General features: G+C 32.4%; 1 pseudogene; it reads left to right on the top strand.

Annotated features, from left to right (window-relative positions):
* The first annotated feature begins 44,991 nt into the window (after positions 1-44,991).
* On the top strand, positions 44,992-50,923 carry LOC126882728 (40S ribosomal protein S7-like; annotated as a pseudogene).
* Positions 50,924-72,089: the final 21,166 nt, after the last annotated feature.

Here is a 72,089-nt window from a genome sequence, read left to right as displayed (position 1 = left end):
GATGACGCTGCTCCATTAATTTAAGATCTTAATTGAACCTCTCCCCCTGTTCTTCGCTGTAATCTACCAAATTATCCGGGAAATAGTCCAGGTGTGAGTGAAGAAAATTTGAAGTTTTACATATATAAGACAATCTAAGTTTTGGAAACTTCTTAACAAGCCATTTACTTCTTCTTTGTAATTGGGATTTTTTGGTTCCCAAGAAACCCCTTAGCAATTGATTTAAAGATCCTCCATGAATTTTTTCCTTAGTATCCATGCATTTTCCCCAGAATAGAGGAAATTTAAAATTAAAAAATCAAAATAAAGGGTAAATACAGTGATCAAAAAATAAATCAAAATAAATGTAAAAATGAAGGTGTAAACTATTCAGTGACCACGACTGTACTTCCGGTTACAACGTTTTAACCAGAAGTGATATAAAAGGCGGAAGTACTTACATACTTATTTATGTCTTGCTAAAATGTGTAGAGTAATATATCGCTTAAACTATTTCTGCGTCTTTAATACAGTACTTCCGGTTGCAACTCTGGAACCGGAAGTCCGAGGTTAAATTTCTCACCTTTAATACCAACCTTGATTTTCTCACTCGGTGACTCATTTGTGATTATATCAGTTCAAATAATGTAGGAGTTATATTCGCAGACAAACAGAGGGACGGATAGACAGGCTTGAAACCGGAAGAATATATTTGTTTTCGTCTTACTAAGGCCCGTCGAACAATAAATCGCTTGTACCATTTCGGCGTTAAAACGGTACTTCCGGTTACAACTCTATAATAGGAAGTCAGAGGTCACATTTCTAACCTTTAATATCATCCTTGGGTTCTAAGCTTTCATTCGACACCTTCTTTCTCATTATATCCTGGTCTAATGACGGAGAAATTGTATTTACAGACGGACATACAGACATGGATAATTCAACGTTTTCACGTTTTTTTAAGATGGATGAAGACAATATTATGTAAAAATTTTTTTCTTCTTCGTTTGGCTCGTTGCCTGTCTAGCTATGTCTTTCCATTTAGATCATTCTTGTGTTCTTCTCCTCCAATGTCTTGTCTTATATTCATGGTTTTCAGGTCGTCTTCCAAATCATCCAACCATCTTGTTCTGGGCCTTCCTTTTTTTTCATCTTCCTATCGGCTACCGATATAATATTTTCTTTGCTGTTTTTGCATCTTCTTGTCCCTGGACAAGTCCCAGCCATGACACATTGCCTTTTCCCAAATCTTACAATATCGTACCCTTCGTTTAATTTAATAATTTTGTTGTTTTTTCTCATTCTCCATGTGCTGTCTATCTCTGACACCGGGCCATATACTTTATGTTATGTAAAACTGAAAGTATAAATCGTTATTAAATTTCTCAAGAAATTCAGTAAAAATAGCAGTCAACAGTGTAAGAAATAGAGTGGCTTGGTTTAATTTTAAAAAGTAAGATTATAGGTCTGGATCCCGCGTATGAAAAAAAAGTTGATTAATAGCAAGCTGAAAATTTGTTAATAGCTTAAGGGTGTTTCGTCGGACAAACTTTGATATATGGGAACACTGGAACAGGGGAAGTTTTAATTGTGGCACAGGTTTAAAATTTGGAACGGTCAGACCACGAAAACGGCACATGTATTTTGTCCGACAGAACAGACTTAAACTCTCCGAACAGAGATTAAACTCTCATGCAAAAATCAGACTGCTATTTATCACCAAATGGGCGTTTTAATGAGTGGAACATGTAGAAGATGTCAAATGACAGGAATTATGACAGGTGATAAATAGCAGTCTGATTTTTGCATGAGAGTTTAATCTCTGTTCGGAGAGTTTAAGTCTGTTCTGTCGGACAAAATAAATGTGCCGTTTTCGTGGTCTAACCGTTCCAAATTTTTAACCTGTTCCACCATTAAAACTGCCCCTGTTACTGTGTTCCCATATATCAAAGTTTATCCGACTATACACCCTTAAGCTATTAACAAATTTTCAGCTTGCTATTAATCAACTTTTTTTTTCATACGCGGGATCCAGACCTTTTATAAATTATAGCAGTTACATTAGTTGTATACCTTTCAGAGGCTTTTAGATCTGTGTTTAAACTATCAATGTGCACAATTTCACATTAAAAGCTGGATTTAGAGGCCAAATAACTTAAATCAATCTGAAATTTTACTCGAATTTAACGTACCTACACCAAAATTATAAAAACAGTCAAATAAATATTTCTGCTGCTGTTGCAATTCTGTTTAGGCGAATGCACTCCTGCAAGAAAGCCATTCCCCAAGAAATCTGGGGTCCCATACCATCCAGCAGTAGCAGGAGGCAGGAGCAGAGTTCCCTCATCGCAGCGGCAGCATTCTACGCACACATTTTATAAATTCACTTGCATCGTATCAATCCATGATGTCGTAACGATAATGGGGTCAAAGACCTCTCTCCTCGAGGATACACTTACACACAAATATTTTTTTCGGTGGGTTCACCCGATGCCGATGAATTTGGTGATGATGCACCGCGCCGACCTATCGGTCATTGGTTTGTATTTTGTGTGTTGTTGTTCTGTTCTGGTGTCAATGACATTTTTAGGATAGGAACAGAACATCTTAGCGTAGTTGTACCTTCTAATTATTATTATACCTAATAGGTAAAAGGGTCAGTGTGCGTTTAAAGAGATTTTTGACATTTTAAAATGAGATGGTTAACATGATAAAAAATTATTAAATTATACAGAAAAAGTTCTATTTTATGAAAACTATAACACCGTAAAATTAGGCTACTTTGTAACAATTTTTTAGGTTTTGTGATGAAATAGTTAATATACATATACCTACTTTCGTTTTATCAGTGGCGATGCGTGACTTTTTCTAAAGTGTTACCAAACCCAGATGTCAAAAATCTTTTAAAAGAACCTAGCAAATATAAGTTTTTGCACGATTGATCATTTTTGACTGTTTACCGTGACAGATTTTACGTCAGTAGGTGACATTTACTAGCAACTCGACGGTAAGTAATCCAACTCGACGGTAAGTACTCCAACTCGACGGTAAGTAATTCACTTACCGTCGAGTTAAAAAATCTCTTAATTTTAATTTATTTTTTAAAAGAATAAAGAAAACTAACGAATTATTTATTAATATTGAAACTTAGGGTACAATTTGTTAAATTATTTAATGAAATCCCACTTGTTTGGGCTGTGGTTTCACTTCTAACAGAAACTCCTGCAGAATCGCATACATTAGTAGTATTACTAGTATTGCACAATATTTTTTCGGCAAAATCTATTTTATTTTGAAGAGAATCTTCTACATAGCTTTCTGCCACTGTCGATGAACGCCAACCTCCATGACGCTTTAATCCGAGGACATCAACACCTTTATTAGCCAAAAGCGTTACTGATGTCATCCTGAACGAATGGCCAGTATAGTTCTCGGGATTAGGCAAATTTAAGAATTTGGCAATTTGAGAAGGCCGATTGTCCCTTTCCCTATTAGTTGAGCACAACATTTTCCTTTGGCTTATCTTAAGAACAAATGACTTGATTTTACTTCTAATGCACGAAGTTTTATATACTTTTGCAGAATTTCTAAATATGGAATTTTATCGTCTGGTTTATTAACGACTGTTAAAGTACGCTGGATGTTCGTTTTTGTATTGGGTACTTTTACAATCATTAAACCATCGGTTTGTTGGATGTCATTCATAGTAATATTATATGATTCTTCTCTTCTACAGGCACCAGATATTCCCAATATCATTGCGACCTACAAATTATGAAAAAATCTTCATTAGAGTATTTCTTTTACCTAAACTAGCTTATATTACCTTGTGAACTAGAAATTCTTCATCCGGTGCTTCCATCAGAAATTTTTCAAATTGCTCCCGTGTAAAAATGCTCGCTTTCTTAGGCCTATAGCCAACATTTTTTCTCTTCAAATACGCGATCAAAGTTGAAAACTTGGAAATATCAATGCCATCATAAAGAAAAACGGTGGATTTAATCATTGAATATTCTGCCCAGAGGCTTCCAGGAGCTTTCAAATGCATATGTCTTTGAACGAAATATGCCAATAGAGTCTTTTCTTCGATTCTTAAATTCTTGCCTTCGCACAATTTTTTTAAACTTTGGTAGGTATTTTGATAACGGATTTTGGATTTTTCGGGAATAATTGCGGAACACCCTTCTTCCCAAGCCCGTTCAATTTCTTCAAATTCACTTTCGCTCATATTTTAATTTATAATAATCAAAATTGTACTTAAAATTATTGACAACTAAATAAAAACTCAATTCTCCATTGTTGTTATGCACCCTAGTTACTACCTAACAACCAAAGTATCTATCTTGATAAAATGAATGAAACTAGTCAATATGACGAAAATGTTTAATTTTATAATTTATAATGGTATCAACCGTGCAAACGTTATAAGCATGTCGAACGTTAAGGGTAACCGATCTCAGACAATAATTGAAGTCGTCGCTCCGCTCCTTCTCCAAACAATTGTCTTCGATCGGTATAAAACAATTACCGTTCTCCATACTTAATATACTATTTTGTTTATTTTATCTGGAAAAATGTTAATAACAGTCATAAAAAGAGGGTTCTGTCATTAATCCATTTAAAAAGCGTTACTCGATGGAAATTAAAGAAAATGACAACATTCGATCTTGCAATTGGGTATTTATTTGGCATGTTTTAATCCGTTTCATTGCTGAAAAACTTCTTTCAACGGATGCACTTGTAGCCGGAATTATTAAAAATAGGTTTGCCAATTTGAAAGGTTCCTGAAATACATCATCAAGTTCTAAAGATGTTAAATATTGATACAATTCTTGTATATTTTTTTGAAGATAATCTGGATCATTATAAAGAACTGTCAATTCTGTTATTAACTTTACTGTGTCAAATTTTTGTCCATATAGCTGTACAAATTGATGAAAGGCCCTATCTGAAATTTTTTTGCTTTAAATTAGAAAACCTATTTTTAAGTTGGATAATCATAGTGTCAAAAATTTCCAAAAAAATGTCGTCAACGACACTCATCGATGTTTAATTGCACGCACACTGTAATAGGTAAGTAACCGTTAACCGTTGTAACCATTCCAAAAAGTGGTAATAAGCCTACTAATTAGAGTTGCACAAGTTTGACTTGAATATTTGAACTTGACTTGAGTTTGACTTAATTTCAAGTCAAACTCAAGTCAATCCCTTTAACAAATAATTCAAGTCAAGTCAAACTGGTCAATCGTACAGGTTTGAAAATTCAAACTGTTTGTCAAACTAGTTTGAAAGAGTTTGAAATAGCTATTTGTATAACAAGGGAGGAAAGTGCTACTTTTCCTCCCGAGAATGAAGTTTACTGCCCGATGCGTAGCGGAGGGCAGTAATCATTCAAGGGAGGAAAAGGCACTTTACTCCCATGTTATACATATGGTTTTTCCACCTTCCTCAAATAACAAGTCATTTTTCATTTTTACTTAATTTATTTATGTAACTAACCAACAAAATTTATTAGAACTAAAACTAACAAGTAGGGACATATAACTGTCAACTGTCAAATATAAGTCAAATTATTAATGTAAACATTACTAAATCCAAATAACAATTTACTGTTTTTTACCATTCTGCAAAATACAGGGTGTTCTACAAATAAACGTTAAAATGTATAGATATTACGTAATAGAAAATAGATATTGTACAGGACGTCAATAAGCTATATTTCATAAATGAAATACCATGACGTCACTTTTACTTTTCATCCCTAGTACAACTTTGTTCCCTACAATCAGGTACGGAAAAGAATACTTTCGGTAGAGGTAGGTGGAAAAATAATTTATTTCGTAGATATATTTTTTTGTTGAGATAGACATGTCAGTTGCCAATTAAGATAAGAAATTTAATAATACATTTAGTGCCATATAAATCATCCTTTAGTTCCAATAATTTCCCTCTACTCATTTTTAAAAATTATGTACAATAGAACACTGACACTTTCACAGTAAACTATTTTTCCACCTACCTCTACCGACAGTATACTTTTCCGGACCTGATTATGAAAAGCAAAGTTGTACTTTTCCTCCCTTGGGAGAAAAATATTTTTCCTCCCTAGTAAGTTAAAATTAAAAATGACTTGTTATTTGAGGAAGGTGGAAAAACCATATGTATAACATGGGAGTAAAGTGCCTTTTCCTCCCTTGTTATACAAATAGCTATTTCCACCTACCTTCACCGAAAGTATACTTTTCCGGACCTGATTGCAGGGAGCAAAGTTGTACTTTTCCTCCCTAGGGAGGAAAAGTAAAAGTGACATCATGGTACTATTTCATTCATGAAATATAACTTATTGACGCTCTGTACAATATCTATTTTCTATTACGTAAGTATCTATACATTTTAACGTTTATTTATAAAACACTCTGTATTTTGCAGAATAGTAAAAAACAGTAAATTGTTATTTTAATTTAACAATAAGTGCGTTCGCGGGTACAGCTGACAAATTGTCGCCGACAATTTCTACCTTGTATATTTATCTATTAACGGTATTATTTATATTAAGTGAGGTATCATTTTAAAGTGCGCATGCGTTTTGCTGCTAATTTGTCGCCGACTAGTCGTCGACAGGCACCCGCGAACGCACTTAATGTTTACATTAATAATTTGACTTATAAGTATTTGACAGTTGACAGTTACCTATATTGTACCTACTTTTTAGTTTTAGTTTTAATAAATTTTGTTGGTTAGTTACATAAATAAATTAAGAAAAAATGAAAAATGACTTGTTATTAATTTGAGGAAGGAGGAAAAACCATATGTATAACATGGGAGTAAAGTGCCTTTTCCTCCCTTGAATAATTACTGCTCTCCGCTACGCGTCGGGCAGTAAACTTCATTCTCGGGAGGAAAAGTAGCACTTTCCTCCCTTGTTATACAAATAGCTATTAAGCACGCACAACAAAATTAAATAAAAAAATACTAAATGAACAGTTTTTGGTTTAAATGGGATCTAGCTATTTTTATAATTTTCTGCTTTTATAACCGATAACAATAAACACGGGCACCATCCTCAACGACAGAACGAAAGTCATAAAAAAAGGTTTAGGAAAGTTCAAAAGGAAGAAAACAAAGAACCTCAAAAATCTGTTTTCGTACCAACCCCTTTTTAAGCACGTTAATTCCTAGAAATTTTATGGTCAAATTTGGATTATCTACATTTTTTCAATACAAACGACCCAGAATCTCAGCACAAACATGTGGTGTGAAGAAGTATAGTCAAAGTCAAGCTGCGTAAGTGAAAGCGAAAGGTACTAACAGTATACGTTGACTTGTACAGACTTTTGAAATGTTGTACCGTTGGAATAAAATCAATATTTATACATGAAAAATAGTCTACTGACTTATACTTATACTCTGAGTACAGAAATAATTAATAAACATTCAAAATTCAAAATATAGAAGAATCCTGAAAGGTCCATTTTCTGACTTATACTATACTCTTAGTACATAGCACGTTAGATATAATATAGAGATTTTATATAGATTATTTGTATTTTCCAATTTAATTATATATACTAATTACTTTTAATGGGAAATAAGCCACAATTTTACCAAAAAAATTATTTCATTAACGTAGTATTTTGTATTTTGACAACGAAACCCGATTTGGGCTTCGAAACGTTAATAAAATCATTTTTTTGGTAAAATTGTGGCTTATTTCCCATTAAAAGTAATTTATTATAAAAATGCCACAAGAAAATAGCTTCCGAACAACATTAATTATATATAAACACAACATTTTCACTTTAAAAAAAAATCCATAATTTTTTGACCGAAACTTCAAAATTATTGTGTTCAAAGACGGTTAGTCGGCGCTTAGTCTACAAAGTTGCGAAACTGTTATGAATGGCAGTTATGAATATATATTATGGCAGTTATGAATATAGTCTTGTTATGCAAAACTAAAAACCCTTAATAGACAAAATGTCGCTTGGTTTATTTTTGTGTTTCTTAGTAACCGTTAACGTGACAATAACAGGGTGTTTTTTTATTTTTAGATAATTGAAGTATAGTCCGTCCGCTATAAGTTTTCCCATGCGGTACGATTCATTTTCAATCAAATTAAGTCAAAACATAAATTGAAACGAACGTCGATGTGTATATACATTTTGTATACTGTATACTACACACATCGGCGTACGTCTCACTTTCTGTTTTGACTTCATTTGATTGAAAATGAATCGTACCGCATGGGAAAAGTTATAGCGGACGGACTATATGTATGCACTTTGCAATTTTCATTGTTTTGAAATCACCTGCCGCAACATCAAATAAATCAGTATATTTATTTTTCTTAATTAATACTACTTCGACTACAGATTTTTTCTCTTAATTTTTGCAGTGGGAATACCTTTAATATCAGACTCAATTTGTTGTGGTACTTATTCTAAACCGAAAAATATCCAAATTCAGATCTTATCTCTCAAAGCCACACACTTCAAAACGAACGTAATGAAATAGCCAAACATGGACGTCTAAATATGAACTACAAACTAATTTGCGGAGTAGCAGAGTACAGATTCAGACCTATCCAAATAAGTCACAACAAAATCCGTACGCTCTTAATTACATAGAATTGGAAATAAACACGTTGCCAATATGATATTCAAACTTCAAACATGTTTGAAGAAGTTTGATTTCAAGTCAAACCTAAAGATATCGAAATCAAGTCAAGTCAAACTTTTTTACAAAAAAAGTTTGATTTTCAAGTCAAGTCAAGTTTGTTGAATAAAATCAAACTAGTTTGACTTGATGCATCTCTACTACTAATATCCACAGCGCTCCCACGCCTTCGCCTTTCAAAATTTTCAGACACGAGCCGTTGCCGACCGTCCGACCGATAGCCGATAGACCATCATGATGTATCCACATTTAAAAGTGGTAACAACTAACCTGCAACCGAGTGGCATAAATTCGCCAATATTTTCGTGCGTCTAGTTGGATTTTTAGTGAATTACTATTAACACTCATATTTCTATTGAAAAAAAAATAAAATGGAATTATTTCACAGTAGTCATAAAATATTTATTTGCAAGATTTTTAACTGTTATTAATGGTAAAGAGTGGTTACATTACATGGACGCTTCGCCAGTGCGTATTATTGTAATTTTAAAAATACAAGCTGAATCGCTCGTTCAGAAGAAAAGTGTCGCAATAAAAAATAACTTTTTTCAGGAGAGACAAAAATGGATTTTTTAGATCTTAATATAACTGTACAATAGACGCCATATTCATAGCCAGACAAATTGCTGAGAAAGCACTGGAATATAATAAACCTGCATTTATGTGCTTTATAGATCTGACTAAGGCCTTCGATTGTGTAAGATTGGAAGATGTGCTAAGATTGCTAAGGAACTAACATCGGAAGTAGAAATCAACTCGGGAATCAGACAAGGGGATAGCTTGAGCCCATTGCTTTTTAAAATAGTAATGGACAAAATCACAGAAAACATTAAAGGTACTGGAAAAGGATATAAGATGGCAGAAAAACAAATAAAAATCCTCTGTTATGCGTTATGCTGACGACGCAATCTTAATATCCGATAACGAGGATAACCTACAGCGAATGGCACAAACTTTCAATAAACTGGCGAAGAACTACAACATGAAAATATCAACAGCTAAGACAAAATCCCTGATAGTGTCAAGGGAACCCATAAGATGCAAATTAGTAATTAACAACGAACTAATTGAACAAGTCTCGCGATTCGAATATCTGGGAGTCGAAATATGTAGTTATGGTGATGTTAAAGAAAGCGTCCGGAAGCAAGCAAATAAAACCAATTACGTGTCAGGATGTCTCAGGGATGTCATCTGGAAAAACAAAGATATGAGGCTGGAAGGGACAATACGCATATACAAATCATGTGTAAGACCGATCATGACGTACGCGATAGAAACAAGATGTGACACAGCAGAAACCAAGAGGAAACTGAGAACATCAGAAATGAGAACGTTGAGGTCAATAACTGGGAAAACATTGAGAGACAGAATACCAAACGACAGAATAAATAAGATATCTCTGTAACATACAAGATATAGTACGGTGGGGAAGACAGAGAAGACGAGAGTGGAATCAGCATGTGACGAGAATGGACAGCGAGAGAATAAGCCCGTATAGCCAAGGATTCGAAGCCAACAGGCAAGAGACCAATAGGAAGCCCCTTTAAAAGATGGCGAGATAGCTGGCAGTCAACCTCACAGCTACGAATACAAGCTCAAAATCGGTTAAGAACAGGCCAAGAAGCCTAATATGAGAAGAAGAAGAATATAACTGTAAATTTTAAGTGGATAAGTGAAGAATATGGATAAGTGAAGGATAAGTGAATTTTTCTAATTCTGTAAGAAGAGAAACCAAAAAAACTATGATGGTATATGATTTAACAAAGAAAAAAGATCAAATTTTGAGATACTAACTTTTCTTTTAAAATATTTGTCACTTTTTATGTTCATTTTACAGCCAAATGAATAATGACACTACCGCCATCTTACGAAGTTGAAAGTAAACATCTATTGTCCGTCCGTTCTAACTTTTCCCATGCGTCACGACTTATTTTCAAACAAATTAAGTCAAAACCTAAAGTGAAACGAACGTCGATGTGTGTATACATTTTGTATACTGTATACTGTATACTATCTAGAGTGCTATTATGTATTAAGAGTATAAGTCAAAAATGAAAATTTTTTATTAGGACTTTTCAAAGTCTTTTTTACCACTGATAAAATAACTATTATAACTAAATATGAAAATGGTGACGAAATATGATTAATAAATTAGTAATTAACTATTTTACTGTCTACTTTGGTAACACCTTATTAATTATATAATTCAAAATATAAAAGAATCCCGAAAACTCTTTTTTATGACTTATACTCTTAGTACATAGCACGTTAGAATACTACACACATCGACGTTCGTTTCACTTTAGGTTTTGACTTAATTTGTTTAAAAAGAAGTCGTGACGCATGGGAAAAGTTAGAGCGGACGGACTATGTGTAACACTTTTATTGATAACAGTATATGATTTTTGGAGTTAATTTAACAACAGAGTTGGAATTATGCGTTTTTGAGTTGTGTCACTTTTCTTCTGGACGAATTAAATACATATTTTTTTCGGTGTGTTCAATCGATCCGATGATTTGGTGATGATGCACCGCGCCGACCTATCGGCCATTGGTTGGTATTTGTGTGTGTTCTGGTGTCAATGACATTTTTAGGATATCAACATCTTAACTTAGTATATAGTACCTTCTAATAGGTAAAAGGGTCAGTGTGCACTTAAAGAGATTCTTGACATTAAAAAAAGAGATAAAGAATTATTAAATTAGACAAAAAGTTTGTCTATTTTATCGAACATATATGTATGTATATCATTTTACAATAAAGACAAACAATATCCCAAGTTAGATATTATTTTATACGAGATTAAACCAAAACTGATTGTAACGAGAATTACAATTTAGATTTGTTTTGACGTTTCGAGTTCCATTTCGATTTTATTTTCAAAAAATGGCAAAACAAAAATTGTGAATGATAAACCAGATCTGTGATCATGAAATGATACATTTGGATGTTGACATGTGATAACTTCAGATAAAAGTTATGTGAAAACTTCAGTAATAATAATTGACTTATCCTCCCACTCAAATAGGTCGGGAACATTAATAAAAAAATTAAAATATTTAAAAATTACTAAGGGGGCGTTCAAGTATTACGTAACGCGATTTTTGAAGATTTTTGACCCCTCTCCCCCCTATGTAACGCACCGTAATGGGGCGTTCAAATATTACCTACGTAACGCAATTTTTGAAGATTTTTGACCTCCCCTCCCCCAACCTGCGTTACGTAATACTTGAACGGCCCCTAAATACATCGTTTTTTTTTCTACTTTTCTAGATTCCTTGCTTATAACTTCAAAACTATTAATATTGAACCAAAGTCGTACGAAATTAAAATAACGATAATTTAATTAATTTTTTTATAAGATACGACTGGTTAAAAATGTTTTAATTTATTACCCTTTCTGCAAAATAGCAATAAATTCAAAAAAGGGGAACCAGCCTTTTCTTATTCAATGTTTTTCAACCACTTAGATTATTCTTGGGACCTTCATAAATCGCCTAGAAAAATCTTTATAATATAATTAAATAGTCCAACAAATTTCATTAAATCTATTTAATAAATTTTGCTTAAGGGGGGGGGTGTATGGTTTGAAATATTTAATTTTTTTTATTATTTCAAATAAAAGTGCATACTTTCAAGAATACTCTCTGAAAATTTCAAAATAATCGGAGTAAAATTACCAGAGATACAGCGTGTTGAATATCTCTACCTTCGACTCGCTTTGCCGCGACTTCGCGCCAGCACGCTTGAGCGTAGTGAGAAACGTTAAACAACTGTTCGCCTTCTCTTTTGTAGATTACTCCTCGATTCAAAAAACATATTCCAATGTGCATCACTTTACGATTTGGCAGACAAATAAGAAGATGAAGATGCAGTTGTCAAAACTTTAAACGCATTTTTCTCAAAACTGCTTTTTCAAATGCAGTGGACATTGTAACTGAAAAACTACTCGGCCGATCTACCTGATATTTTGCACAGATTTTCTTTAGACATTTTATGAGGTATCAACGTCGAAATATTTTTCTTTTTTTGCTTATTTTTTGTTCAACAATAATAAATCTGTTGATTTTCACAAATTTGTTACCAAAAATTTCATTTTTTTGATTTCTGAGTGATACCAAAAATTCTAAAATCATTAAAAATAAAAAAACTCGACGGAGACCTCGTAAAACTCATAAGCTAATTAAATCTTTTTGAATTTTTTGTTTATTATGATCTAGTGACGAGTTCTGATGTCCACCGCAAAATCCATTTTTTTTTGTGAGCTGCCTGTCAAAATTTGTGACCAATGGCTTATTTTTCAATATTTTGGACTGAATTTTTTTCTAAATATTTTTTGAATTGTACTTAATATGTTTATTTAATTTAAAAATAAAATAATTGTACCATAGCTTCGAAAAAAATGCACAAAAATATGCTTGATATGTTGATTCCACACCATACCCCTCCCCCCTTAATAATTTTGTAATCTATTTTTTTTAAATATCTTTTTCAAATCTTGCCCAACAAAAACTAGACCCTAAATAGAAGTTTTTCAATTTTTTTTTACATTTATAAATACATTCAACCGGCATTTGCTACGAAGTTATAAACAATAAGATGGTAAGTATTCTTTGAACCATTACCTTTTCCTTTTGGACCTTTTGGGTCTTTTTATCGTTAAAAATTTTCACATTTTCACTTCAAGATACTCATAATATATAGGGTGAGGCAGATAACTGGCTTATTAGAAATATCTCGAGAATTAAAGGCAACAGAATCATGAAAATTGGAATAAAGGGATTTTGAAGGATGATCTATTAAATGAAAATATTTTCATCCCTTTGCAACTTCCGGTTAAACCGGAAGTTGCTTATAACTTCATTTTTTTTTAAATAGGACACCCTTTATATTTTTACATTTTTGAATTCTCCTCAATATCTTCTTTCTTAAAATATGAGGTTTTCTAATATTATACAAGGTATTTTAAGAGATATTTACGTTTTTTTATTAATTTCGTAGCAATATTCACACCCTGTAGACAGTGGCGTGCTGGAACTTTTCAAGCGGCCCGGTGATTTTATAGAAAAGCGGCCTCCCACCTCATTTTACCTTCTATGATCAGGATGTTTTATTCGTTATTTAAAAAAAAATCAAAAATATAAATTATTTTTGAATCAAACATAAAACTTCGAATTCAATGACGTTTTTAATTTGCTATATTTTTTCATTTAAGAATAATAATCTTACAAATAATAAATATCATGGATGACAATATTGTATGCAGTAACGCAGAAACCATAATTTCCTGAATAAATATAATATGAATTTGATGTAATTAAGATAAAAGTAAAATAAAATTTTGAGAATTTTTCAATTATGTATTAAGCTCAATTTTAGCAAATTAATTATACAAGAGAGTTGAAGTGCAAGTAGAGTGCAAATACTTTAATTTAAAAATATTTAAAATGTTAATACAAAGCAATAATCTAAATATTATTTTGCGATTATTTTATAAAATAATTACTTAACTCTTGATCAATAATTTCCGCATTAAAGTAGATTTTTGAGCAAATACGTCGATTATTCCATCATTTTTAAACTCACACAAAGCTTCTTTTTCTATAGCCATTAGCATAAAAGTGATCTTGTGTTAAAGTACTTCTTAACCGATTTTTTTTATGTATTTCAATGTTGAAAAGCTTTTTTTGCAAGATACTGGTGCCAGTGAATACAGCACACTGATATAAGTTGTACTTATGCGAAACAGCGTAACAGCAAGCTATTCAATCTTTAAACTTTTTAGTACCACACGGAGGTGAAGTTTTCACGATATTAACATTGTCATTTGTTACTTCATGTTCATTATCACTTAAATTAATAATATCATATTATCATCCTTCATATTTTCTGTAGACTTAACATATTCATCATGAACTCGATCTTCTATAATCTCAGTATGTATTTTGCAAAATCCTATTTTTAATACAATCCATTTATCAGAAAAATCCACGAGTTCTTCTCCAATTGCAGTCGCAGATATAGTAGGATAAAAATTTCTTAATTTTTCAGTATACCATTTTTTAATGTATCAAAATTTCTAGGATGTAGAGTGCTTAGATCATAATAAAACGATTTGATTTGTCTTGATCAAATCGTTTTTCGATACTTCCAATAATTCAGTCAAAAATGTGGAAGACGTTTTTCCATTTTTTAATTCTGCAGAGTACATACCTACATGTTTGAAGGGAATTGGAAAACCATTAAATATACTTGTAGGTATGTATGAAAATAAATAATATTATCTGTAGCAATCTATTTATGTATATAGACTGTAGAGTCTTATTCATTTACTTAAGCTGTATTTCACAATTAAAAAAAATTAAAAAAATATTTTTTTTATTACATCTAAAAATTTTTGTGAAAACCTATTTGACCGGCCGCAAGAAGCCGCGGCCTCTCGGTGATTGCACCGATTCATTTATATGGCCAGCACGCCACTGCCTGTAGAATTGTAATAGTTTGACATTAAAAACTCTGTTTACATTCAAGTGATTTCTAATATAGTCTACTATTGTTAAGAATCATTCGTATAGATAATTTTGAAATTTTAGTATACAGGGTTTGTCGAAACTGGGAATGAATATTTTCTGAGTTTTCTTAAATAGAACACCCTGTATTTTAGTATTGTAATGAAATGATATTTCATGGTACTTTTTTATTTTATAAGTATTCCCTATACCTAACTGCTTTAATTTGTGAGTTATTGGTGATTCAAGCTTAACATTAATTACAACAAAAAATACGTAAAATTTTATTCGATTGTCCGTGAAAATATTCAATCACAAATAATTTTTCAGAAATACATACATACAGTCGGAAAAATGAAAGAATACCCATGAACGAACATATAAAACACGCTGTATTTTCATGTCACCGTGTCACAAAGAAAATTGTCCAGTGCAAGTACATGTAACAATAATTATTACATGTACTTGCGCTGGCCAATTTTTTTTGTGACACGGTGACAGGAAAATACAGCGTGTTTTATATGTTCGTTCATGGGTATTCTTTCATTTTTCCTACTGTATTAATCCAGACTGATCCTTAAAATTACCAATAATGGTTTAGCTATCAAAATACCTATGTGGTTAAGATTGTTGGTGCGATTAACAATTAAGCACAAATTAAAGCAGTTAGATATAGGGAATGCTTAAGAAATAAAAAAGTACCATAAAATATCATTTCATTACAATACTAAAATACACGTTGTTCCGTTTAAGAAAACTCAGAAAATACTCATTCCGAGTTTCGACCAACCCTGTTATACTAAAATTAAAAATTTAGCTATACTAATGATTCTTAACAATAGTAGACTATATTAAAAATCATTTGAACGTAAGTAGAGTTTTAGATGTCAAACTACTACAATTCTACAGGGTGTGAATGTTGCTACGAAATTAATAAAATAACGTAAAATTATCTTTTAAAATACCCTGTATAACATTACAAAACCTCATATTTTAAGAAAGAAGGCATCGAAGACAATCCAAAAATGTAAAAATATACAGGGTGTCCCATTTAAAAAAACGAAGTTATAAGCAACTTCCGGTATAACCGGAAGTAGCAAATAGATGAAAATATTTTCATTAAACAGATGACTCTTAAAAACCCCTTAATTCAAATTTTCATGATTCTGTTGCATTTAGTTCTTGAGATATTTCTAATAGGCCCTTTATTTGCCTCACCCTGTATATTAAAACAATAAAAACGATCGGTATTACGCGTGAAAAATACCAAAAAAACTAGGTTGAAGAAAAATTAATTTCAAAGATCAAAATCGGTAAACGTAAAAAAATGTATTTTCTCGGCTTCCAATAGAGAATTTTTTTCATTTTGTATAATAAATTTATTTATTTATAACGAAATAAAACTACATGTTTAAAAAATTTTTAATAATTTTTTTATGATACATTAATAAAAATAAAAATTCCCAAAACGATATTAAAAATCTAGTAAAAGAAAATACATACTGATACTCCTATTAACTTTGATGAAATTTATTTAAAATTATATGCTGAAAATTTTTTGCAGTAATTATAATGAAATAAATAATAATTTTTAATTCAGTTGTATAAATTAAATCTAATAACATAGAATTACGAATTACATATAGTGTAAAGTTCCTTTTTATTATTATAATATGTTATACATATTTTGAAAATAAGAATTTATTAACGAAAAAGAGAGCTGAAAAAAAGGTAATGGATCAAAGGTTACCATCCTATTTTTTATAACTTCGTCGAAAATGCCTGAAAAATTGGACCGTTTGTATCTCAGGAACCACTGCTCGCAATCAACCTTTTGTCTTGTGAAATAACCGTTTTGCTAAGTCTTAGGTAGCCTAGGTCTCGGTAACTAATGGTTACCGAGATATTTGTTTATAATCAAAAAGAATTTTGTTTTACAAAACGGCAAAATATTTCACATATAGATTGCACCATATTATAGCAAAAAGCTATTTAATGGTGGTTAAATAAGGATTTATTGAATTAAAAATTCCCTTAACAACTTCTTAGCTTTTCCCTGATTTTCCTAACACATCAAAGAAAATTGTCATCATTAGTCCCCCTACGCAAACACCCTTTATCAACCCTAAATATGCCTGACAAATCCCTGAATACATCGGCAACACCGCTTTTTCCCGAAGCCTCTCAGTTCAACGACCTCCTAAACTCACGCACTTCGCTTGCCTACGCCCTATATTGCCCTACGAAGGAATCCCTCTCATCTCTTCGCTCAACCCCTACTTCTATCCCCCTCCTCTTCCGCTCTACGCACCCTTTTGTGCGTTCTACGCACCACCCTCACTCGCCCCAACAATAAAAACGACAACAAAATTGAGAGTGCCGAGAACGGTTCGCAGTGTTGCCAGCGATGAAAAGCGAAAGCCATTTTAATCTTCTATTCACAAATTTCTAACAAAATATCAATAATAATATAATAATCGTTCATTCATTCATTCATTCATATTCATCCTTATTTATATGTCTTTTCGAATAATAAATACACACATCAAAATAATCTAGGGCAGCGGTTCTCAATCTGGGGTACATGTACCACTGGTGGTACATATTATTGAGTGTGGTGGTACGCAAAACGCAAAAACGCAGCCAAAATCAGCACTATTATAGTTACCTAGCAAGATAGGTATTTCAGTTAGGTGTTAGGTGGTACCAAAAAAAAAATAAAAAGTATTTTGTGGTACATGACTCAAAAAGGTTGAGAAGCACTGATCTAGGGAACACCTATGTTAATAGCTTTAAATCAATGTTAGCTGCAAATTAAAAAGTAAATTTATGTTTTTAATCTTTTTTGTTGTTTTGTCCATTATTGTACCATCTTGAATTCTTGGACGGTAATGCTGATAAGAATGGCTATAAAAAATTTAACAAATCTTCAATATGCGTTTTTGTCTATAAGTTAAAAAGTAATATTTATTTATTGGTACTTGATTTTCGATGTCTAATATGTAAATTTTTATTTAGATTTGCGATTTGCAATTGCCAATAATGGAAAGATATTATTTAAATCGCGCAACGCAGCGGCGTGCTATCGAGATGCTTCAAGCTGACAGAAAGAAATCAGAGAGACGTTGCTGAGGTCTTCCTGTCTTCCACAAGAACAGAAGTGTCATTAATCGTTTGTGGTTAAGGTTCCAATAAACTGGTGATGTTGCTGAACGTTATACAGGCCATACAAGGATAACCAACCAGATTGAAGACCATTTTATTAGGTTGCAGGCTTTGCGGGATCGCACTGTAACTGCATCACAATTACAAATGAGGCAAAAGTGGCCAAACCGTTAGAAATAGACTGCATGAAGTAGAGATAAATGCTCGAAGACCTGTGAGAGTGCCTGTGTTACCCAGAAAAAATCGCGCTCATCGACTTCAGTGGGTACGAGAGCACGCAAATTGGGTTAGACGTGAGTGGGCCTTTTAGACCAAGAGGCAGCGCCGAAAAATCTATTTGAATTTACTAAAGCTAGATTTTTCAAAGTTGATTACTGTGAGTGTGTAGAGAAACATACTGCGGTCGGTCAAGCGAAACGTAGAACAGGGGTTACTGAGAGGGTATCAAAGTTGCTTTCCTACGAAGGTAATTATTTCCATTTACTAAGGCTGAAAATCAGTACACACATTCTAAATTAAATATAAATAAAAGTTATTATAGTCGGTCAGCTGTATGACGGGACAGAGCCGGTCGGTCGGCCCCAATAGTCGATTGAGGAAATGAAGCATTTTTGCTCGCAATTTTTTCGTCCAGCATGGATGTACTTGAAATTTTCACAGAAGGTAGGGAATAGTCCAAGGATCATTTTCTATATCATGACGCTAAAACCTTGGGGTGGTTGCCACTCCATCTCCGGGGTGGGGATTTCTTATTACATTTTAACCATATAATTCGATGGAAAATGTGATTCTAAGAAAAAAATGTTTTTTGTATTTTCTTCGTAAAACTAATATTTTTCGAGTTATTCGCGCTTGAAAATAACAGTTTTTCGACGAAAAAATCGACTTTTTTAGAGGGTTTTTTGAGAATACCTCGAAAAATATGCATTTAATCAAAAAAACTGTAGTTATCGAAATTGTATCTTTTAGTAACACAAACCAAATTCTTTTCCTATAATATGTTTAAGACCAATACAAACCGAGATACAGTATGTTAAAGGTTAGCTTTTTTCGTCAAATGCACAATTTGAAATATTCAAAGCCAAATATTGGGAAAAATTTGCATTTTTCGAGGAAAACTTAAATAATCTTTTTTCAAGTATACAATTAGACCTTTAAAAAAAATAAAAAGTTTCTAGCATGAAAATTAAGCGACTTACAAAAAAATGTCGGTACCTGCTTTTCTCTACGAAAAAATCAGTGAAAACAACCCCCGACTACCTTCCTAATTCAAAATTGGTCTTCACCTTTCTTTAGTTCCTTTTATATTTATATTATAAATAGACTCAAGGAGTTTGACCTATTTAAAATGCCTAATTTTGGAAAAATTGGAGTTTAAAGAAAAATTGATTTTTTGCAATTTGGTATTTTTTACCTTTTACTTCAAAATATCTCCGAAAATACTGAAGACATGAAAAAAATTATAAACTACTAAATTGTAGCTTTTTTAATGACTAAAATTATCCTGTACATAGATTTTTATTACAGTGAATAGTTAGCCAGATATAGCTGTTTAAAACCTTTATTTACCAGCAAACAACCCCTTATTCGAGCCCTTTAAACCCGCCCCAATTAAAAACTAAGCTTACGGAGTTTAATTTACACAGTCTTATAGCTCTTTAAAAATTCTACAAAATCATTTTTTAGGGGTCTCATTACTGAGAGAGTATCAAAGTTGCTTTCCTACGAAGGTAATTAAATCCATTTACTAAGGCTGAAAATCAGTACACAGTGAGATATAATATTTTTCCAAAATTAGGCATTTTAAATAGGTCAAACTCCTTGAGTGTATTGATAATATAAATATAAAAGGAGCTACAGAAAAGTGAAGACCAATTTTGAATTAGGAAGGTAGTTAGGGGGTTGTTTTCACTGATTTTTTCGTAGAGAAAAGCAGGTACCGACATTTTTTTGATTATAAGTCGCTTAATTTTCATGCTAGAAACTTTGTATTATTTTTTTTTTGAAAGGTCTAATTGTATACTTGAAAAAAGATTATTTAAATTTTCCTCGAAAAATGCAATTTTTTCCCATTATTTGGCTTTGAATATTTCAAATTGTGCATTTGACGAAAAAAGCTAACCTTTAACATGCTGTATCTCGATTTGTATTGGTCTTAGAGATATTATTGGAAAAGAATTTAGTTTGTGTTACTAAAAGATACAATTTTGATATCTACAGTTTTTTTGATTAAATGCATATTTTTCGAGGTATTCTCAAAAAACCCTCTAAAAAAGTCGATTTTTTCGTCGAAAAACTGTTATTTTCAAGCGCGAATAACTCGAAAAATATTAGTTTTACGAAGAAAATATAAAAAACATTTTTTTCTTAGTATCACTTTTTCCATCGAATTACATGATTAAAATGTAATAAAAAATTCCCACTCCCGAGATGGGGTGGTAACCACCCCCAAGGTTTTAGCGTATGATAGCGGCATGATATAGAAAATGATCCATGGACTATTCCCTACCTTCTGTGAAAATTTCAAGTAAATCCATGCTGGACGAAATTGCGAGCCAAAATGCTTCATTTCCTCAATCGACTATTGGGGCCGACCGACCGGCTCTGTCCCGTCATACAGCTGACCGACTATAATAACTTTTATTTATATTTAATTTAGAACGTGTGTATTGATTTTCAGCCTTAGTAAATGGAAATAATTACCTTCGTAGGAAAGCAACTTTGATACCCTCTCAGTAACCCCTGTTCTACGTTTCGCTTGACCGACCGCAGTATGTTTCTCTACACATTCACATTAACCAACTGTGAAAAATCTAGCTTTAGTTAACTCAAATAGATTTTTCAGCGCTGCCTCTCCGTCTATTTACTTTGTTTACAGATGAGTCCCGATTTGGATTTTCACCAGATACGGACAAGAATTTGGAGACGATCTGGTAATGCTGAACGATTGACCACCGTGCAGGAGGTTCATAGACAGCAAGGCAGCAGTATAATGGTATGGGGTGGTATCACTGGTGGAAGAACCAATCTCGTTTGTCTGAAACGTTTTCTAAATGCAACAGACTACCGCGATATTACTCTCGAACCTATTGTTGTGCCATTTGCACAAGAAGCTGGTCCCCAATTCTAATTAATGCACTACAATGCGCCTCCGCGCACTGCCAGGGTCGTGCAAGTATTCCTCGAAGATAATGAAATTGAGGTTTTACTATGGCCTGCACAATAATATTGCAATAAAATATTGCGTTCAATAGAAGACAGCAACTCTTTGAGGGCCTTTAAATGGAGTGAAACAAAATACCGCAGCAAGACATTGACCAACTGATCATGAGTTTGCTTATCAGATGTAGGACGGTAATCAACAACTGTGGAGGTCATACACTATACTGACTTAACCTAAAGACTATTTTGTTGTGAGTTGAGGGGCAACAATTTAGTTTTTTTTATCTTTGTTTTGTTTCCATTTTTTAACTTATGGAGATTTTCTTAAGAGCTGTTGCGATAATTCTAAGAAAAATATGTTTATTTTATATTCAGGACACTTGTTTATAACTTTTTTTTAATATTTGAAATTAATTATTTGAAATCCTTCTGTAATCTCGCTTTTTGTTTTTGTCCCCTAGATTATTTTGATGTGTGTATAATATGTTGAACTAAAGACATTTGTTTATCTTTAAATCCCAATTTAATCAATAATTAAGAAAGATTATGTTATCTATTTAAGTTTATTTTATTAAATTAAAAAAACAAGGTTATAAAGAGCAAGATGGTAGCGAAAGTATATCCGCAGAGTGCTTAAAACACGGAGGAGAATCGTTGTACAGTTCTATATTATTATAGTCTAAGAGCTAGAGCCGAAAAATCATCGTCATAAGTAATATGGAGTTTTTCCTGTGAAATGTGTCTATTGTATATTGATAATTATGACCCCTTTCAGGCTGACACCTCAGTGGATACAGGAAGTAGGGAATAAGTGATGAAAGGGGAAAGTTAGTGTAGTCTTTAAAGGTTTTCACCTCCTATTTTGTTAAACCTCCATCGATTTGCATGAAAATTGGTGACTAGTTAGAGCATACCCCAAGAAATAAAAATGATTTGGTGCCAACTTGCAGTTTTACCTTGGGGGTGGATACCACCCCTTCTCGGGGGTGAAAACTATTTTATTAAAAATAACCCCACAAATCGATAGAGGGACAAATTATAAGTAAAATTTGTTATATCATGTTATTAAAATAAATCAATACTTTTTGAGTTATTAAAGATCAAAGATTTGTCTGTTTAAGAGCACATGCGTGAAGTTATGGATGATAAAAAGAACATATTAATTAATTGTAGGTTACTAAAATATTATTTTTATATTATTTCGATATTATAAATTTAGCAAAAGTGTATTCGAATATGTCAAATATACCCATTATTGGACACCCCCAGTTTCTGGATATATTCAGTTTATATTGATCGAAAAATTCAATTAAATATCGAAATAATATAAAAATAATATTTTACTAACACACAATTAATTAATATGTTCTTTTTATCATCCGTAACTTCACGCATATGCTCTTAAATAGACAAATCTTTGATATTTAATAACTTAAAAAGTATTGATTTATTTTAATAACATGATATAACAAATTTTACTTAAAATTTGCCCTTTATCGATTTGTGGGGTTATTTTTAATAAAATTGTTTTCACTCGCGGGAAGGGGTGGTATTCACCACCAGGGTAAAAGTGCAAGTTGGCACCAAATCAGTTTTATTTCTTGAGGTATGCTCTAACTAGTCACCAATTTTCATGCAAATCGATGGAGGTTTAACAAAATAGGAGGTAAAAACCTTTAATGTCTGCACTAACTTTCCCCTTTCATCCCTTATTGCTACTTCCTGTATCCACTGAGGTGTCAGCTTGAAAGGGGTCATAATTGTCAATATACAATGGACACATTTCACAGGAAAAACTCCATATTACTTATGACGATGATTTTTCGGCTCTAGCTCTCTGTCTATTAGGTATACAGTAATACCTCGATTTACGCTACCACGACTTACGCGAACCCAGAGTTACGCGATTTTCAAATCTTGTCAATTAGTCATTTGAGCGCTACACAATCGCTCGATTATCGATGAAATAGAATTACCGCCCACATATTATTGCTCATTCAATGTAGATATTTGGACTTTTCGCACGAAATCAGCACATCACTAGAATTTATTTTGTACATAGGTATTTCTTATCTACAGTTTTGTCTGCGAGTGGGTGTTTGTTATTTTGATGAAATTAGTAATGCGATTAAAGTAGTTGTTGATAGTGATGACGTTGAAGAACTGTTGAATTCCCACAATCGGGAGCTAACTATCGATGACCTCATAGAAATGCATGAGGATGAACAAGACATTGAAGAGCTTGATTGTTTGGATCCAGTTACTGAAGATCAAATAACGGTTGGAAACTTGACTGAAGGTCTCAGTTTAATTGAAAAGGGCTTACAAATTTTAGAAAATATAAACTATAACAAAGATCGCATTTCTTTTACCAAACAAGGGATAAAAACAATTATTAGCCTGCTATGAAGAAATTTTGCTGGAGAAAACAAATCTTTTAGTTGTCTTTTTGTTAAAATTTATGCAGCCTTCCACATCAAAATAAATTAAATTGATTATTTCATTCATAGGAGATTCTGACCAATAGAAAGCTACAGAAATGTAAATTAAGGTGATAATTTTTGATAATATCCCGTCGTCAAGTATATTACGTCAGATGCCCTTCGTTGCTACGAAAAAATACATTCAGTGACATTAATGACAATTAATGTTTTAAAAGTTATAAAAGTGATGACTTTCAACCGTCAAATATTTTATATCAACTATGTGTTTAACAGTACTAATTTGTACTTACATAAATAAATTACAATAAAATTTTGGTTTTGAACAGTTTTATTCATGAAATAATCGCAACAAATTGCCCTCGATCTCTAAAATTAATATAGAATTTTAGAGCTCTTGTGCAATTACTACTGACAATTTTATATTTGTATATGCTATGAAAGAAGGGGGATTGTACCAATCCACAAAAAAGAAAACAAAAAGCAATGTATTAACTACAGGGGAATACCTCCTAAATACCACCTACAAAGTCCTTGCAAACATCCTGCTAGAAAGAACCAAAACATACACACAAGAATGGGGATTATCAATGCGGATTTAGACTGAACCGCTCTACTATTGACCAAATATTCACAATAAAACAGGTAATATAAAAATGCTGGTAGGTTGATCGTGAGCTTCATCAGCATTACTTTGATACGGATGTGTATGGAACGGTTACGATGTAAGGTGAGAGTTGGACAACAAACAATACTCGGAGACATTTGAAATAAACACTGGACTAAAACAGGGAGATGCACTTTCACCACAACTCTTCAACTTAGCCCTGGAACACATAATCGTAAGTGCAAGAATCGAAAAACCGACTACAGTATGTCATCGAGAGAGACCAAACTTACTGTTAGCATTTGCAGACGATATCGATCTAATAGGAAACACCAGATTAAGGATGAAGGATACTTTCGTCAGGTTTGAGAGACAAGCAGAGAAGATGGGGCTCCTAATCAACGAAAGTAAAACGAAATAAAATACATATATGTATATGAGCCGCAATAACCAAAGCAGAGACAGGATCGGTCAGAACATCACTATCGATAACTTTAACTTTGAGTTTGAATTTAAGTAGGTATCTTGGAACAACAATAACTGAAGACAATAATTGATCACAAGAAATAAACAATAGAATACAAATCAGCAACAAATGTCTTTATGCCTTTCAAAACTCTATTTTCCCCTGAATAATCAATTGCAGTACTTATCGTGTCTCAATATGTATATTCAAGTTTTCTTTGTTTAATTGTGCTCACGATTTCTTTCTCTTTTCCGATTCTCTTGGTGACATGTTCGGTCCACGATATACAAAGAATGCGTTGGTACAACCACACTGCGAATACTTCTAGTTTTTTCATGAGCGTCCAGGCCTCCACACCATATAGTAAGATCGGAAAGATGTAGCATTTAACTATAAGTAGTTTTAGAGAATGAGACAAATCCTTGCTTATAAGGAGCTTTTTCATATTGTTAAATACTGCTCTAGCTCGTTCTATTCTCGCCTTAATTTCTATAGCCCACTAAAAGAACGGGAAATGCGGCGATACCGTGTAATTTTCAGGGGCAACTCCGAATTGCATGAAAATTTGGATTTAGGTTCTACTTACCCTCCACTTCAAAGTTGAAATTGTGCCGTTTGTTGCTTTTACTTGGGGGGTGACAGTTACCCCTTCTCGGGGGTGAAAAAACATACGTTCAAGATAAGACCGGAAATGGATAAATTGACTGATTTTAAGCAACTTTTGTTCTATAGAGTTTTTTACGTAAGTCAATACTTTTCGAGTTATTTGCCATTGAAAATGTTGATTTTTCGACAAAAAACTACGTTTTCAGACGGTTTTTCGCAAATAACTCAAAAAGTAAATATTTTATCGAGAAAAATATTCTTAGCAAAAATGTAGCTCATAAAAAACAAAAAAATGGCGTATCAGTAAAGTCTATCAATCAAGTAAAAACAAAGTTGTAGCTCATGAAAAATACGTTCTTATTCGTCTAATTTCAAATCGAATATCTCAAGGTGAAATCACCGAAAAATTAAGCACTTTTCGGGAAAAATCCATTTAAACTTTTTTAAAGTGTTTATAAAAAGCTTTATTTTAATTTTTAACAAAAGTTTTTAGCATTAAAAATAAGCGAGTTACGCTCAAAATAAAGTTGGCCCTCTTTCTTTTGGTAAAAAATCATGAAAATCTCCCCGTGTTTAGCTCCCCAAATGAAATTAATCGCTACCGCTTTACAAACAATTTACATACCTATCTATTTTTTATATGATCTGTCAGTCTCACCGGTTTAAACTGTTTATTTTTGAAAGGGTTATAGTTGAAAAAGCTTGAATGGGTCACTAATCACGAGTGTATGCAAATTTTAAACAGCCATATCTTAACCAATTTTTATCTAACTGAGAAACAAAATGAAACTAGCATATTTGTAATAGCAAAACCTATATTTTTTACTGTTTCAGATTTTTCTTATCACTAATACCTTTTAAGTTATTTTGAAAAAAGGAAATTTTTCAAAAATTTTTAGAAAATTTTTTTTACTGTAAAACCAAATTTTTTTAAAAATATGCACTTCAAACCAATCAAACTTACAGATCATATAAGCAATACACATACAGTTAAAATAAATGGTAAAGCGGTAACGATTAAATTCATTTAGGGTGCTAAATAGAGGGAGGTTTTCACGATTTTTTTCACCAAAAAAAGGGGCCAACTTTTCTTTTCAGTGTAACTCGTTTATTTTTGATGCTGGAAACTTTTGTAAAAAACAAATAGTAAGCTTTTCTAAAACTAAAAAGTAAATAGTAAGATACTTTAAAAATGTTAATAAGGTTTTCCCGAAAAGTGCTTCATTCTTCGGTGATTTCGTGTTGAATTATGTATTCGATTTGGAATTAGACGAATAAGAACGTATTTTTCATGAGCTACAACTTTGCTTCTACTCAATTTGTAGACTTATACTGGTACACCATTTTTTTCGTTTTTTTGTAAGCTACACTTTTGCTAAAAATATTTTTTTCGATAAAATATGTGCTTTTTGAGTTTTTTGCGAAAAACGGTCTGAAAACGTAGTGTTTTTGTCGAAAAATCAACATTTTACATCACGAATAACTCGAAAAGTATTGACTTACGTAAAAAACTTTATAGAACAAAAGGTGCTTAAAATCAGTCAATTTATCCATTTCCGGTCTTATCTTGAACGTATGTTTTTTCACCCCCGAGAAGGGGTGACTGTCACCCCCCAAGTAAAAGCAACCAACGACACAATTTCAACTTTGAAGTGGAGGGTAAGTAGAACCTAAATTAAAATTTTCATGCAATTCGGAGTTGCCCCTGGAAATTACACTCCAAAACGGTCATTTATTGGGCTACTATGGCCTGTTCCCATTTTGCATTTACGTTGGTGCCAAGGTATACATAAGATTCTACATGGTATGTTGTTTATCTGTAACTGCCGAGCAGGTTGTTGCTTTTTCATTGCCTGTTGTAATTCATCTATGCTACTACTTTATCCGCATATCTTATAGATATCTTATACATAATCTACATAAAAAATTATAACCTAAAAAAAGTGTTTTCTATTCAATTCAAATCTTACCATACGTCTAGTTGCATTGCATACGGTTGGATAACAACCATACGTCGAATACAATAACGTCACCACAGCCTTACTACGAAGGATAGTTTTTTAATGTTCGAATTAGTATTTTTAATATTAGTCTGCAAAGATTTCCTGGCATATGATGCTTGATTTCCTTTTGTATCAGCATCACACTCAGCTCAGTTTAACTAACACACTACCATTGCTACCAAAGTGCAATATTATCTCGCACCTACTTACGTTTGTCTATACAGATCAGTATCTCTACTCTAAGATCTTGTTATCTCTACTACTTCTTCGTCCAGTGTATATTGTTTTCGGTAGGTACCTACGTTTTTTATGATGGACAATCAGAACTTTTAAATTAAATTATTAAATTATACTTGAACTCCTTAAACTATTAATGAGTTCAAGTAGAGCACCGGTACTCAATATATATCTAGTACTGGTCAAGGATACACCGACTCTCAATACATTTTATCAAATATCATGGAGGTCATCAATCCTTGTAATATACAGCCGAATTTGAAGGTGTTAAAATTGTTTTAGTTAGGTATTAAATTCGATAAAAATTAATATTTTATTTATTAAAACTTTAAAAAAGCTCACGCAGGGGTTAGAACTACCAACCTTTTGTGTGGAAGACTAATTTTATTTTTTATGACACATTTTCACAATACATATGTATATGTATACCTATATTCTTGTGATTTTCTTTGTGAAAAAAACTTGTATGATCTTTGTTATGTATGTAAGATGAGCGGCATATTTATATCGGAAATTATAACACAACTATTTAATATCAATTAATGCCTGAGGGTCTTGATTATAGGTTTTATATTAATATATTCCAACTAGTCTTGAGAGCGAAGCAATAAAACAGAATGGACATAAAACTAACTATATTTCATGAATACTAATTCTACAGAAATCATCAATACCTAGTTTACTTTGATATAAAAAAATGTAAATTAAAACTCATATACCCAACCTAATCCAATACAAATTATTTACAAATATAAAATTATTTGTCTTTATTTAGAATGTTTTGTCGAAAATAATAATTAATTTGAATTTACTTTCCTTTTGACTTTTAATAGCCTATTCAAAGGCAACCTATTAAACCTGGTTATTCTGTTCTTTCCTTCTTTAATTAATTTTCCAATGATATGTATGAATTATATTGTTGATCAAAACAAACAGGATCTTTAAGAACAGCACTTTTTTTTCTATTTGACTTGAGACCAACTGAATCCAGCAATCACCAAGCACAAAATATTAGCCGGAAAATACAAATTCTCTGCAAAGTTTTGTTATTACACTCGGGCAATTTACTTCTGATGAAATTCACCAACAAAAAAAATAACTACAGGTACTGTACTTCTTCTCAAAATCATTAATTTAAATAAAATTCTCTACCACCAATCTATTCGATATCCAAAAAATTACTATCTATCTTTGGATGATTCTTGGGAGGAAACGAAAGAGAGAAAAATAACATCCCAACAGAGGAAGAAGTTGTCAAAGCAATACAAAAATTGAAAGAAAACAAAGCTCCTGGTGGAGTAGATTCCATTCCTTCTGAGCTTTTAAAACATGGTGCAAAAAATCTGACCTGCTGTATAAGTTAGGCCAGGGTAATAAGACAAAAATATACCCTGTTGGTGACACTTCAACAGCCAGGGTACTGAAGCGTTTTTTCGACAGGTAATACCTATAAGAACAAATTGTAACTATTGCCTGCGTAGGATCTGGCGGCAATTTTTATTTATAAACAATTTAGTGTCAAAAAATTGCCTTTTTCCCTTTTTTTTTAAATTAATGGAAAACAGTAAGAATTATGGTTTTCTTAGTACAGACATCTTCGAGAGAATGGAAAAAGCTTTAAAATGGCATATTACAAAGTTTAATACACTCATTTATTGTTAATACAATTGCGAAAAAAGGTCGAAATTTCAAAAAAATTAATTTTGCAATAACTATTGTAAAAATAAGTATAGAGCTTTGAAATTTTTGTCAAATGAGGGTTCTTTGGTGCTTAATATGTGACAAAAATTTCAAAGCAATTCATTTAATTGTTTAAATTTTATTCAAATTGTTTATCCCAGAGAGCTTTTTTTGCAATAACATGTCAGAAAAAAATAATGTTAGAACCATTCTATAGGTGTCAAATGAAAGAACATGAACTGAAATTTCAAACTAGTTTAAAAAAAGTGAATAAAAAATGCATTTATTAGTAATAAATAATTACGCAAAAGTGTCGTCAATTTTTCTGTTTTTGAATCTTTTAAACTTTTTGAATAACTTTTTTCAAAAAAACTTTTTTTTACTTTTTTTAGGTGCATAACTACCAAGTAATGTTATTTATACGATAATTGATGAAAAATTGCAATAAATAGATATATTGTAACGTTTCAATCAGCCGACTGAACGCTACACCAAGCTCCGCTTGGTATTTGTCCCTCGGACTATATATTTCTACAAGCGACCCTACTATCGTCAAGTCAATTAGTACATCTCTTCGAAGGTATTTAATTCGATACAAATTTGTACTTGCTTTTTTGTCATTGCCACGTAAATCAGGCACAATATTGACATACATTATCGTGTTTGTGTGTAGGCCGTTAAAAAATGACCCCTACCTCGGGAAGAAGACTTTAGTCAAGCACTACCTGGAAAAGAAAACACACTACCTTGGAAAGCGGAACTGGCTTACAACCGTATCCTGATGCATCAGTAGAATGAATTAGACAAGACAGCCCTACAGAGACAACACAGCCCAACAAGGTAGCCCTAGACTTCCCATAACTGCCGGCGACGACAAATTCTGCAGGGATTGGGGACCTGCTTTAGGAACTGTGACGGGAAGACTTAAAGATGAGTACATTTTTTATCTTTATAACTTTTATACCGGTTACCAGCAGGGTCTCGGTCACAGGCTCAGAAAATTAACTTGGTTGTCTGTATACAATAAAATGATTTTTGTTAAGTTTTTTTTATATCTGAATAAATAGTGTATTTAAAATGATTAGGTAGACTTTTTATTTCCTGTACCTGTCTGGGATGGGTGTGAAGGAAGAATGAACAGGGAACGAACCCAGGGCTGAGCAGTCGGGCAGAACACCATCCTGATGGATGGAACGGTGGACGTTTTTCTTTTGAATATCCTAAGGGATGTTCGAGGAATTCCTCCCCTCGTTTCTCCCAGCAGTGTGGTGTTGCTTAATGCCCTGGTCTTGTTATGATCAGGATGTTATAATATACATATAATTTATTATATAAAGAAATAAAATGTTTATAAGGAAAAACTGAACATATTTTTGCATAATTATTTATTACTAATATGTAAATGCATTTTTATTCACTTTTTTTAAACCAATTTGAAAGATTAGCTCATAATCTTTCATTTGACACCTGTAGAATGGTTCTAACATTATTTTTCTCTGACTTATGTTATTGCAAAAAAAGCTCTCTGGGTTAAACGATTTGAATAAAATTTAAACAATTGAATGAATCGCTTTGAAATTTCTGTCACATATTAAGCACCAAAGAACCCTCATTTGACAAAATTTTTAAAGCTCTATACTTACTTTTACAATAGTTATTGCGAAATTTTTTTTTTTTAATTTCGACCGTTTTTCGCAATTATATTAACAATAAATGAGTGTATTAAACTTTGTAATACGCCATTTTAAAACTTTTTCCATTCTCTAGAAGGTGTTTGTACTAAGAAAGCCATAAGTTTTACTGTTTTCCATTAATTTGCAAAAAAAGGAAAAAATACCGTTTTTTGACATTAAATTGTTTATAAATAAAAATGGCCACCAGATCCTACGCAGGAAATAGTTACAATTTGTTTATTACCTGTCGAAAAAACGCTTCAGTACCCTGGCTGTTGAAGTAGCATAGAAAAAACTTTATTACCCTGGACTAGTAGGCTATTAGAACTTATTTGGAAACAAGTAAAAGTACCAGAAAACTGGAAAGTAGGTATTTATACCTATTCACAAGAAAGGAGATCAAACAATTTGTGATAACTAGAGAGGAATTACCGTCCTAAATGTGACCTACAAAATATTAGGCTACATTATTTTTTACGATTGACTATCGGGATATTGTGAAAACATAATAGGCAAATACCAATGTGGGTTTCGCAAAGAAAAATCATCAAATATTCCTTCAAATATTCAAATACAGTCCAACCTGCTTAATAGAATACCTCTTAAAAGAATATCCCGGTTTAAGGAATAGAAATTTGAGATTCCGAAATATTTATATGTAGTAGCCAGGAAGATAGCCTATCGTGCCCTCTGTTCAACATTGCCATAGAGAAAGCTATTATTAGAGTCTGGCTGGTAGGGGAGTGCATTTAGATTTTCACTTCGGAAAAAATCAAACAAGATAAAACTTTTTGTAATTTCAATAAGAAATGTTTAATAAACAACATATTAAAAAGTTCTACTCGAGAAGTGGGTGCTTCATTTTTTATTAAACAAATGAACAGCGAAGTTAGATGTTTTTTTTAAATAACTCCGAAAATATAATTTTTAGAAAAAAATGACTTGACCATTGAAAAATTCAGAAAATTTTACAAAAAAAACCTTATATAAAGATTTTTCTAAAAGAAAATCTCTAGCTTCTGTAATTTTTTATTTATAACGCTAAAGTCACCCTTCTCACACACATTGGCGCACTGTAAACTAGCGTTGGAAGAAGTGCACGGTTGAGTTTTTTAAATGTAATTCTTTAACTAATAGATCAAAAGAAATTTTACAAATTGGAGATGAAAGAAGATGAAATAAGCTATCTTATGGTTGTAATAAAAAGAAATAAAATATATGGACATAAGTACGGTGTGGGCGGAAAGTGAGCCTTACATGAATTTTGTTTAAAAATGATTTAAAAATGTGTAACTAATACAATTTTACTTATAAAACTCTCAAATTTGCACAACTTACCTCACAATCATCTTACTAAACGATGTTTCATTCAAAAAAATGTCAAAAATTTAATTCAAATAATACGATGTCTCAAAAAATGTAATTTTTGAAAACTTCGTAGTTTTACAGAATTCCCACCAATTTAAGACGGCATTACTCAAGTTTGAATAAATATAATACAATTTTTTTGCTATTTTTTTAAAGCTTGGTAAGTAATCTTTAGAAAACACTGAATTATTTTAGTTTAAAAATAAAATAAACAATTTCTTTTTGAGAAAACTTAGGAAGATAACAAAAATGTAATACAAAAACCGAAAATTACCAGCTGAAAAAATGTATATACAGAGTGATCAAAACTTTTTTCTGTAAAATTTACCTAAAATACATTTAATAATAAGCTTCAACAATAATAAATGTTCAACAAAAAAATTTTTTTTTACCTCTTATACAGTATGTCTGCGTAACTTGGAACCTATTGATAACTTTTTTAATATCAGTTTTACGAAAAAAACTTATTCCTTATAAAATACCCTGCATCGTACATAACATAAGATGCAACCATCAAATATCAAATTTTTTTAATTTTGTACGAGGTATGTCAAAAAATATGAATTTCACTCAAGAGTAAAGTACCTTTATATTTCACAATATCGAAAATTTTTATGAAGAAAAGTTGTTTGGAATTAAAAACTATGTTCCAATATGTAATTATATCCTTCTAATCGAAAATTTGTTTTTTTTTAATATTCTTTCTAATACATTTTAATTTTTAATATTATTGTGAAAATTATTTGTTTATTTTTTTTTAAGAATGAAATTCCATATTTGTTTGATTGGATTCTACTTGTTTTTCATTTAAATATCCGCCATTTTGGATCCGCCATTTTGAAATTTAAATTTTTAATCTTTAATTCAGATTCAACAACCTGTTAAAAATAAAGACAATAAATGTTTTAGAAAAATGTTCTTTTTTATGTTCTTTTTAGAAAATCCGCATTTTGGATCCGCCATTTTATAGTTTATAATGTTGACATTTAAGTTAGGTTTATCAAAGCTCTCAAAAATAAATATATGTAGAAATAAATACATTTTGTAAAGAAATTATGATTTTACAACTATTTCTTAAGTTATCCGCCATATTGGATCTGCCATTTTATAATTTAAATTATCAAAATTTGGTTCAGGTTCAGCAACCTCTCAAAAATATCCACATATATGTAAACAAACACGTTTTATAAAAAAAATTCGGATTTTACAACTACTTTTTAAGGATTTTTAGGAAAAAATCCGCCATTTTGAATCCGCCATTTTGAATTTGCAAATTGTAATGTCAGATTCGGGTTCAGCATAATCAAAACTAAAATAAAAACATTTTTTATCAAAATAAAATGTTGAATTCATCCATATTCTTAACAATATTTATACAAAATAATTGTTATTGTTTAAACAATTAATAAACAATTAGCGGCAAAATTTGTGAGTAGAATTTTTTACTTTAACATATTTATAAACTAACAAAAAAAGTTTTAGAAAAATATAACCTTGTTTGATTTTTTCCGAAACATTGTATCTTTTCGTTCTAATTGCACTCCCCTATGGAATAACAACACATAGACTCTTACATGCGGAATATCATACCGTAGCCTATTCTCCTTTATTTTCAAAATGGCTTTCTTTTATATCATTGTATCTGTTTTTCACATCAACTACCAAATGATTCTTCACACTGCTGTATAATAAAATACTGCTGCTCCAAATAAAATAAACTTTATTTTTTCTAGAAAATTATGAACGCACGCATAATATTAAAAAAATGGTGGAGGTTCTTATAAACTGAATTACAAAAAAAACGACTATTACTCTGGGCTAATTAGCAAAATACAAGGAAAAGTTATTTATCGAATCTTATTATTGTATGTATTAATAATATAGATATGCAAAGTCCGCAGATAGTGTGCTACTTTTTTTATAAACAAAATGGCGCCCGAAAATCGTGTTTTTTTTTTTCAATTTTTGCTCTATAACTCCAAAGATTTTAACTTTAGACCAAAAACACTCAAATACAAATGCACCGCAATTAAATTCTGCATAGAGACGTGTTTTTTCCGATTTACTTCGACGAAAACTTTCCCCGGAAAAAGCGGGGTTTTCCAACAAAATCTTTAATTTTCAACTAAACTTCTAGATAAGTAGTTGTTAATCAATAATTAAATAACTTGGTAACGTAAAAGCCCTTTCCGTATATATTATAATTCCAGAAGTCTATGGTAATTGAATGAACAGTTTAGCAACAATTAAAATGTTAATTAAAAATTTACGGTCGCTATAATAACGACGATAATTATGATGCATAAGAGTAACTATAATTTTTTCATAAAAAGATACTATACCTATCTAATTTACTTTACAGAATTGAAATTGGACTATTTAAGCGGCCTCAGGAATATTTTAAAATTATAAACAATTTTGTGGTTTATAAACAAATAGAATATCTCGGGAAATTTTAAACTAAATTAAATTCTGAAAACGGTATTCGAAAGACAGCGGCAGAATGCTTCTTTTAAAAGAAAAAACGTTTAATTATGACGAGTGGTTCCTGAGATACAACCGGTCAAAGTTGACCGGAATTTACGGCAAAGATATAAACAATAGGATCATAATTTTCAAACCATCACCTTTTTATTTTTGTCCTCTTTCTCCACACCAATTTTCATATCTTTAAAATCCTCATAACATATATTATTATAATAAAAACTATCGATAATACGTGTGAAAATTGCCAAAAATAGCAAAATTCCAATCAAAAATTAGGTTGGAGAAAATGTAACCCTCAAAGTTCAAAATCGGTATACGTTAACAAAATGCATTTTCTCGGCTTCCCATGGAGCAATTTCCTTCATTCTTTTTTTGTTCCCAAGTAACTCAAATAGAGCCATCGAACTAATGCATTATTAAATGTCAAACTTGCTTTTGTTTTGTTATAATAGATTAATTTATTTATAAGAACAGAAAATTACATATTTTTTCCAGTTGTAGGCTTTTTTTAGATAAACTTACTACAAGTGTACCTTTTAAAGTTAAAAACATAAATATTCTCATTTGAAAGCTGTATAATTATTTAAACAATTTTTATTTAAACAAATTAAAATATTGTGTTATAATAAATAAATTAATTTATTATAACAAAACAAAAGCAAGTTTGACATTTAATAATGCATTAGTTCGATATCTCTACTCGAGTTACTTGGGAACAAAAAAAGAATGAAGGAAATTGCTCCATGGGAAGCCCAGAAATAGTACATTGTTTACCGGGTAGGAAAAGCTTAACATTCCTGGACGACTGTGAAGATTGCTAAGTCGAGGCGCAAGCCGAGACTTAGCAACATAGAGTCCAGGAATGTGGCTTTTCCTACGAGGTAAACATACTATTTTTCCGCAAATCGTTTAAAATTCGACAGATATTGATTGATTTAAAAAAAACGCGATAATTTTATTCCCAAATAAATGGTGCTTTGAAATTCCTAATAAAATTACTTGGGTTACTATGGAAACGTATTGAGGTTGAATTGTCAAACTTGACGCTTATAAATTTAACACTAACAACTGTACGGAAATATCATTTCCTTACAGTAAGGAAATGACATTTCCTTACAGTAAGGAAGTCCTGACTTTTCTTCAAGAAATTTTGACAGGAATGTCAAAATTTCCTGGCGATTTGCGGAAAATGCATTTTTTTAACGTATACCGATTTTGAACTTTGAGGGTTACATTTTCTCCAACCTAATTTTTGATTGGAATTTTGCTATTTTTGGCAATTTTCACATGTATTATCGATAGTTTTTATTATAATAATATATGTTATGAGGATTTTAAAGATATGAAAATTGGTGTGGAGAAAGAGGACAAAAATAAAAAGGTGATGGTTTGAAAATTATGATCCTATTGTTTATATCTTTGCCGTAAATTTCGGTCAACGTTGACCGGTTGTATCTCAGGAACCACTTGTCATAATTAAACGTTTTTTCTTTTAAAAGAAGGGTCCTGCCACTGTCTTTCGAATACCGTTTTCACAATTTAATTTGGTTTAATATTTCCCGAGATATTCTATTTGTTTATAAGCCAAAAAATTGTTTATAATTTTAAAATATTCCTGAGGCCGTTTAAATAGTCCAATTTCAATTCTGTAAAGTACATTATTCTGTAACATAGTTATTCTTATGCATCGTAATTATTGTCGTTATTATAGCGACCGTAAATTTCTAATTAACATTTCAATTGTTGCTAAACTGTTCATTCAATTTCCACCGGCTTCTGGAATTATAATATATACGGAAAGGGCTTTTATGTTACCAAGTTATTTAATTATTGATTAACAACTACTTATCTAAAAGTTTAGTTGAAAATTAAAGATTTTGTTGGAAAAACCCGCTTTTTTCGGGGAAAGTTTTCGTCGAAGTAAATCGGAAAAAACACGTCTCTATGCAGAATTTAATTGCGGTGAATTTTTATTTGAGTGTTTTTGGTCTAAAGTTAAAATCTTTGGAGTTATAGAGCAAAAATTGAAAAAAACACGATTTTCGGGCGCCATTTTGTTTATAAAAAAAGTAGCACACTATCTGCGGACTTTGCATATCTATATTATTAATATATACAATCATAAGATTCGATTCCAGCAATAAAATTGCTGGTAAATAACTTTTCCCAAAAATGGCCTATTCTCCGATAATCAGCCCAGACTATATTGGTATGATCGAAGCGAAGATCGGTGGGATATGCGCATGTTATCAATGATATTTTTAAGACATTCGAGAAGCCGCTACAGATAATGTGAGCTCCACACTCTCGCCGAAGTCGATTGAGGTTCAACAAGTACGAGAGTGTAGACGGCTACCTTGTGCAACTTTGCCTCACTTCGTTCTACTTCCATTCTCTGTCGGTCTGGCTCGTCCGAGTCAAAGGGATATTTGTCGGTATCGCACCGCTTGAATGTGTTCCTCGCGAAGTTGAACGAGTGTGTAGAGAGGTACTTCGGAATTCGGTCAACTTTGGCGAAGTAACTTCGCCGAGAGTGTGGAGCTCTCTTATGTTTTAACAACCCATTAATCATTCCGAATTAGTGGATGGATATTAGTACAGTTAAAATAATTAAGACGATAATGATTTAATGAGTGAAATTTAAAGTTTTTTCTACTTTAATGACAAAAAAAGCAAGCTCATTAGCAGAACCCAATTAAAAATTATTTTGCACATCATATTTGAAACATTATTTGGTTGAAAAATCTTATTTTTGTTGGCAAAAAATATATTAATTTGTCTGGACTAAATTACAGTTCTGTTTATCTTAAAAGAGATATGTTACTATCAACATTAACACATTGTTGCCAAACTGAACTTTGTTATTGGGTCAATCCATGCCAAGTGGTCCAATACAAATTAAGTTGGTTGCTTGACTATTTTTAATATTTTTTATTTTTCTACCTTTTAAACTTCAGTCTATAGAGACTACAGAATTCCATTTATTTTATTTTAAAAAAATTTAGTTTGCCGATGACGGCCATTTTTGTTAAAGCGTATCGATCATTTTCACGGAAAACATAGCTTCGCTCTTTAGCCAATATTTTCACTGAGGTTTGTCCTAGAACAATAAATCAAAAACCTAACTTTTTAGAAAAGTATGCTCTTTAAAAAAGGCTTATGGCATTATTTAACTTCAAACTACCCTTAAGGCCTTAAATGAACCTCAAAATTTGAAAAGGTAAACTGATATAATTCCATTTTCAGCATTTTTTAACAGCATAAGGCAAGCCGATAATGGTTTGTAATTTTTTTCTGCAAAAGACATACGTACATACTTTCAGTAAAAAAAGTTTGAGCTTTGAGATTTGAGCAAATTTTTTCAAAAAAAATCTCAAAAATGTAATTTTTTGAAAAATCTCAAAGTTTGACCCCTTATATCTCTTATGGGCACGGATGAAAAAATTTGAAATTTGTCTGAATGTTAAGAGTTACAGGCCTGAAAAAATGGTCAAAAATCATAATGGTCAAAATTTGAGCGTTTGCAGACAGGGTAATTAAAATTCAAATAAACTGTCTAATGAAATAAAAATTCATTTATTTTCACCAGATTTGACAATGAATACAAATTTATACAGGGTGGGCCAAAGAAAAGAGTTCACCTTGATATTTGGCAGTTATTATATTTTAAGGGAACAGCGAAACAGGTAGATTTTTATTTTTAAATTACAATTTTTTTATATAATATATTTCATACGTGTCAGTGACGTCATCCATCTGGCGTGATGACGTAATCGATGATTTTTTTAATGGGAATAGGGGTCGTATATTATCTCATTTGAAAGAGTGTCCAATTCTCTGTTCAGTAGTATAAACAATAATATAATATTTATACAGGGTGGCCAAAAAATAATTTTTGAATTAAAGTAATTGGCACAGAAAGAAGAATGTATGTAATAAATGTATGAAATTTTTGTATTTTATTGCTGTCATAAAATAGAAAAAAAAATTATTTGGCAAATAAACATTGCTTTTCGCTTAAATTAAATGTTCAAACTGGCAAGAGGTAGGCTGTTTGTGATTTTATTTAAGCGATAGGAAATGTTTATTCGTGAAGTAAACATTTTTTCTATTTTCTGATAGCAGTACAATGTATTTTTAGTTGCCACAAGACCCCTATTCCCATTTAAAAAAGTCATCGATTACGTCATCACGCTCTGATGGATGACGTCACGTAGTATGAAATATATCCCAAAAAGTTGCAATATAATAAAAATAAAAAGGGACCATTTCAGCATTTCCTTAAAATCTAATAGGTAAATATTGCCAAATATCGAGGTGGACTCTTTTCTTTGGCTTACCCTGTATAAATTTGTATTCATTGTGAAATCTGGTGAAAATACATTAATTTTTATTTCATTAGACAGTTTATTTGAATTTTAATAACCCTGCCTGCAAATGCTCAAATTTTGACCATTTTGATTTTTGACCATTTTTTCAGGCCTGTAACTCCTATATGACGTAAGTCTGCAACTCCAAATTTTTACTTCTTATTCTACTTGCTAGGGGCTAACATTCAGCCAAATTTCAAATTTTTTCATCCGTGCCCATCACGGATATAAGAGGTCAAACTTTGAGATTTTTCAAAAAATTACATTTTCGAGATTTTTTTTGAAAAAATTTACATAAGTTTTCAAAGTTCAAACTTTTTCTATTTAAAGTATGTTCGTATGACTTTTCCAGAAAAAAATTACAAACCATTATCGACTTGCCTTATGCTGTTAAAAAATGCTGAAAATGGAATTTTATCTGTTTACCTTTTCAAATTTTGAGGTTCATTTAAGGCCTTAAGGGTAGTTTGAAATTAAATAATGCTACAGACAATTTTTTTAGAGCATACTTTTCTAAAGAGTTTGGTTGTGATTTATTGTTCTAGGACAAACCTCAGTAAAAATATTGGCTAAAGAGCGAAGCCATGTTTTCCGTGAAAATGATCGACACGCTTTAACAAAAATGAACGTCATCGGCAAACTAAATTTTTTAAAAATAAAATGAATGCAATGTTGTACTATTTATAGACTGAAGTTTAAAAGGTAGAAAAATAAAAAATATTAAAAATGGTCCAGCAACCACCTTTGGACCACTTGGCTTGGATTGACCCTATTGAGTGTAAATTTTCCCAGCGATCTCCGAGGGTACAATAACTAAAAAATAGTAAATATAATGTTGAAAGCACTTGAGAGTAGAACAACGGAATGGACTTGCTGCCATACTAATAGCGAAAGAATACTGATGGACTGCTTTTAACTATAGAAACGTAAACAATGGCATGCCGTACGTGATACCGCAAGAAAGCTTTACGCCAACGTAGCTCAATGAGTCAAAGACTAAACCATACTAAAACTTAAGATAGGAGAAGGCACAATAATTACACACATCACTTAAAGGTACACAGATGGTGTTCTAGTTCTAGGAATCTTTTATAAAACAATTTTTACAACATATATTTTCGGCTCGGTATGGCGTACCTCATGTCAGTGGTTAAGCGTTAAGTAATTTTTGTATTTATGTATTTATATAATCAAATGGATCAACGCAATTTTCTGACATTTGAAGAAACCGGCAACGCCGCTACCCTTATTCGAGAGGGTAGAAGAGAGAGACCGAAACAGTTTTAAGAGAGAAAGGCGCGGCTCCCAAACAAATGAAACTTTCACTCAAAATAGGATGGAATGGGAGAATGGAGAATTTTTTTGGGGTCGGTCGATATATTTGTTGGAGAATGGAAAACGGTTCGAAGGATATTTTTGGGTTGGACGAGTTTTAGGTTAAGCTGGCAAATGATTCGCCCTTTGCAGGTGTATTTATACATCACAGGCGAGGGAACGGTCCTTATGGAAATGACCACTGCTTCAATGTAAATAAATTATCAGATCGAAAATACAAAAGTTTTAAAAATAGGTCATTTATACCGAGAACTATAAATGTTTTCGAAAGAATGACACTATTATAGCTAATTTTAACATTATATAAAAATAAAGTTGAAGTTTTTACGACTGAAGTATTTCATCTAATGGAAACAGGTGGATATAATACGGATTAAAAAACAATAAAGTACATTAGAAGCTGTTTAAGGCGTAGTTTAATATAACGTACTTAAACAATTATTTTCATATCTACAGTTTTAGTTATATTATTTTTTTCTATGCTGTATCAATTGCAAAATGGGACGTGCTGGACGAAGAAGAATTTTCTTCCGCACATGAATATATCAAATCATCATCATCTTGGTGCTACAGCCCTTAGAGGGCCTCGACCGTCTCAAGCTTTCTACGCCATTCTGTTCTGTCCCTTGCTTGGATTTTCCAGTTGCCGACTCCGATCTTCTCTGCATCTTGTGTTACCCCGTCCATCCACCTCAACTTCGGTCTACCCCATCTTCTCATTCCCACGGGTTGAGCTGTTAGAATCTTTTTTATCATGTTCGATTCAGGGACCCGGGCTACATGTCTGCCCACTGCGTCACTGCAGGCGGTTTCGCTTAATCACAGTGATAATATCTTTTCCACCAAACGTATCCTTGTAGATATTCTGCAGTTCAAAGTTATATCTAAGCCTCCACATTCCGTTCTCACAAACTGCTCCGAATATCTTGCGTAGCACTTTTCTTTCAAAAATCGATAGAGCGGATTCATCTGTTTTAGTTAGCGTCCATGCCTCTGATCCATATGTGAGAACGGAGACTATCAATGTTCTATACAGCCTTATACGAGTTTTTTTAGACAGACGTTTGTATTGGGACCGTGCAAGTTCGGAAAAGCGACACCTGGTTTCTACGCTCTGCACTTTTATTCGCACTTTTAATTATATTGGCCAATCATATGGTCCTGTTTACTTGATAATTGTCAAGGCCATAGTACAAAAAAATAATAAGAAGAAAAAATAAGATTCAGGTTATGTTATTAAAACGTAAACAATTGTATGTAGTAAATAAAATACAATTAATTAAATTTACCTTTATATAATAATTGCATATCATATCAATATTGTGGAGCAATATATAATTTTTCTTCTTAAATGACAATAGGTATGAAATGTACGTCAATTTGACAATTTCAATTGACAATATGAATTATTTAAGAAAGTTGCAATTTTTCTCCGCTATCCGCGCACGATTGTTTCGCGGATCCCTTCCAAGTACTTGCACACCGCGATAAGTACTTCGATAGACCATGATAACACCTATTTGCAATTATTATTCGCCATTTTATTTCCTCAGATGTGTTATTATTGGAGTTAACCGATGTCCCTAGATATATGAACTCTTTGACCGCTTCGAAGTTTTGGTCATTGATGATTAGATCTGCGTCAACATTTCCAGCTCTTGTGTTTGTGTTAGTCGCCATGAATTTGGTTTTATTTTGATTTATATGTAACGCCATTCGTTCTGCTGCTGCTACTAGATCGGTTAGGGTTTCCGCAGTTCTCGCCCTGGTTCTTGTTATAATGTCCACGTCGTCTGCATATGCTAGAATTTGGACTGATCTATTAAATATTGTTCCTCTGCTATCTAAATTAGCGTCTCGTACAACTTTTTCTAAGGCTACATTAAAAAGCTGACACGCCAGCGCATCTCCCTGCCTTAACCCCCTATGTATTTCAAATGGGGTTGACGAGTCGTTTTGAATTTTTATTGCTGATAGCATCTTCGCCATTGTCACTTTTATCAAACATATGAGTTTTTTTGGAATTCCTAACTCATTCATAGCGTTGTAAAGACTTGGTCTTAAGACACTGTCATATGCCGCTTTAAAATAGAGAAAGATATGGTACATATATGTATATATATCGAATATATCAAATACAAAACAAAAATAAAAACAGACAAAAAAGTGGGTAGAATCAGAGGAGTAAACAACAATAGAAACATAAACAAACAATAGAAACATGAGTTGCAAGATACATTAAAACAAGTAGCGAGGAAAAGTTTTTTTAGTAAAAGGTGCAGAAAACATTTAGGTACTCTGTCATATTGATGGAACCCAGTAGCGGATCTACAGGGAGGGAAAAAAGGGGAAATTTTCCCCCTAACAAGGTCCAAAATTAAAGAAAAAATTGTTGAAACATAAAAATAGATTAGCTGACATGAAAATTAAACAACAAACAGCCAAATTCAATCCAATAAACACGCAAGTTAGGAAAATTCAGAAAACTTACTGCATATAAGTCCTATGTATGTCTTTTACGTACCTAATTTGGGTTTTTATTTTTTATGTTTTTTGGTTGGTGTTTCATTGAAAGTTCCCCTTAAGGAAAATTTCCCCTCCCAAGGCACATGTCTAGATCCGCCACTGATGGAACCAAGACATCATAAGAAAAATCCATAGAAACAAGGAGAAGAACACAAAGATGTCAACGTCAAGAAGCAAAAAATGAATACCAAGAAAATAGAGAGATTCTAAAGAAGGAAACAAACAAAACTAAAAGAAAATGCTGGAAAGCTTTTTGCGGAGGGTTAGAACAAGACATCTGAGGGGACGCCTACAAAATAGTCGTAAAAACAATAAAGACGGAAATGTTTCTAAGTTTTGGAACAAAACTAGGGGAGCAAACTTTGGGACAAAAAATTGGAGGTTTCCTTCTGGAACCCGTTTCATTCTCGGGACCAAGTGGAACTAAAGCCAATCACTTTGCTCACGAATCACGAAGCTTTAAAATCAAAAAAGGCGCCCACCCAAGCAAATAGAAGTGGTCTTGCCTCTATGTCACAATTTGCTAAGCAGACAAAAATTTCCAGGCGAAGTAAAATCAGCCGACCTCGTACACTCATACTTAAAGCTGGCAAGGTCAATTTTCTTCAATCATCATTGCTATTTTAATTTTTGAGGCAGTAGCTCTAAATAGTTGTTTTGAGCTGCATCCAAACTATTCTCTCAGGTTCTTCAGCCATAAAATTCGTCTTCTTCCGATGCTTCTTCTGCCATCTATCTTTCCTTGCATTATGACTCGCAGGATGCCATACTTCTCGCCCCGCATCACATGTCTGAGATACTGTAGCTTTCTTTCTTTAATTGTAAGTTCAACTTCCTTCTCTTTACCTATCAGGTCAATGGATGAAATAAATTCGGCTAGGTCAATTTGTTTGCTGGTTATCCTGGGAAAACTATACGAAATAACAAACAGATTAAAAAAGGCATAGGATGAAGGTAAATAAATATCGATCAATAATTTGGATTCCAAAAAATGGTTATAGCATAGCAATGCTAGATATTAAAAATGCTTTTAATACAGCAAATTGGGCAGTGATAATCGAAAGAATGAAAGACATGAATATACCTACATATCTAATAAACATTATTCGTGACTATCTATCAAATAGAAAAATAAAAGTAACCAGTAAAAAAATGGTTGAACACAATGTCCGGTGTTCCTCAGGGATCGGTATTGGGATTAGAGTTTGTCGAAGGGGCAAGAACAGGCGCTTTTGCAGAGGAATCTAGCAATCATAATGAGAGATAATAAAAATTGGGGGATCATAGACAAAAATAGACAAGGCTCTGAACAAAGTATTCATAAGGGTTAAAAAAATAAATTGGTGTTGGCGGCGAAGAATACAGAGGTGATCACACTAATAGGAAAAATAAATAAGGACTGTATGAAGGGACTGAAAAAAGAGGCGAGGTATATGGGGGTTCAACTTCCATTCCGACCGTTCATGGCCGATTTAATTTCACAAGACATATATCTAGATAGGGTTATCAAGAGAGCTGAGGAGGAGACCGCCGATTTAGCAAAGATAATGCCAAATATAAGAGGGTACTTCATACAGAAGGAAGATGTATTTTAGAAGTACACTCTACAGTTCTCTATGCGGTCCCAATCTGGGTGGAAATATTAAAGAAAAAAAGTAGATGAAAATGATGATAAGGGCGCAAAAGAAACTATTACTAAGATGGTAAGCGCAACAATTACTGTGCAAGTGATACCAGGAGTTGTACCAATCCAGTTAATGGTAAAGGCGAAGGTGACCGTGTACTATAAGAGAAGAGGTGATATAAAGAAGAATAAAAAGATCAAGGAAGAAAGCAGAAAAAAGTGTGAGACAATAGCAGTGCGAGTGTTCCAAAGAAAGAACTAAAGCAATTTGGACGAGAACGCCCATCTTCACCATGCAGCCCTGGATAAACTGGAAATTGAGACGTACCAATTGTGGCCCAATAAAAATAGTAAATTGTATTACAATGCCACTAGAGAATATCTTCAGGACACTATTAATATATATTTTGAAAACCTTAAAAATTATTGCAGAGACAAACATGTAAATGACTGTGCAACAAACTTATAACTGTACCTAACTGGCATTATATTGCCTAAATTGGACTTGGAACCTAATTGACGAATTCACAAAATTGTTGAATGAGGAAGATTCGCTTTATATAGAACACAATAATTCATGAATTAATATTTCGGTTTCAGATTCACATCATAATTTATTCAAAGAACGTGGATAAAGAGCAAGGGAAAATTAATTATCCAAAAATAGATACAGACGTCTCAGTTTGCTGTAGCTGAGTCTTAAAATACATAATTATTGAATGAAAATATCTCGGTGAAGCTAACAAGTTGTCGAAATGTCTCGAATTGCTGGCGTGCTTATATTTTCGTGACACTCCGAAATCCTAAAAGACTTTTTTATAAAAAATTTAATTTTTTTGACATTCATTTAAAAATTAATATTCCAAGTATTCAAATATTCCAAGTATATAGGTTTGAGATTTTTTTGACCGTTTCACAAGGGCAGACTCAGGACTGATTTTCGGGAGGGGTCATGAACTTTTTTTGGGAAGAAGTACCGGGGGGTCTTGGGGTAAATTTAAAAAATTAGGGTTACATTGGTAAGTCTTAAGGCACTTTTCACACACTTTTGAGTGCCCTAAAGACATTCAATTATTAAAGTCAGTACCGATTCCTACACATTTCTTCGGATCCAAGTGCAGTTCTTTCAACAAGTTTAATAATATTTTTCCCAATGCTTCTCCTGTCAGGCCTTGTTCTTCCCCTCTTTCTTGATTTTCACTAATTATTTTAGGTTCTCATAAGCGTCAATGAACAAGTTCATCGAGGTTCATTGACGTTCATTGAACTCAGAAAGATGCTGTGGATAGGTGTTGTTTTAAAAATCTTATCTCCTGATGCGATTTTAAATCTTAACAATTCCCCTCATTGCTAGGTCCAGCATCTTCGTCCAGAAGCAGAAGGCCATCATCACGATGGCCTCTTAGAGGAATATTTTGTCAACTTAAGAACACTACAGACTCTACTATTGATTGTAGTCTTTCTCTATTTTCTTGTATCTGTTTAGACCTCTGAGAGTCTATCTGGTTAATGACTATTGCGGGTTGCTATAATTTTATAGAAAATCCAGCCCAACCTGAACGCACCACTTGTGGTATGATGTATTTTTATGGGTTTGTATGGCTCCGTCTTTGTCCATGAGTTTGGCGAAAGATGTTAAAGGTTTCGTGACAAAGCTTTGCGCTGTCATCCCTTTATTGTGACCATATTTTTCATTAGAAAAATAAAACGCAATACTTGTAAAACAATACCAACATAACACTCTTTTTAATGTGCGAAAGTACCAATCAACTCCTTTGTTCTAAGTATTAGTTCTAAGCTGGTGACCTAAGTAACGCTTTATTTCTTATTTATTCTTTGTTTGTACAGAATATGGAAATTGATACGATTTTGATAGCTGCCAAGGTCGTTCTAACAATTGGCACTTTGTAAAATTATCAACATTTTGATTTGCAAAAAATCCTATGTCAGTCTTAAAGCTTCCGTTACTGCTTTTGTTCAATTCTAGTACAGAAGACATATTAAATATGTCAGGGGATAGATTTTATCCCCTGTTTTGTACATAATATCTGTTTGAAACTAAAAACATTTGAACTGCTAATATTTAAATTTATATTTTTTTAAATTCTCGGAGGGGGCCATGGTCTCGGAGGGGGCCATGGCCCCCATGGCCCCCTCCTTGGATCCGCCCTTGCCGTTTCATTTGTTTAATTTAATATGTTTTTATCATTACATATGATGTGCCAAAAGGACCGGGATGCATCTAAACATTCCGTATATGTATTTGGACCATAGGAGTTTTCTATTGGTTCGTTGCAGCACGCGGTAATATTTTAACCAATAGACGGCGAGGTTCCAGATGCATATACGGAATGTCAGTCGGTCCCAAATTCATATACGGAATGTTGTTTTCACCCATTTTGAAAAAATGTGAAATCTTTGTATTATCCACGTCCGTCTGTCCGTCTGTCCGTAACCACAACTCCTCCGGCAATATAGCAGCTAGAATGACAAATGAGGTGTCAAATGAAAGCTGATAATCCAAGGATGGTACTAAAGGTGAGATATTTGACCTTGGCGGTCTGTCCGTCGGTCTGTACGACCGCGAAATATAACTTCTCCGTCATTATACCAGGTAGAATGACAAATGAGGTGTCAAATGAAAGCTGATAATCCTAGGATTGTACTAAAGGTGAGATATTTATTTGACCTAGGCGGTCTGTGCGTCGGTCCCTCCGACCGCGAATATAACTCCTCCGTCATTATACCAGGTAGAATGACAAATGAGGTGTCAAATGAAAGCTGATAATCCAAGGATGGTACTAAAGGTGAGATATTTAACTTAGGCGGTCTGTATGTCGGTCCCTCCGACCGCGAATATAACTCCTCCATCGTTATACCAGCTTGAATGATAAATGAGGTGTCAAATGAAAGCTTATAATCCAAGGATGGTACTAAAGGTGAAATATTTGACCTAGGCTGTCTTTCCGTCGGTCCGTACGACCGCGAATATAACTTCTCCGTCATTATACCAGGTAGAATGACAAATGAGGTGTCAAATAAAAGCTGATAATCCAAGGATGGTACTAAGGTGAGATATTTGACCTGGGCAATCTTTCCGTCGGTCCGTAGGACCGCCAATGTAACTCCTCTGCCATTATACCGGGTAGAATCACAAATGAGGTGACAAATGTCAAAGTTTAGTAAGAATGACTCAACATTAGTAAATTTGTATATCAATCCACGCAAAGTTACACGTAAAATTCAAATATCGTCTTCCAGTTCTACTTTCGATTACTTTGGGTGAAAACCTAGCACTTACGAAGTCCAATTACTTGTTAAATATCGTACACCGAAAAAGATAAGTTTTTTTAGAGTCTTTTAAAAGGAGATTGATTTTAAAATACTTGTTACTGTATTATTAAATAAAAATAAAACAATTATATTATTTCGAATGTTATTTGGTGCGAAATTCATATGCGGAATGTTAATTATTCGTAGACCAAAAATGGGACTTTTTATTAATCAGTTAAAGGAGACTGATTTTAGAATACCTATTTTATTAATGTATTATTAAAGAAAAATAAAACAATGATTAGGTACCTATTTGGTGCGAAATTCATAAATGGGAGGGTATAGATTTGAGAGACATATTTCTTTATTTGACTAAGGTTTCGCCTTACGATTACGAATTTATGAATTTCGCCGGTTACGAATATTTAGCCGTAGAACAAAAAGACGATTTTTATTAAACCCAGTTAAAATGAGACTGGTTTTTAATAGTATATTATGCAACGAGCATTTAATGATGGTCATTATGAAACGAGTATAAAGGATACGAAACGAGTTTCGTATAGAGTACGAGCGTCATAATGATAATTAAATGCAAGTTGTATACACGATTTTTGTTCTATGATCATTCACAAAAAAAAAATATATTCAAATTTATTAATTTTGTAACGCAAACAAATTAAGTAGTTTGTCAGTCTGACAGTTTGTTTACATATTGAGAACTGTCAAAGCGTATGTATTTGACTCGCCATTGATTACTGCGCGTGTGCCACCTTTATCGCGAATGTCATATCGCGATTCTATAGGGCTTTTCATTCACAGTCAGTTGTTTCGAGCTTCTGTCATATGTCGTATAATCCGTGTATATTTATTATATTACAAATATTATAAAACATATGACAGAAGCTCGAAACAAATGACAATCGATGAAAAGCCCTATTAGTTAAAAATCTGTATCTTAATGGAAATCTGTATCATAATAAAGTTCATTATGATACAGGTAGTGACATCATAATTGATATATAGGGCTTTTCATCAATTATTGTCATTTGTTTCGAGCTTCTGTCATGTGTCACATAATATTAATATATCTACGTCGTACGTTTTTGTTTTGTATTATTGTATATACCAATAACGTATGTCGTACATATTAATATTATGTGACACATGACAGAAACTCGAAACAAATGACTGTGAATGAAACACGTGCAAGTCATTAAAAATTCTGAGAAAGCGAAACCTTAGTCAAATAAAGAAATATGTCTCTCAAACCTATACCCTCCCATTTATGAATTTCGCACCAAATAGGTACCTAATCATTGTTTTATTTTTCTTTAATAATACATTAATAAAATAGGTATTCTAAAATCAGTCTCCTTTAACTGATTAATAAAAAGTCCCATTTTTTGGTCTACGAATAATTAACATTCCGCATATGAATTTCGCACCAAATAACATTCGAAATACTATAATTGTTTTATTTTTATTTAATAATACAGTAACAAGTATTTTAAAATCAATCTCCTTTTAAAAGACTCTAAAAAAACTTATCTTTTTCGGTGTACGATATTTAACATTCCGTATATGAATTTGGGACCGACTGACATTCCGTATATGCATCTGGAACCTCGCCGTCTATTGGTTAAAATATTACCGCGTGCTGCAACGAACCAATAGAAAACTCCTATGGTCCAAATACATATACGGAATGTTTAGATGCGACCGGGATGGTCGAATATTTCGCGAAATAAACATCGGATCGAAAAACACGTGTTCAATATTATTCAAAAATCTATCGAATGACAGCAAACACGACCTCCTTAGACCAACCCTCTAGGCTGGGGGCAATTCTATAAAATCTTAAATAGGAAACCCCTTGTGGGGGGGGGGGGCAACTTTAAAATTTTAAATAGGAACCCCGCGATATTTCGAGAAATGAATATCAGATCGAAAAAACTAAAAACACGTGTTCATTATTTTTCAAAAATTTATCGAATGGCAGCAAACACGACCACCTTAGACCAACCTTCTAGACTCTAGGCAGTGGGCAATTCTATAACATCTTAAATAGGAACCCCCATTTTGTATTGCAGATTTGGATTTCTTATGTAAAAATAAGAAACTTGTATCGATGGTCGTCTATCAGCCCCACCGGATCGAAATCCGGAGGGAGCTGACCCCGATGCTTTTTAAACACAAGTTGCTCAATATTTTCATGAGCTAGAAATGAACTCCGATTTAAAAGCTCAGCTTGAATTGGCTCAGAATTGGATCTTACAAAAGCTAGAGAAATTGAATTAAATAATAAAAAGAGCGTAATTATCTACGTTCCAGTGCCAAAATTGAAACAATTTAAAAAAATTCAAAATAGGCGAGCACGTGAATTGGAAAAGAACTTCAGCAACAAACACGTAGTATTTGTAGATGACCGCACAATTTTACCTAAACCAACAAGAAAACTCGTGCTGCCAACAAACAAAAAGGACCAAGGTGTCGTACTGTACGACTCGTACATTTACTTCAGAATATTTTATAATGCCATCTTAAAATATCATGTATTCCCTACAAAAATTGTGGGCAAGTGGATTCGTGTAAGATTAGATGGATTACAACTCATTAAAATTCATTTGGACAAAAACCAACAAACTACTATTGAACATAAGGTTGATATTTTTGCTTCAGTTTACAAGCTTACCGACAGAAAGGTAATCTTCGAATTTCCAGAACTCTATTTGTAAATGGACAGTTATGGTAGGGGAGCCCAAGCGGGGATTTTTGCAGTAACTCGAGAGCGTCAGATTATCATATGAAGAGAACCCTGGTACCTTGTAGATGTGCCTCTACCATATATTGGCTCTAAACACAGGGGAGTTCGTTAAGAGGGCCGAAAAAAAAATCTATCCTTAGAAAAACTCGAAATCGTCAGATTAAGATAAGGTAAGTTAAGTACATGCAAAACAGTGTATATTTCAAAAATTTCAAAAAAGCGAATATTTCGCGAAATGAACGATATATCTAAAAACTAAAAAATACGTGATCCATAATTGTCAAAAATCTATCGAATGATACTAAACACGACTGGCCACGGAGAGAGATGGGGGGTAAATTTAAAATTTTAAATACGAATCCCGCGATATTTTGCGAAATGAACATCAGATCGAAAAACTGAAAAATACACTTATTCAATATGTTTGAAAAATCTATCGAATGGCATCAAACACGACCCCCCATGGATGTGGGGTGGGGGGTTACTTTAAAATTTTAAATAAGAGCGCCCATTTTTTATTGCAGATTCGGATTCCTTACGTAAAAATAAATAACTTTTATTTGAAACATTTTTTCGAATTATGGATAGATGGCGCTATAATCGGAAAAAAGATTGTTGGAAATGGAGAATTAAATTAAAATTGGAAAGTATCCACTAAAATGAAAAACTTTACTTAACTTTTTTTGGTTTTAGAACCTACTCTTCACAACCCAATAGGTCCCCAAAGCGCTCGAGTGACTACTATTAATAAATAATTGAAAATACACTAATAGACAAAATACCGGATATATTTTAAAATTATCATGTGGAGTAAAATTTTTTGGGCTGCAAGAGCCCTCCCAAGGTCATATGGATAGGACTTCTTTTCCGAATGCGATGTTTTAAGTGCCACATAAATGCTCGATCGAATTTAAATCTGATATGGGCTATATTGTGGCCAATACAATATTTTAAATTGAATCTCATCAAGATAAGTATTCCCTATTCTAATAGTGCGTTATCGTGCTTCGTGCATTAGCTCGAATATGTCACATCCAATATGATCGGCAAATGGTAAGACATGATCTTCAAAAGAAAATCTTTTCCAAGAAATACCATTCCATAGCACTATGCCGCAACCACTAAAATTAACGCTCTATATTGTATGAGGTTACAACTGGCATGCTGTTCACCATATGGAAGCATTATTGACAAAACTTCGTCTACAGAAGAGTTGGCAAACGGTATGTCAGTTGTAACTTAAGGCAAGGCGCTCACCAACCTGGCAACCAAATGGCGTGGCAATGGCGTGCAAGTGGTGTGGTGATCTAGGGGCAGATATAATTGCTAAACCCTATAACAGGGCTTCCCAAACTGTGCGTCGCGACGCCCTGGGGCGTCGCCGAGTTGTTCCAGGGGCGTCGCGTGTCAGAGCGGACTTTAACTACAGAAAATATATTTATCACAATACTCATATCCTGCAATTGGCAGATAAAATTATTGGGTTTCAGAAGAAGTTACTCTTATGGAAGAGAAAATTAGAAGATCAAGAAATTGACTGTTTCCCTGCTTTATAAGGTATTCTACAAGAAAAATCGATAGAAATCCTCGATCTCTCTCTAAAAAATATGTTTACACAACACATATGTTATCATTGAGCGAACACTGAAAAATATTTTCACGAAGATCTGGAGTAATATGACTGGGTCAGAAACCCTTTCCAGTTATCCAAATTTCCCATTATCATCGACACGTTCAACAGAGGAAGAAGAACAACTGACAGAATTGTCCTGTGATTCCAGCCTAAAGCTTCACTACGATAAGGACAAACTGTTTGAATTTTGGAGCTCAGTTTCTCAATGGATTTAAATCTTTAAGAAGATTTCAATCCAAAACTCTAAGAACAATCGCTAATGCCTCTTGGTACATCCAGAATGACGCAATACATAGAGATCTTGAGGTACTATCAGTCTCCGAAGAGTGCAAAAAATCTTCTGAACATATCAAAATAAGTTGCGGGTACATCCTAACACCCTGGTACACAATCTTCTCAACAACCAACAAGCGAAGAGATTGAAGCGATATGATCCATTGGACCTACCTAACCGATCCTGACAGAGCCTACAGCAGTGAGGAAGCTACGCCTTCAACAGCGTCCAGCCATTGTGTTCTGTGCCAGTTTTAGTTTTCGTGCTCGCGTATCAGTGTATGTGCGCATCTCACCGGTAAACAAGCTAATGTGTGTGTGTGTCGTGATGCTTTGGTCACTGGACCTTACAACTCTCTGTCATTGTAAAGACTAACAATTTTACTTATTGTTTTCATTGTAAAACAGATTGTAAAAAATCTTGGATGTTAATAAAAAAAAGAAGTTTCTCATTAATATCATGCCATCAGCACTGCAACATTGAAGGTTTTATCACCATTTCCGACTTCGTACTTGTGCGAACCGGACTTTTCTGCAGTCACAGTAATTAAAAACACGTACAGGTCAAATATAAACTTAGAAAAAGAAATGAGAGTGGCAATTTCCAAATTGGAACCCCAGTTTCATAAGCCGTGCTCAAACAAGCAAGCACATCCCTCACATTAACCAGCCAGTTACATAAAAAAATATCCCTTTTTATTTTTATGCATATGTTTTGATTTGGTGCTTAATTTCTAATAAAAATATAAATGTTCAAATAGTTTTTTGTTATAACTATAACCTGTTCCTAGGCTGGTACTTACTAAAATTGGTAAATTTTATTGGGGGTTGGGTTTAGGGGCGTCGCAAAAAATAGCAAAGTCTCAAGGGCGTCACAGTACGAATAAGTTTGGGAAGCCCTGCCCTATAATGTATAAACATAATATGTAGTAGCACACATTGGTGAGCATCATCATCATCATTCTCTTTGCCTTATCCCTATGCGGGGTCGGCTTCCCTAATTGCATTTCTCCACACAATTCTATCTTGGGTTATATCAATGTTAATCCCCTTTACCTACATGTCCTGCCTTATCGTCTCCCCACAGGTCTTCTTTGGTCTTCCTCTCCTACTGCTTCCAGGAATCTGCACTTCAGCTATTCTTCGTATTGGGTGATTAACGTCTCGACGTTGAACATGACCAAACCATCTTAACCTATGCTCTCTCATTTTGGCATCAATTGGTGCCACACCTGACTTCCCCTAATATACTCATTTCTAATTTTATCCTTCTTTGTCACTCCACTCATACATCTAAGCATTCCCATTTCCGCCACATGCATTCGTTGTTCCTCTTTCTTTTTCACTGCCCAACATTCAGTTCCGTACATCATAGCCGGTTTTATGGCTGTTTTATAGAATTTTCCCTTCAGCTTCATTGAAATTTTTCTGTCACACAACACACAACTCGCTTCTTTCCACTTCATCCCTCCAGTCCTAATTCTACTGCATGCATCTCCATCTATTTCTCCATTACTCTGTAATACCGATCCTAGGTACTTAAAACTATTGCTTTTTACAATCATTTCACCATCCAAAGATACCATTTTATTTGTAGTAACTCCATCTTTAAATGAACATTCGAAATACTCTGTTTTTGTCCTACTAAGTTTTAAACCTTTTTCCTCCAGGGCTTGTCTCCACTGTTCCAGTTTTTGTTCTAAGTCTCTTTCATTCACTATTTCCTATTAACACTACATCGTCAGAGTACATTAGGCACCATGGAATGCTACCCTGTAGTTTCGCTGTTATCTGGTCCAAAACTAATGAGAATAAATAAGGACTGAGCACCGACTACTTTCACCTGAAATTTATCAGTCTCTCCCACACCTGTCCTAACACTAGTCGTTACTTCCTTATACATATCTCTCACAATCTTTACATATTCGCCAGGGACTCCTTTCTTATTGAGAGCCCACCACAGAACCTCTCGAGGAACTTTATCATATGCTTTCTCAAGATCAATGAATACCATATGAGCGTTGGTCTCTTTATTCCTGTATTTTTAAATCAGTTGCCTTGCAATGAAAATTGCATCTGTTGTTGATCTGTCCTGCATAAACCCAAATTTATTATCGGATATTTCGGTTTCTTCACGTATCCGCCTATCAATTACTCACTCCCATATTTTCATGGTGTGGCTAAGTAGTTTTATAGCCCTGTACTTTGTACATTGTTATATGTCTCCCTTGTTTTTGTAGACAGGTACTCATATACTGCTTCTCCATTCGTCTGACATTTGTCCAACTTCCATAATTCTATTAAATAGACTTGCTAGCCAACTTTTCTGTCTCTCCCAATGCTCTCCATACTTCCCCAGGAATATCATCTGGTCCGACTGCTTTTCCTTTCTTTATTTTTTGAAGCGCTTGAGCCACTTCCTCGTTTGTTATTCTGGTAACCATTGGTGAGCGCCTTGCCTAATACAGAGCGTTAATATTGGAGGTGACGGCATAGTGCTATGTATTTCTTGAAAAGGGCACACCGAACTTGTGGAGGTGATTGGGAGAATGACAGCTGAAATGTACATTGAAAACATTTTAGAAGATGATGTTTTGCCATTTTCCAGCCATATTGAATATGACGGATTCGTGTTAATGCACCTTGATAAGATTCAATTTAAAAATTATATTGGCCACCATATAGATATCGGAGTTAGATCGAGCATTTAGACACTTTGAAACATCGCATTCACTGATAATTTCCAAATATTCAATATTTTTGTCCATGAGTGTATAATAGATATTCACATATGACTACCTGATCTATGTCTACTTTAACACAAAATTCACCATAACCACCCTTTGAAATCCACCCTCAAACGAATTTAATTAAGGTAAGTAGATCAAAAGTTCGTACACTTTAAAAAAGAGGTCAGCCAAGTCAAGGACCGTATAAAATAAGGGGTTGAAATGAACACGTAGGCCTTTTAAAAAAGTTACGAGGGACAAGTGCCATATATTTCATGACATAAAAACCAACCAACCGCTTTGTTCGAAAGAGATGCGTAGAATAAACAATGACAACAAAGGGTTTTACAATTTACAATTACGTCGTAACGCAATAAGTCTGCTAATGAAGGTAGATATAGCGAGTGACGTATGATATAAAAAATTTATATTTATTTTTATGAATATAATATCTCAATGAAAAGATATACCTAACACTAAAAAATACTTTGCTGGGTAAGACATTGTAACAGCCTTGCGTTCAGTAAAATAAATCAAAGACAGATAATTTGGATAAAAAAAATAATCTTTGCAATACTGGAGCTATTTTTTCGAAGTGTGTGGCCGATCCAACTCCACATTCATTTCATTTTCTACTCTTAGTCCGTTCTTTAACTGTAAAATATTGCAAAACCTCTAAATTTTAAAGAACCGCTTGGATTGACATGAAATTTGGCATACACATAGCTAACAAGTCAAAGAAAAGAAGTAATATTGTGCCGATATGTGTTTTTGCCCTGGGGTGGTTTTCACCCCCTCTTGGGGTGAAAAAATATTCGTCCAAAGAAAGTCAGGAAATGGATAAACTGGCTAATTTTAAGAAACTTTTGTTCTATAGAGTTTTTTCACTAAGTCAATACTTTTCCAGTTATTTGGCAGTGAATATGTTCATTTTTTCAACAAAATAACCACGCTTTTAGACGGTTTTTCGCAGATAACTCAAATAGTAAGTATTTTGTCGAAAAAACATTCTTAGCAAAACTATAGCCTGTAAAAATTAAAAAAAAAATGGTGTATATATCACGTCTCTACACCTAGTAGAAGCATAGTTATAGCTAATGAAAAATAGGTTCATATTCGTCAAATTCCAAATGGAATACTTTAACGTGAAATAACCAAAAATGAAGCACAGTTCGGGGAAAACTCATTACAACTTATTTAAAGTGTTTAAAAAAAGCTTCATTTTGGTTTTATAAAAAAAATTTCTAGCATCAAAATTAAACAAGTTACGCTCAAAATAAAGTTAGTCCCTTTTGGTTTTGGTAAAAAAATCTAGAAAATCACCCCCTAATTAGTATCTTAAATGAACTTAATCGAAACGACTTCACAAGTTTCTTGACTCAAGTATATATTGTTTATATGATCTGTAAGTTTCATCGGTTCAAAGTACTTATTATTGAAAGGGCTGTAGTTAAAAGGGGTTGAACGAGTCACTGATCACGAATGTATGCAAATTTAGAAACACCAAATCTTAATCAATTTTTGTCTAACAGAAAAACAAAAAAATACATGATATTCAGAAAAGCAAATCTGACTTTTTTGATTTTCGAGATTTTTGGTAACTCTAACAATTTTTAAGTTATTTTGAAAAAAAGCATATTTTTCAAAATTTAAATTTTTAAAAATTTTACTTTGAAACCAAATTTTTTCAAAAAATATGCACTTTGAATCGATGAAACTTACAGATCATATATTATAAACACAACATAAGTAAAATAATTTGTGGAGCTGTAACGATTAATTTCATTTAAGTTGCTAATTAGGGGGTGGTCTTCCCGATTTTTTTTGCAAAAACAAAATGGACCAACTTCATTTTGAGCGTAACTTGCTTAAATTTAATGCTAGAAACTTTTTGTGAAAACAGAAATAAAGCTTTTTTGAACACTTTAAAAAAGTTATAATGGGTTTTCCCCAAAAAGTGCTTAATTTTTGGATATTTCAAGTCGAAATATTCTATTTGAAATTTGGTGAATATGAATCTATTTTTCATTGGCTATAACCCTGGTTCTACGAGATCCAGAGACCTAACGCGTCCACCATTTTTTTACTTTTTTATAGGCTATATTTTTGCTAAGAACGTTTTTTTTCGACAAAATACTTACTTTTTGAATTATTTGCGAAAAACCGTCTAAAAATGTGGTTATTTTGTTGAAAAATGAACATATTCCTCGCAAATATCTCGAAAAGTGTTGACTTGGCGAAAAAGCTCTATGGAACAAAAGTTACTTAATTAAAGTTACTTAAAATTAGTCAGTTTAGCCATTTCCGGACTTATTTTGGACATATATTTTTTCACCCCCAAAAGGGGGTGAAAGTCACCCCCAGGGCAAAAGCACACATCGGCACAATATCACTTTTTTTCTTTGACATGTAAGCTATACGTATGCCAAATTTCATGTCAATCCAAGCGGTTCTTTAAAATTTAGAGCAAAAACCGTGAAAGAATGGACTATCTCGTTTGTTCGGTCAGGTGTAGCATATCTTCGTTTTTGATGATGTTAGTAGAAAATACGAACAATTCTTCGTAGGCATTTGTTAACAAAGACCCACAAGAAGTAGAACAGAAGGTCAACTCTACAACAACCAAACCCCTGTCTTACGCGACAAATCGAAACTCATTGCTCTATACAGGGTGTCCAGAAACTCTACCGACAAATGAAGACAGGAGATTCCTAAGACGATTTTAAGACAATTTAACCAAATTCACCTAGACCGAAAATGCTTCCTGAGGGAGCTAGAACTCTTTGAAGATGGCGTCTTTTAATTAGTTTTTCTTAAATACCTTTAGAACACTTCTACAGAAAAACGAAAATTGGACTCATATTTATCTTCTAGAATTCTATAGTTTATTTTTTAACCAGGAGGAGTAAACTAAAGAGACAGATTCACACCCAAGAAAGTCACTAGAATAACCAAATACATCTTCTTTTTTGGTTGATCTAGTCGGCCCTCAACGGTAATCCATAAATATTATATCAAATTAATACGTCGCTAAAGAGTTCCAAAAACAACTTCTTTTTATATAAAAGCAGACTAACAATCTAAAAATTAAAGGAATAACACAGAAAACTCAAAAATCGCCGATATAACTTAATTAACCTATGAAATGTCACTAGTGTCAAAATTTGATAAATGTCATTAGTGTCAAAATTTTATAACAGTGGAGTAAACTTGCCTGCTGTTGGACCAATTACAAACAAGCAATACAGCGCGGTAAATTTGAATCACTCCTCTTGGTTAAAAAACAAACCATAGAGGATAATCGATTCCATCTATTACGAATTTCTAGTATCGGTTATAGGCGTCCGTTTTGGTTAGGGCTACGGTTATTTTATCGCATAACTTTTTTGTCTTTAAATTTTTAGCATTTTTGACTCTGGATTCATAAATTGTGAGGTATTCTAGTACTAAAAGGTACTCTTGCTTTAAGTCGGTAGTACACACGGTTTTCTAGAAAAATCGATTTGAATATTTTTCGTCTTTTGAATTTGAAAAAAAATTGAAATTTTTTGGAGGGAGTGCTACTCCTTTATAAAGTCACATACAGTAGAGCGTCGATAATCTGAACTAATTGGTACAGGGGTAGTTCGCATTATCAAATTGTTCGGATTATCGAACATATGTTCAAAATACGGTATGCGCCAAAACAAAGGACACTGAAATCAGGAAGCCTGTGAAATATAATCGCGTCATATGAAACAAGTCAATAGTTGTCATGGTATTTTTAAACATTGTTTATTCTAACAAACTGTCAAAAAATTCGAAATGGTGCTTACAACGCAAGAAAAAATATTTATTATGGAGTATTATTTCCGCTCATACGGGAATGGACGATCAAATGGACCTAGTTTGATGCTAAATTTGATACAAATCTAACAACTCTTGATGCTTACGTATGAGGTATGCTGAAACAAGCCGTTTTTACAGAAAACCCACCGGCAACTATTGATGAACTCCGTGAAAATTTTTGACCTTTTCAGAAGAATGCAGCAGCCTTTTTTTAATAACATACTAATCATCTTGTTAAGCGTTATGAGTACTGCTTGGAACGCAATGGCGAGCACTTTGAACACATTTTGTATAGACGCAAAACTTAAAATTCGCATTACCTATTTGAAATGTTATTTAATTTTTCATGTTTAATAAACCTTTAGTTTTTCAGTGTCGTTTGTTTTGGCGCATACTGTACATACAAAGCTCATAAACATAAACATAGTACATAATATGTACATACGTTTTAGTTACAAGGAATAAAACACCTGCATAATAAACATATATATTGTATGTATTTCTGCATAAACAAAACAAAAATCCGCGGTTATATTTTGACAATATTGTCATATTAAATCCAAAAATTCGGTCCGCGATCATATTTTTTAATTTTATAATTTTTTTTCGTTCGGATTAGCGAACGTTCGGGTTACCAGGGTTCGGATTATCGACGCTCTACTGTAACTTTATTCCTATTACATATTTTGACTTGAAATTATCCAGAAAACTTCTTCATAACTTATTATGTCTAAAAGTCTTGTTGGTTAGAATAATTATTATAGGCTAAAAAATTTGTCACTCAACTTTTTGAAATTATACTTCTTTACGATCGAAAATGAAATTTTATAATTTCCTGGCGCATGCGCACACAGACAGTATGTAGTTCGTTGCTAATATTTTAAGATGGGTATGTATATATCAGCGCAAATAAGTCATTAAAAGAATATATTAGTGTTTTTAGTAAATGTATTATTTATTATAATTTTTGTGTTTTTGGATTTGTCTTCCTCGGTAGTAAGATAATAAAATGTCTAGGTATAACATTTTTATACTTCATTTGATCTATTTGTCACCGTGTTGTGTAATTATATCCGAGACGTCACTTACAAGGGGCTCGATACTCGATAGCTTGGTTAGTAGAACATTGGACCAGAGATCGAGAGGTCCCGGGTTCCAATCCCGGATGAATCATATTTTTTTTAATTTTTGGTTGTTTTAATAAAAATTTTTTGAAAGTGGTAGGTAAGAAAGTCAGTTTAATATTTAAATAAAATACAACTAACCTGTTAAGTATATTATTTATTTCGTTGAAATTATATAATAGAAGTACCTCTTACGTGCGTACAAAGTACACACACATTCTTTTTTTAAGTAAACATGAAACTAACGAAATTTGACGACAAAATGTTTAAAAATTAACAACTTCTCTTTTAAGGGAGAAGTCTACTGTGACAATGGAAAAAACAGGCCGATGTTCCGGATTTTTTTTCTAACAAAATATGACTCGTACATTAAATTAAATTAAACCGTCATCTTTATTATATATTCAGTACTTGTAAAAAAATTTTCAAGTCGAAATATTTAAAATTGCCGTCGTGGCACTCCTTCAAGCGCAGGTCCGTTTTTTTTTAGGTGCCCAAACGGTGTACATGAAATCTCACGTCTGGGTGATCTGAAACAAAAAACAAAATTTGGTTATCATCTACATACTATTGACTCTCGTCTGACGGAGAATTTTTTTGATATCGTTTTTTGTTTAATTGGTATAAACAATAATAACATCAAATTTGGGCAAAAAAATTTTTTTTTCGGCGCCAAAATTTTTTATCGACAAAATCCTCCGTCAGACTAGAGTCAATACTATGTAGATGATAACCATATTTTGTTTTTTGTTTCAGATAACCCAGACGTGAGATTTCATGTACACCGTTTGGGCACCTAAAAAAACGGACCTGCGCTTGAAGGAGTGCCACGACGGCAATTTTGAATATTTCGACTTGAAATTTTTTTACAAATACTGAATATATAATAAAGATGATGGTTTTATTTAATTTAATGTACGAGTCATATTTTGTTAGAAAAAAAATCCGGAAAATCGGCCTGTTTTTTCCCTTTTCACAGTAGACTTCCCCCTTAATTAGTTTAAACATCTTGGACAAATATCATTTTTGTCTAAATACTTCAAAGATTTATTATTTTTTAGGTGTTTTATTGCATCCTGTACTTCTTGAATTGATGAAGGCTCTAATGGTGTATTGTTGCTTGCTCCTGGGGGAGGTTGATTTGGATCTTTTACTTCGATAGTAAGTAGTTCTTTATAGTGTTCCACCCACCTTTTCAATATTGCTTCTTTTGTATCGAGTATGTGCCCCTCCATATCCTTACATAGTCTTAGCCTTGGTTTGAATTCCTTTCTTGCATTATTAGAGTTTTATAGAATTTTTTTGTTTGATTTTCCTGTTTTAATTTCTCAAGTTCTTCCAGTATTCTATTCTCATAAATTCGCTTTTTCCTTCTATGAATTAACTTCTCCTCTCTTCTAAGGTCTTTACATTTTTGTTGTTTTTCTCGGGTTCTTCTTTGCTGCATAAGTTTATATGCATCGTTATTTCTTCTTGTAATGTTCTCACACTCAACATCGAACCAGTCATTGCGTGATGGTGGTTTTTCTGGCCCTAGAATATCATTTGCTGCGTCTTTAATATTATTTTTACACATTTCCCATTGTTCGCTGATTGTTAGGTTCTCATTAATTATGTAGTTAGTTTCGATATAGTTTTGAAACTTTTCTACCGCTTGCGAATTTTTGAGGAGTTCAATATTAAGGCGCGTTGTTTTGGTACTTTTCTTCTTCTTCGCGTTTGAGATTCTAGCTCATTTTAACAACATACACCCTTTTTAAAAATTTCATTCATTAACAAATCCTCCTTTCCATCACCATGATGTTTATAAAAAATACTGATTTGTAGACTACATTAACCGTTGGCAGATTTTAGTTTTATTTCCTAAATGAGACTTCCAGCTTAAAATAGCATCAATTACGTATATAATAATTAGTCTCAAATTATACATGAAACATTTGATTAGAAAAGTAGGACAGCAATGAACTCGAAATATTTTTAGCTTTACCTCGAACAATGGGACCAAGACGTATTTTATAAAACTGGACCGATTAGATAAATATCGCAAAAAAATTTATCAAAACAATCTAGTAGGTATTTTTCTATTAAAATGTATAGCCTAATAAAATAAAAAAAGTCAAAATGTAAATTCGTACAGGTTAAAACAAATTTTATATCAAAGTTTAGGTGGGTATAAAAGATATTTTCAAGAAAGTATCCAAATCATACAAGGGGATCATTGTTTAAATAATTAAAAAGGGGTCATTTTTGCAAAAAAATTACTTTTTTAACTGCTGAGGTCATTCAATTACTAATGAAGGTCTATAGGATTTTTTTCTGCAAAGTTGAAGGGTAATTCTTTCACATAAGACTTACTAAATTAAATTTGACCCCCTATTTATTTAAATAATTGTATATAAATCTTTAAAAACAAATTTGCAAAAAAATATTTTTAGCGTTTTAGATAAGCACTATAAAATATCTTGTTTTACAGACTAAGTTGCGCTATCTTATCAGTATTAAGCAAAAAAAAATTGGTCCAAAAATATTTAATATTTTTTGAGATATTGAATTTGTTTATTAAATGTTACTATATTTTAAATTGCAAAAACGCGGTTGTTGCCAAAGAAATGTACACCTGAAATGCGCGCCTACTCGTTGGATTTCAAATGAAAAATGCATTGAAAACATCATTTAATCACTATGTGTTTATAGCTTTGTTTAACAATAAAAAAATTAATTTTTAGCAATGAAAGTAATCAAAACCGATAGAACTTGACTTGAACTTTCAAATGCGGTAAGCAGAATTGCTATTTTATTTTTCAATCAAAAGTTATTCGGGTTCAAAAATTGCAATTTTTCGATTTTTTGAAAGTTCAACCGCGTTTATGTCGAAAACTATGCATCCTACGAAAAAACTTGTAAAAACATTGTTTGCTTAGAATGACCCAAAAAATACAAAAATATGTTTTGTTTTGCGAAAAATCGCTGTTATGTGATTCCTCAAGTTCTTTGTTTATAACAATCTTATCGACATCCGGATCGACTGTTACCCAAAAAATTCGTGTTCTACGGGTCAAAATACATAAAAAAACTTGGGTAAGTCCATCTGAATTAAGGAGGCCGTTGTACCCCCACTGGCGACAGGACTATATTTATCTACTTTAGGTTAGCTATTCCATTAGGTTAGCATCAAGAGCTTTTGTTTATAGAAGTCGGCTTAGTGGTAATCAATCGTGTGACATTACTGACACTAGAAACACAGATGTGCATAAAGAATTAAGCAAAGTTGATGCAAGTGTAGCAGTCTTGGATCCTTTCATGTTGAGATAGATGTTAGTGCTTCAAAATAATAAGAATATTATAATGATACAATATACTTGCATAAATAAATATTTAAAAAAATATTATTTGTCCTTCTAGCTAGATGTTGGATTTTTTTTGGCTATCAATATACAAACTTTAAGACTGTATAATATAAGTAATAATAATTAAAAATAATTCATATGTTGTTATTCGATTTTCATTTGTTTCCGAGATACGGGGTGTTAAAATTTTTCTTACAAACTGACGATTTATTTATTGCTCTAAAACCGCTTGAGGTGTGCAAATAAAATTTGGTGGATTTCAAGACGTAGTTATTGCGCATTTTTTGACATACAATTAAGAATTTTATATTCACCATTGGCGCGCGTACGGGTAATAGTCTGAAATTTATTAAAGATAAAAATGGTACGCCACTGAAATATTTCAAATTAAAAATCTTTCTTGAATTTCTCGTTCAATTTGTGACACAAAAAATCTGTCTTCCCTTTTTTCATGCGACGCTTCGTTTTCATGCAAAAAATAAAATATCTTAAAATCTTAACGCTTTCAAAGTTTTCGACGAAGTTTCTATATGAACGTGTAGAAACTTATTTCGAATACTTTGTAAGCGTTAAGATATTTTATTTTTTTCATGAAAACGAAGCGTCGTATGAACAAACATTAACATAGATTGTTTGTCAGAAATTGAACAGGGAATTCAAAAATAATTTTTAATTTGAAATATCTCAGTGGCTTACTATTTTTTTTTCTTTAAAAAATTTCAGACCATTACCCGTACGCGCGCCAATGGTGAATATAAAATTCTTAATAATTGTGTGTCCAAACATACGCAGTAACTATGTCTTAAATCCCACCAAATTTCATTTGCATACCTCAACCGGTTTTAGAGCAATAAATAAATCGTCAGTTTGTAAGAAAAATTTTAACACCCCGTATCTCGGAAACAAATGAAAATCGAATATAATATGAGTTATTTTTGATTATTTTACGTATATTATACAGCCTTAAAGTTTGGTGCGTTCCTCCCCACTCACCCTGTATACAGGGTGTAACAAAAATACAGGGCATAAATAAAATCACATATTCTGGGACCAAAAATAGTTAGATTGAACCTAACTTACCTTAGTACAAATACGCACACAAAAAAAGTTACCTTTGAAGTTACAAAATGAAAATCGATTTTTTCCGATATATCGAAAACTATTACAGATTTTTTCGGTATCATTAGTTAAACACAATGTTTTTAAAACTTTTTTGCCTCTTAGTATTTCTCCGATAAGGCACCTTTTATCAAGATGTGGCTTTTTTTAATATGGGTCAAAATATACCTCAAACTGTAATTTATATATAAATAAATTTTCATATTATTATTTACCAGGTCTCTATAATTAGACCAGGGTAATAAGCTAGAAATAGACCATGTTCGGGACACTCAAAGATCCAGGTAGCTGAATACTTTTTTAGTTATTGTATACCTATAAGATAAAAACCTACCTGTTTCCTGCCTAGAGTTCGCGTCCGTTCTTTAATTATTAGCAATTTAGTGCAAAAATCGCGATGTTTTCGATTTTTTGCACCCCTTTCAAAAGCTTGACATAAAATTTCAAAATTTAATTTTTTAGAACATTAAAAAACCTTCAAAATGCCGATTTTTGAAAGATAAAAAGTTAATTTGTTGCTACGCAAACTGCAAAATAAGTGAAAATGGTTATTTGTTAATAACTTTTACTAAAACTACCTTAGAACTTTGGTGTTTCACATAAAGTTGGGTATTGAGGTACAATAAACTCTCAAAATTTGAGACCGATCCATTAATTAGTTTAAGAGTTATTCTAATTGTTTATCCCAGAGACCTTTATTTTGCAATAACATAAGATAGAAAATAATGAAGATTTGGCAATTCTGAGTACGCCAAATGAAAGTAGAAAATTGTAAATTGATACTATCAAAATGTACCAAAAAGCGATAAAAAGATTATCTAATATAGTCAAAAATCCTAATGCCAAATTTGTGAAATTTTGTAGTTTAAAAACATTTAGAATAACTTTAAAAATATTGTCTGTAAAAAAAGTCATTTTACATTATTACAAAAGCTGGTATTTTACACGAATTTTAAAAAATGTAGTTTAACTGGTGACTAGTCGTGTTAAGTGAAGGGGGAGCTGGGAGCCGACAAATGCACGAGTTCAAAAACTAAAAAAAGCAACTTAAAACTACTATCATTTTCTATACAGGATGTCCCAGACTAACTTACCCACGCTATATCTCTTAAACGAATAAAGATTTTCGAATGGGGACAAAAGGTGATATATTCTACTTGTAATACACTTTAATATGGCGTACAAAAAAATCATCCCCTAAATAATCATCCCTTAGTTACAACCCCTAACTTTAATTTTTTTAATAGCACCTTGTATATTTTTTTATAGTTTTGGATGTGGTCTTCTATCGTCTATTCAACACATTTTTTGAAAATAAAATCGGTTCGTAAATAACCAAGAAAATATCAGTTTAGTTTTGCTAATTATGTGTCCCAGACTAATTTATCAAGGCTATATTTCATAAACGAATAGAGATTTTCGAATGGGACAAAAAGTGATCTATTACATTATTTGTAATACACTTTATTATGGCGTAGAAAATAAATATCTCCTAAATATTCATCCCTTAGTTACAACCCCTAACTTTATTTTTTTAAATAGCACCCTGTAAGTTAGGGATGAATATTTAGGGGATGAATTTTTTCTACGCCATATGAAAGTCTATTACAAATGGAATAGATCAGTTTTTGTGCCATTCGAAAATCTCTATTCGTTTAAGAAATATGGCCTGGATAAATAATTTATTATTATTAGTCTGGGACACACAATTTAACAAAAATAAACGGATAGTTTCTAGGTTACTTACGAACCGATTTTATTTTCAAAAAATGTGTTGAATAGACGATAAAAGACCACATCCAAAACTATAAAGGGATGATTATTTAGGGGATGATTTTTTTGTACGCCATATTAAAGTGTATTACAAGTATAATATATCACCTTTTGTCCTATTCGAAAATCTCCATTCGTTTAAGAGATATAGCGTGGGTAAATTAGTCTGGGACACCCTGTATACTAGTCGAGGAAATGAAGCATTTTGGCTCGCAATTTTTTCGTCCAGCATGGATTTACTTGAAATTTTCACAGAAGGTAGGGAATAGCCCAAGAATCATTTTCTATATAATGCGGCTGTACGCTAAAACCTTGGGGGTGGTTGCCACCCCATCTCGGGGGTGGGCATTTTTTATTACACTTTAACTACGTAAATCGATGTAAAAACTAATTCTAAGAAAAAAATGTTTTTTACATTTTCTTCGTAAAACTAAAGTTATTCGCGCTTGAAAGTATGTAACAGTTTTTAGTTGAAAAAATCGACTTTTTTAGAGAGCTTTTTGAGAATACCTCGAAAAATATGCATTTAATCAAAAAAACTGCAGATATCAAAATTGTACCTTTTAGTAACACAAACTAAATTATTTTTCTATAATATCTTTAAGGCCAATACAAACCGAGATACGGTATGTTAAAGGTTAGCTTTTTTCGTCAAATGCATAATTTGAAATATTCAAAGCCAAATAACGGGAAAACTTTGCATTTTTCGAAGAAAACTTAAATTATCTTTTTTCAAGTATACAATTAAATATTTTGAAGAATAATAATAAAAAATTTCTAACGTAAAAATAGAGCGACTTACGATCAAAAAAAGGTCGGTACCGGCTTTTCTCTACGAAAAATTCGGTGAAAATAACCCCCTAACTACTCTCCTAATTAAAAACTGGTCTTCACCTTTCTGAAATTCCTTGTATATTTGTATTGTCAATACACCCAAGAAGTTTGACCTATTTAAAAGGACTAAATTTAGAAAAATTGGAGTTTAAAGAAAAATTGATTTTTTGCAATTTCATATTTTTCACCTTTTAATTGAAAATATCTCCGAAAATGCTGGAGATACAAAAAAAAATGATAGGTTACTAAATTAAAGAATTTTTAATAACTAAAATTGTACTGTGCATATATTTTCATTACAGATAATAATAAGCGAGATATAGCTGTTTAAAACCTCTATTTACGAGCAAACACCGCCTTATTCGAACCCTTTAAACCCGCCCCAATTAAAAAGTAAGGGATCTAACGGAATTTAATTTACAAAGTCTTATAGTTCTTCAAAAATCCTACAAAATCATTTTCGAAAAAACCTTTTACCGCCAAAAATAAAGGAGTTATGTTTATAAAACGATTTTTTTTTTCGAAAAATTCGAATAATCCGCTTAGGTAACATTTTCAATGCGTGTATAATACCACAGATCTGGTTCGTATACTGGAAGATGACTTAAAATCTATCTGTATTTGTACTTCTATATATTTGTAAATTCGTATTTTTGTGTAAATAAATGTTTTTGCAATTCATTAATTCTACTATTTTTCTGTATAATAGATCTATTAAATTATCTACTTATAAAAATTGTAATGTTCTTAAGAGTGGTTTTTAAGGGTTGAAATATTATGATATTATATCCTAAAGCATAAAACAATCATTATTTTTAGCCAACCAAAACCAAATTTTACCCATATTAAAGTTTACAACGTTTTTATATAATTTTTGACAATAAGGGTAGTTTACACCCCTAAAAATAATCGACGCCCTTGAGCATGTTATAGAATATATAGAATATGACGTACAGGGTGAGATGATCCTAATCCCAAATTTTTATGTAAATCGATGCAAGCCGAAATTATTCTTTTAAGATAAGTGATTTTTTATATATAGCTCCAAGAAGGGTGGTTTTAAGGGTTGAAATATTATGATAGTATATCTTAAAGCATAAAACACTTATTATGTAACTAATTAGAAACAAATGTTGACAATATTAAAGTTTAAAATGTTATTTTATAATTTTTTACAATTAGGGGTAGTTTTCACCCTTAAAAAACTAAAAGCGTACAACGGCTCAATATAGAAAACGAACTAGAGGGTGAAATGAGCCTAATCCCAAATTTTTGTACAAATCGATGCTGGACAAAAAAATTGCGAGGTTTTGCCATTTTTTCAGCTTCATTTCCTCGACTATACCGGGATTTACTAAATATATTTTGATCGTTCTTTTTTAATTTGTATGTACATTACAAATATGTAATTTGTCTAGACATTTATTAATTAATAAACAGTCTAATTTGTTTAAACAATTTTTGAAAAAATAATTTTTTCCCAAAAATCCATGATTTTAATCATACTATCCCTATTAATCATAGAAAAAGTTAAGGTATACTTTAATAAATAAATTATCTTCAATAAATAATTATCTAATAAAAATCATTTATTTATTGAAGTGTACTTCAACTTTTTCTGTGATCATTAATGATACTATGATTAAAAAAATAGATTTTTGTAAAAAAATATTTTTTCAAGAATTGTTTAATTAGACAAATTAGACTGTTTATTAATTAATAAATTTATAAACAAATTGCATATTTGTAATATACGTAAAAATTACATACTCGCAATTACATTTTAACTCGCTGGATTTGTAGGTTATATAGATACATATTGAAAAAAATCGATTTTTATTTTGTAATTTCAAAGGGTTGTAACTTTTTTTATGTGCATATTTGTACTAGGTTCAAATAGGTAAGTTAGGTTCAATTGAAGTATTTTAGGTCCCAGAATATGTGATTTAATTTATGACCTCTATTTTTGTTATACCCTGTATATCTATATTTACCTGTGTATTATCAAACTGTTTGAGCAAATATTGATTTTATGTCTGTTGGTAGGTATAGATATATCATGTAGACTCAATCATATTTTCGCAGTTCCTTATTTTGTTCCCACGTACACCATAAACGGATTTCTTTAACGGATAATGTAGGTCTGTCTCAACATTAAAAAATAGAAGTATCTACCAAACAAATAAACAACACACCTATTCATTCGAATTTGACGTGTTCGGTACAAATAAAAATAACAAAAGAATCTGGCCTCCAAAGACAACTTCTGCCTGATGCAGTATTCCAACCAAACTATACGCCATACCATACAGTATAATTATCCGCAACAATAAAAAAATAATACAATTTGACCCACGCGTTAGAAAACAGAAACACGGATCACTCGATTCGACTTAGGTTGAGATTGGTCAAGGTGGCTGTGCCGCTCGCGAATGCTCGGCTGCCTCCGACTACGCAGACTTTCCCTTTCCCCAAAATCTAACAGAAAACGTCGGTTTTTTTTCGAAAAATCTGCAAATTAAGGACACACACGAGGTGTTTTTGCAGCTCTACACAAAGTATTTGTCTCAATTTTTTAGATTATTCGTATTCCCAAGGATTTGACGATACGCGATCGATTGCCGGAGAAAGAAGACCTATCCTGAGAGAGAGATGGAAGCAAAGTTCATCGATGGTTGTTTTTATGAGGCTCGCGGGAGGCGAGTGACTACGGAGTTTGATTTGAGCGCGTGTGTTGAAGGTTAACAGCCATGGAACAGTGGGGGATGAATAGGGGGGAAAGAACGTGGGATATGAAGGTACCGCACGTGGATGCAATTATAGAAAAAAAGTTAAAAAATTTAATGGGTGGTATTTGTGTTTATGTTACTAACAATATGCTTTATTCTATAAAGCATACTTAATACATATATCAATAAAATCAATAAATAGGAAAGTAATAATTATTGTTAATCTAGTCTTAGGAAAGTACTGACGTGGATTACAATTTAGGTTTTCTCTTTTTTTTACATTATAAGATATTGATTTTTCTGGCACTAAGAAACCTCGACCTTTTAAATCGTTCTCATGTAAATAACATCGATTTCTCGACTGTAAATCGTCGCTGATTTGCAAAAAGGAGATACGTAACATTTTTATATTTTTACTAAGTGGAACTTATTCTATACAACCAGTTTAAAAAAAATGTTACTTGGCATCAAAAAATTATGAGACTATCTGAACAACAGTAAGTAATACACTTGATCCCTTTTTTTACAGAATAGGTAGAACCTTCGTATCTATCATTTTTGCACATAACTCCTCTTTTGCATAAAATGTCACTTGACACCTTTTTGCAAATCAGCGACGAAATGTCTTTTATTGGGTATACCTTTTAGTATGATACAGTTGATCCAAAAGATGGCATAACCCAGACATCCAAAGTGAAAGTTATCCTCCAACACCAAATTGTTCTATATTAGACCAGTAAGGATCTGTTTTTAGGTGGATGTGAGAGGTGGCATTCAGATTTTTGCGGATAAGTTAGGTGATAACTTCGTTAATAATAATTGATTTATGCTCCTTCTCAAATATGCCCGGAACATTAATAAAAAAAATAAAATATTTAAAAATTTCAAAGGATTTCGTTTTTTTTTTCTACTTTTATTGCTTATAACTTTAAAACGATTCATTTTGGAACAAAGTCATATAGGAATAAAACAGAGATAATTAAATTTTCTATCAGATGCCATTGGTTAAAAATGTTTTAATTTATCACCCTTGCTGCAAAATAGCAATAAATATAAAATAAGGGGGCAAAACAAGCCTGTCCTTATTCAATGATTTTCCATCACTTAGGTTACACTTAGAACCTTCCTAATTCGCTTAGAAAATTTTTGTAATGTGCTAAAACCGTACACCAAATTTCATTAAAATTGACTTACTACATTTTGAATAATAATTTTGCAATCTAAACTTTTTTTAAAAAATTAAAATTTTTTAAAATCTTGCACAACAAAAACTAGAACATACAATTTTTTTTTTACATATAAAGAAGCACTCCACCTATCTAATGCACTTTACAGAATTTAAATCGGATTGTTTAACCAGCCTCAGCAATGTTTTAAAGTTATAAACAATTTTTTGGCTTATAAACAAATTAGTCCTGTGGCCAGGAGGGGGTGCTACGGGCTCCTTTATTTAGATGGACTTACCCAAGATTTATGTATTTTTTGACCCGTAGAACATGATTTTTTTGGGTAACAGTTGATCCGGATGTCGATAAGATTGTTATAAACAAAGAACTTGTGGAAATAACATAACATCGATTTTTCGCAAAATAAAACATTTTTTGTATTTCTTGGGTAATTCTAAGCAAAAAATGTTCTTACAAGTTTTTTCGTAGGATGCATAGTTTTCGAGATAAACGCAGTGAAACTTTCAAAAATTCGAAAAATTGCAATTTTTGAACGCGAATAACTTTTGATTAAAAAATAAA

The sequence above is a fragment of the Diabrotica virgifera genome, chromosome 3 (assembly GCF_917563875.1).
Source record: "Diabrotica virgifera virgifera chromosome 3, PGI_DIABVI_V3a".
Taxonomy (NCBI): Eukaryota; Metazoa; Arthropoda; class Insecta; order Coleoptera; family Chrysomelidae; genus Diabrotica; species Diabrotica virgifera.
The sequence above is the reverse complement of the archived record's forward strand: the minus strand, read 5'-3'. Positions and strand labels throughout refer to the sequence as shown.